A 72,089-nucleotide genomic window follows, 5' to 3' on the forward strand; every position below is an offset into this window, starting at 1 on the left:
TGAGAGAGACATTGCAAGCCATTTTGGGGGGGTCACATGGCTGACACAGCCTCATGAATAATGTTGCAACTCATATAAATAGAAGGTATTAGGGACAGCAGCTAGGTAAACATCCATATTGTTTCAGTGCAGACAAGTTGGGAGGAGCCATGGTGTTGTGAAGAATGACGGTGTTATCTTTTTCCTGTAGCAGAGATTTAAAATTAACTAAGAATGGTGCGTTTGATAATGGAAAACACAGAGAGTTGGTTCCTGGATCTAGACAGAAAAAGTTGATGCCTACACACTAGGAAGAATCTTCACATGCGTTGATTTGATAATAAACAAATACATAAATATCTCTTTTCTATTCATTATTCTACATCATCCTAGATAAGCCACTATATCTCACATGGGCCCATGAATTTTATAATGCGTTAGAAAAAATCAAGTAGATTGCATAGACAGGGACACTACAAAAAACATTTGTCCAGCGCTGCGCACACATTAGGGGTGGGCCTGCCTTGGAGTAAATGAGGGCAACTCAGATGAACTGCCTGGAAAAATATCATTTTTACGAATGAACGTTCCTAATCTCATTAAATGCTTCTACTATCTCTTCGTGGTGGTGTTAACACTACCTCTCTACACAGACACCCACCCACACATACACACACACACACACACACACACACACTCCACACACACTCCACACACAGAGTATGTAAGTCTCCCTCCTCTGTACACACACATCCTGTAACGTGTAAGCTGGACATGAGTGCTTGCTTGCTCTGTGAAGAAAGGAACAATTCCCCATTGTACACTGGCCTAAAAGCACAAAGAGGGCATACAATAAAAATGTGTTAAATGAGTGAATAAATGTTGAATGCTTGCTAGTGCTTCCTTTAATTGATTAATTGGTTGGTTAGTTAGCTCATTAAGCCCTGTTGAGCATCCTGTGACATTGTTCCCATATAATTTTAAATCATTCATTATTGCTGTGAGAATAAAAGTTGTCATTCTTTTCTTGCTCTTGATGCCTCTACAGAGAAAACGTTAGAATTCTGAAGCTGCCTCTATCAGGTACCACTCACCTGATCAAAATACCATACCCAGGTATTTTGCTGATTGGCCTTGTGTTGACTTCCCTGACCGAAGGGGAATTTGGCATATGTTGCTGGTTTGCTGGACCCTCAATACCTTTTCCCACTCCTAAATGATGTCTGGAATTTCCACCATTAGTGCTTCATTTCATTGACTTGACTCAAGCCAGGCCCATGGCCCTCCAATATGAATGCAGTTTCTCAAGGATAGTGAGTACGTTGAGCCAGAGCAATATGAACACTTGGGTTTGAATTTCCTAAGAATAAGTTATGTCAGAGGGAATGAGTGAGAGAATGTGGGTGCTGCCATCTCAGATGGGGAATTAAAGCAGAGGCTGAGGCACTGTAGCCAAACATGGACCATTTAAACAATTTATATTCTGAATCTTTCTGTTTTTGTATGGATGACATATTGCTTAGGTATTATGTCATAATATAAATTAGAGTCATAACTTATAAATATTAGATTATACTTTTTAACTCTTACTAACACTTATGTTAGTAAGTTTTAATTAAGTATTATAACTTAGGGTTCCCCCGGACATTGGCCCTTCAGATATCACTTCTGTCATTCTTGCTATGTCTGTAAATCCCTGTGCTCTCTCTCACGAGTTGTATAACTGTTTTAATTTTGGTTCCTGAATGCTAATTCCTATCTTTATAATACCGAAGTTGATTATGAGAAGTAATAATTAAAATATGTGTATAATAATAAAAATACTGCAGTCTGTGTAATTGAAAACATGAGTTGTGTGATAACTGTACTTAAAGCAATTTTAAATCAATCCTTCTTTATGACCTAGCTTTGACCTAAGCAGCAGTATCTACAAATTCATGAGTTTGAAGCACATCCCTCCTCACTGCCCAGATCATAACTTTGATGTATGTTTTATAATGCATCAAAATAAACATATCATTTAAATTTAAACAGTTAGCCAAACTGTGGAAAGAGCCAAGATGTCCATCGACAGATGAATGGATAAAGAAGAGGTGGTATATATACACAATGGAATATTATCCAGCCATCAAAAGGAATGAGATCTTGCCATTTGCAACGACGTGGATGGAACTGGAGGGTGTTATGCTGAGTGAAATAAGTCAATCAGAGAAAGACATGTATCATATGACTTCACTGATATGAGGAATTCTTAATCTCAGGAACAAACTGAGGGTTGCTGGAGTGGTCGGGGGTGGGAGGGATGGGGTGGCTGGGTGATGGACATTGGGGAAGATATGTGCTACGGTGAGCGCTGTGAATTGTGTAAGACTGTTGAATCACAGATCTGTACTTCTGAAACAAATAATGCAACATATTTTAAGAAACAAGATAAAGAAGAAGATAGCAGGAGGGGAAGAATGAAGGGGAGTAAGTCAGAGAGGGAGACAAACCAGGAGAGATGATGGACTCTGAAAAACAAACTGAGGTTTCTGGAGGGGAGGAGGGTGGGGGGATGGGTTAGCCTGGTGATGGGTATTGAGGAGGGCACATTCTGCATGGAGCAGTGGGTGTTATGAACAAACAAGGAATCATGGAACACTGCACCAAAAACTAATGATGTAATATATGGTGATTAACATAACAATAAAAAATTTAAAAAAAAATTTAAACAGTTTATTTATATGACTGACATTTTAAATCATCTTGAGTAGCTTTAGGGGTATGTGTTCCATGCTTTGAAAACACTGTTTCAGTTGTCCCTATGGAGGATTGTGCTATTCAAAGAGATAATATCTGTGAAGTTATGCCTTTTTTTTTTTTTTCAAATTTATTCCCATAGGTGAGTGTGCTGGTGGTGGTGGAGGGAAGGACCGAGAACTTAAGAAGCTTGAGCTGTACTTCTAGTTCTGCCACAGAACTTCTGAGTAAACTTGGCCAAGTCCCTTCCCCTCCCTGGGCCTCAGTTTCTCCATCTACCCAGTGAAGAAGGGATGGGGCCCTCCAAGGCTTCCTATCCATGACCCTGTAGATCACTTGATTTCTCTACAGTTAAGTCAAGTATGTTTAAGTAAGCAAGCCACCTCCTGCTTGCCTCATCCGGCCTCTTATCTTAATAAGTAATGAGTGTGCCAAGGGCTGACAATGACATATTTTGAAAATAGTTTTAATGCATAGCTGGCAGAGGACCTGTTGGGCGTTGACAAATTACACAAACAGAGATGATGAGGAGTGCATCAAATATTAATGGCCCCAGGGCCCAGATGGTAATGGAGAACTTACCTGTATCTTACATAAGCCTACTCATGTTCAGCTGAAGGGAACATTTCTTTTCAGCCTCAAGTGGAAAGCAGGTTTCCAGCAAAATGGAGAAGAAGCCAGAGTTGGTTTTTGCAGACCCTTGACTTGGGTTTAATTTATTCCTGGAGAATATTTGAGAGTCAAGCTCTTTTAAGTGGACCTTCTCATTCCCTATATGAATGTTATAAATTGGATTTCTGTTCCTGGATGCTGATTTCTGTTTTAAAAGTACAAAATTGACTATGAAAAGTATTGAAAACCAATAACAAGGTATAAGCATATATACTCTTGGAAACATGTGCTGAGATCATAAACCCTAAATATTTTAATATAAAAGCAAGAATGTTTCTTACGGGAGATTTTTCAACATAAGCTTGATTGATTGCATCTTTTTAAACATTAGTCCAATAAAATTTAAGCCATTTTTCCAGTAACTAAGCAATCTGTCCCTCCAAGTGCCTTTGAACTGAGTTCAAAATCAAAGTGGTGGTGTCCAAAATGTTCGCTGATGATTTGAAGAGGCTGAGTCCCCAAAGTGGATTTTTCATCAGTATCTCTTGCTCTTCAATGTAAGTGAGATCTTGAAAGTTCTTTGTTGTGAGCAAATAACAATATTCTAGCCCAGCTAGGTTTATCAGATTTGCAAATAAGAATATAGTATGCATCATTAACTTTGAATTTCACATGAACAAAAAAATGTTTTAGTATAAGTATGTTCCATGGAATATTTGAGACATAATAAAAAGTATTTGTTGTTTATTTGATATAAAAATTTAACTAGGCATCTTGTATATTTTTGGCAACCCTAAACCCAAAGGTTGACAAATGTTTCTGTTAAGGGCCAGCTAGTAAATACTTTAGGCTTTATGGGCCGTAGATAACTATTTAACTCTACCACAGCCACAGAAAATGCTTAAATGAATGGGCATGACTGTGTTCCAATAAAATTTTATTTGTGGACACTAAAATTTGAATTTTATAAATTTCCATGTGTCATGAAATATTATTATTCTTTTTAAAAAATTCTTTTTCTCAATCATTTAATAATGTAAAAACCACTATGACCTTGCAGGCTATAAAGCAAACAAACAAAACAAAACAAAACAAACAAACACTTCATATGCCAGATTCGGCCTGTAGGTTTACTTTGTCATCCCCTGTAAAACCTTTAAAGATAAAGCCACTGTTTTAGCCAGTTCAGGTTGCTAGAACAAAGTACCATAGACCGGGTGGCTTATCAACAACAGATATTCTGAAGGCTAGAAGTCTGAGATCAGGATGCCAACTTGGTTGGATCTGGGAGAGCTCTCTTCCTGGTTTGCAGATGGCCATCTTTTTGCTGTGTCCTCACATGATGGATAGAGGGCTAAATAGCCCTCTTAGAAGACTAATCCTATTTATAAGGGCTTCACCCTCATGTCCCAAGTACCTCTCAAGGGCCCCACCTCCAAACAGCATCACATTGGAATTAGGATTTCAATATATAAATACTGGGAGGGACAAAACATTCAGTCCAGTGAAGCCATCATCTAAGTTTTTGGAGTTACCACTGATTTCATGGTAAAGATTGCTCATCAATTTAGAACTGTCTATGTACTATAGTAGCCATTAGCCACTTGTGGCTATTGAGCATTTGAAATGTGGCCAGTTAGAAATGAGAAGTACTGTTAAATATAGTATACACCAGACTTTGAAGACTTCATATAAAAAAAAAGGATTGAAATGAAGAAATAGAAAATATGAACAGATAAATTACTAGTAAGGAGATTGAATCAGTAACCAAAATTTCTCAACAAAGAAAAATCCAGGGTCAGATGGCATCACTGGTAAATTATACCAAATATTCAAGGAAGAACAAATACCAATCCTTCCCAAACTCTTCCAAAAGATATAAGAGGAGGGAATACTTCTAAACTCATAAGTCCAGCATTACCCTGATACTAAAGCTAGGCAGGACACTACAAGAAAAGAAAATTACAAGCCAGTATCCCTAGTGAATATAGATGCAAAAATGCTTAGCAAAATATTAGCAAATCAAATTCAACAATACATTAAAAAGATCCTACACCATAATCAAATGGGATTTATTCTGTGGATGCAAAGATGGCGAATCAATAAATGTGATGCACCATGTTAACAAAACAAAGGACAAAAAATCATATGATCATTGCAACAGATTAATAAAAAGCATTTGACAAAATTCAACATACATTCATGATAAAAACAACTCTCAATAGCCTGGATGTAGAGGGAATGTGCTCAATATAACAAAGATCATCTATGACAAGCCCACAGCTAACTTCATATTCAGTGATCACAAACAAGACAAAGATTCCCACTTTCACTACTTTTATTCAACATTGTACTAGCAGTCCTAGCCAGAGCAATTAGGCAAGAAAAAGAAATAAAATGCACTGAAATTGGAAAGGAAGAAGTAACAATGTTTCTATATGCAGATGACATGATTTTATACATAGAAAACTCTGAAGACTCCACCCAAAAACTGGTTAGAACTAATAAATGATATCAGGGAGGTTGTAGGACACAAAATCAATATACAAAAATCTGTTGTGTTACTATACACTAACAACTAGCAGAAGGAGAAATTAAGAAAACAATCCCTTTTATAATTGCATCAAAAAGAATAGAATATTTAGGAATAAATTATCCAAGGAGGAGAAAGATCTGTGCACTAAAAATTAACTACATTGATGAAAAAAATTGAAGAAGACAGAAATAAATGGAAAGGTATTCCATGTTCATAGATTAGATGAATTAGTAATGTTAAAATGTTCATGCTATGCAAAGCAATATACAGATTCAATTTAATTTCTATGAAAATTCCAATGGCATTTTTCACCAAAATAGAAAAAATATACTAAAAATTTGTATGGAACCTCAAAAGACACCCAAAAGCCAAAGCAGTATTGAAAAAGAAGAACAAAACTGGAGGCATCACACTTCCTGGTTTCAAACTATATTGCAAAGCTATAGTAATGAAAACAGTATGATATTGACATAAAAACAGACACATAGATCAATAGAACAGAATAGAGAGCCCAGAAATAAATGCATGTATGTATGATCAATTCATTATGACAAAGGAGCCAGGAAGGTATAATGGGAAAGAATTGTACCTTTAATAGATGGTTTTGAAAAAAACTGGATAACCATATGCAAAAAACTGAAACCATACTTCTATCTTACACTGTACATAAAAGTCAACTCAAAACGTATTAAAAATGCATTAAAAGCTTAAATTTAAGATCTGAAACCATAAAGCTCTTAGAAGAAAACGTAGGGGGTAAGCTCCTTGACATCTGTCTTGGCAACGATTTTTTTGGATTTGAAACCAAAAGCAAGGGCAACAAAAGCAAATATAAACAAGTGGGACTACATCAAGCTAACAAGCTTTTGCAAAGCTAAGGAAACTATTGACAAAATGAAAGAGCAACCCTAGGTAATGGGAGAAAATATTTGCATATCCTATATCTGATAAGGGGTTAACATCCAAAATACATAAAGAACTCACACAACTCAGTGGTAAAAATACATAGATAAAGAAGCAATACAATTTAAAAAATGGGCAGAGAAACTGAATAGACATTTTTCCAGCGAAAACATATGTATGACCAACAGGTATAAGAAAAGGGGTTCCATATCACTATCTTCGGGGAAATGCAAATGAAAACCACAGGAAAATGTTATCTCGCACCTGTTAGAATGGTTGTCATCAAAAAGACGAGATACACAGGTGTTGGGGAGGATGTGGGGAAAAGCGACCCCTTGTGCACTGTTGGTGGGAATGTACATTGGTGCAGCCACTATGGAAAACAGTATAGAGAGATTCCTCAAAAGATTAAAACTAGAACTACCATATAATCCAGCAACTCCACTTCCGTGGATATATCCAAAGGAAATGGAAAAAGGATATTGAAGAGATATCTGCGCTTCCATGTTCACTGCAGCATCAGTCACAGTAGTTAAGATGTGGAAACAACATAAATGCCCGTCAGCAGTTGAACGTATAAAAAAGACGTAGTATATTTTATTTGTGTGTGCATGCGTGTGTATGGCTATATATGTGCACATACATTTGAATATTATTTAGCCATGAGAAAGAAGGAAACCCTGCCATTTGCAACAATGTGGATGGACCTAGAGGCATTATGCTAAGTGAAATAAGCAGAGAGAGAAAGATAAATACTGCATAGTATTACTTATATGTGCAATCTAAATCAAAAGTCAAGCCCATAGAAACAGAAAGTAGGAAAGTGTTTGTCATGAGCTAGGGGTCAGGGGAAACAGGGGGAGGTTGGTAGAAGGGTACGAATTTCAGCTATAAGACGAATAAGGTCTGAGGATCTAATGTAGAACATCGTGACTATAGTTTATAACACTGTATTGTATAATTGAAGTAAGCTAAGAGAGTAGAACTTAGATGTTCTTTGTTCTCACCAAAAAAAAAAAAAAAGATAAATATATTAGGTGATGGGTATGCTAATTAACTAGGTGGTAGGAATCCATTCACAATGTATGCTTATAATTACCACAATGCACATTTCAAATATCTTACAATTTTATTTGTACAAAAAGAAAAAAGAAATGAAAAATAAAAAATATAATGAAAAAATAAGAGTACCCCCCAATTTTTTTTAAAGTTATGCTAACTCTCCTGGAATTGATATTTTAAAAAAAGTTAGGAAAGAAAGCCTCCAGTTGAGCTAAAATCTGAAAGAGAAGTAGTTGCGAACTGAGGGACAGAAGGGAAGGGACATTTCAAACAGAGGGGTGTGATGGGGGCAGGAGAATTGAACGAGTTTGTGAGGCTGGAGTAAGAGGATGAAGGCAAACACAGTGAGGGATGGAGCTTCGGAAACCAGGTAGCTAGGAACAGCATCACCTACCGTCCTTCTCTTTCATGGCATTTGCCTTCAAAAGCCTCTCTTTGCTGAGGGTCTTCGGTCCTTGGTAAGCTAGGCTGCATGCCTGAGGGCCGACAGGTGAGTCACAGTTCAAACCAATAAAATCCCCTGAGGGCTCTCCTTGAGGGAGTTTTGGGGGGATGGTGAGGTGCAGGCAACACTTTCCAAGGTACTGCCCCAGAATTTCCCAGAGCTCCCTGAAATCTCGACCCAGACGTGTGTGCTCTGTGGAGCACTCCCAGAGGAGTGGCTTTGGACTCCCAGCGGAGAATGTCCTCACCCAGAAAGGGCAGTAAAATAGAGTGTTGACGTGGGAATCTGGAATGTTAGTACCAGAATAGAAAATGTTAGAACTGAAAGAGGTTTTAACCATCAGTTAAGTGGGATTACCTCCTCCAGAAATTAAAGGTCTTGAAAAAGTATAGGTTGTATGTGTCAGAGCCAAAATCCAACTCTTAAAGTTGCAGCTCAAAGGAAGGCACCTGATAGTAGCTTGACCTCATCACAGTATTGTCCTCGTCCCCCTCCTGCACGCACGCACGCGCACGCACGCGCACGCGCGCGCGCACACACACACACACCCCTTGTGATGCTCCACCCTTTACCATTAGAGATTTAAAGATTTTATTTATTTATTTATTTGAGAGAGAGAGAATGAGAGATAGAGAGCACGAGAGGGAAGAGGGTCAGAGGGAGAAGCAGACTCCCTGCTGAGCAGGGAGCCCGACGTGGGACTCGATCCGGGGACTCCAGGATCATGACCTGAGCCGAAGGCAGTCGCTTAACCAACTGAGCCACCCAGGCGCCCGCCACTAGAGATTTAGATTGTGCCATGACTGAGGCGGATCATTCCAGAGTGCTTTTCATTTCTGTTTTGATAAAACGTTTGCAGTGCAAATAGAACTGTGACTTAATGTTTCCTAATTTATGTAGCAGATTCTCTGTGAGATTGTTTCATGTCCTATCACGTTAAATTCACCTTATATCTACCCTCCTCTGAGCTGCTTAGCCATTAGTTGTGAAGTGTGGCTGGAGAGTAGAGTGTGGCAACTCAGCAGGGCAGGCAGGAAGGCATTTAAAGGAAGGGCATTCCATTGGCTAGTCTGTTTTACCTGGTAGGCAGTTACCTCCGCCAGGGAAACTTGGAGCCAGCCTGGGCCAAGTGAAGCAAGGATGCTAAGATAAAAACCCTTCTGTAACCTGGATGATCTGCTAAATAGGTGTGTGACAAATACCATGATACACACCTGGGGAAGGAAGGAAAAGAGGGAGGGAGGGAGGGAGGAAGGAAGGAGGGCAGAAAGGAGGGAGAGAAGGAATGGGCACCAGGAGCCTATGGCTGTGGCCCTTCAGTCCTGCAGGAAGGAGCATGTTGCTCCATCTTGGAGGTTTGAGGATAGGCCTTTCCCACAGGCACTCTACAGTGATACCTTGCCCTTCCTTCAGCTGAGCCGAGATCACTTCCTCTGTCTTTCTCCCCGCTTCCTGCCTTCGGGGATTTGAATGCGTTCATCCAGGGGCACTTTTTCCCAGTAGGATGGGGAGTGATGGAAGAAGTTCTGTCTGGAGGAATTCATCTGTGGAGCAACTGGCGGGAGAATTGCTGGAGTTTACTGTCCCCAAACTCTTGTCTAATTCTTGTGCTGGAGTGGCACGCTCTAGCTCCAACCTTGTGACAGGGAAGAACAGGGACAAAGGTTTGGGCAAGTGTGTGCTCTCCCTCTCTTCAGAATTCTCCTAATAGTCCTGGCTTAGGTCCAAGTAACTTTCTTTATTCTGCTTGACCTTGCCCCATTACCAAAGCTGATTGGCTGGGCACCTGACCTAAGCTGAGCCAATCAGTCCTGCTCAAAAATATGAATGGCACGGAACATACAGCTGAGCCACACTGGCCTTGGAACCACAAGGCCACCTGGAGTTAGGATCACAGGTAGCCACATCTGAGTGCAACTTGCAAAGGTCTGGCGGAACAGAAAAAGAGTTTCAAAAAGGAAGAGAGTTTACTGAGAGAATGGAATATTCTTGCAAAGAGAAGCAGGAATGAGAGGTCAAGTATTCCCCCAAAATAAGGAGGCAAAAAGAAGAGCTGGCTGGTGACGTTCCAGTTGCTGTAATGACCAGCTGTATTTCCTCAAATAGATTTCACAAGATTTTCCTGCATCCTTCCAATAAATTCCTCATTGCCAAAGCCAGCTTGAGTGAGGATCTGTTTCTTGAAATAAATTGATCTTTCAGACTGGGTTGTAAAATTTGATATCATAGGGAAAAGATAACCCCACTGGTTTATGTCCTGGAGTCATTGCCAGTCTTAGGCATATGGTTTGGGGGGTGGGGGTGACTTCGGGTCTAAATTCTCTCTTTCTCTGACGTGCCATCCTGCTGTAGATTTCACCATTAGGGAGCCATTCCTTTGGGTTAAGGATCTGTCTCTCAAGGAACGTAACTTAATGTAACTCAAAATAACTCTAATGAGCTACCCAGGGATAATTAGCTTAGAGGAACTTTTAAAGGGGCACAGACAGGTAAGTGCACAGCCCTGTAAGAACGCAACTCCAGATGGGCAAGCTCTGGAGTACTCTGCGCAACCCACTCCTTTCAGCCCGACTACTAGAGCCACTTTTATCAAAATCATTCCAACAGAGGTATTCTTCATATATGTAAAAAATCATAAACTTAGAGCATCTTCTCTAAAGGCTATGAGAACTTCTCACCTCCTTTTCAAGATGCCAAAGCAAGCACCACCTCTCTCTAGGAAGCAGAGATTTCCATGGATATATGTACTCCGATTTATTTTTTTTTTTTTCCTGAGTAGTTTGGTTTTCTCATTTGTGAAAGGAAGATGGTGGGGGAAGAAGGTGTCTGGTGGACTCTCTCAGGCCAGGTGACCCACTCAAGTGCCTTTGGATGAGTAACATGATGGAAGAGAGTGCGCCAGGTAAGAACTGAGACAACCTGGGAGAGGAGAGAAATGCTTGAAGAACTTCAAATCCAGACCAAGCAAACCACCTCTGAAGGGCCATATTTTTCCCCTGGGGGTGCCAGCTTAGAAGCTTTGTCCTGTGGATTCTCCTGGTACTGAAAGTTGAACGCCTCTAAGTTTGTCTTTGGGTATGAGGACAACTGAGAGGAACCAGTGAGTCGGGACTGAAAATTCTTGTTGAGAAGGGGGAATTATTTGGAATTCCTCATGAGAATGGTTAATACAGATGGTGGGCGAGAATTCTGGGAACTCCCTTTCCCCTCCCTTCTTCCTTCCCATCCTGTGCCTCCATTTCCTTTCCTACATGCTCTGTGGGGGCCTCCTGTGAGTTTTGTGGGCAGGACCAACCGTTTGTGTGCACTGACTCCCATATCATACAGGGGCTTGGCAGAAGCCCAGAGAAATGGCACGTGAATAACGCTATGGCTTTGTGCCAAGTACGGTTGAATTTGTCACTGAGGATTTCCCATGGCCCGGACCGCATGTCCCTGTGGTGCTCAGAGATGCTCAGTAACGAGCTAATTTTCTTGGCATGCAGGTAGACTGGAATCACGTGTCCCCAGATACTAGTGCTGATGGCCTTGTTATGGTCCTCCTTGCTGTCTCAATGTGGGGCATGTCTCCAAATAATGCACCGGGCCAGGCATCCTTCTAGAGCCCACATATAAGTACCGGAGCCTGACGTGGCCCATGACCCCAGGGGTGCCGGACTCATAATCGTTTTTACTGCTTTTTCCTTCTGAGTGTCACCAAAAATCTTGTCCTAGGATGATAATATTCGAGATTTGGGTAAGACCTTGGTTTTCTATTATTTTGAAATAATGGGAATGGTAACTACATTGAGAAGTCTGGCACCAGCTGAGTTTAAATTTTTCATATAAATTGTGCCAAAAGGTTTTAGGTTACGCTGTTCCGTATTCCATTTCATTCCTCTGTCTGTCTGTTGTCCAGAAGGACATGGGGTAGGCTCAAGCCTGCACAAACCAAGTTCAATCTGACCCTGATTAAAATTTCCTTCCAGCAAACCTGAGAAACAGCTGTTTCTCAGTGAATGGCCCCCAGCACACCCCAGCCATCCTGTCACCCCTAGAGGCCATTCCTCAGAAGCCATCTGTTGTGAGTTGAGAAGATGAAAGGTGTCAGTCCCGTAATGCTTATAACTTAGGGTAGGCAACAAGATTCTTTCTTCGTTTTATCCTTTTAAGTTGAGCATGTAACTGTTATGACTGGGGGAGGAGTCATCATTTCCGTTTCCACCGCATGGGGAGAAGGGATGTGTCAATCTCCTTAGTGAGAAGAGAACATGTTTGCTCCTGATATGCGGGGTTGGTTTATTTTGGAATACCAGCTTTCCTTTGTTCCAGGCTGTTTTGTTTCTGTGACATTACAATCCTTGCCATTTAAATTGTGGGTGGAGACAAGGGTTTCAGGGATCAACCTGAGGCCCTGGGAGAGTTTAACCCACCCTCCAAATTAAAGCTGGTGAAGGTGACTTAAGTTGTTGCTCTAGTTGTAGGAGAAAGGGTGATCTGGGTTCATCGGTGGGAGTCTGGAGGCTTTCTTTACCTTAGTTTCTGACCTGCCTCTGAAGGTACCTTCTTTTAGTCCATCCAGCTGTGAGTAAGTGAAAAAGAAGACTTCAAACACTGTCTTTCAGGCTATATTTTTCATCCATCCCAATTCTGGATCCATTCTTCTCCTTCTTAATTAATAACTAATATGTGGGTATGGAAGTACCATTTATAAAACATCCTTTATCTCATTCTGACAAACTGGGGCTCAGGGGGGTTTGTCTGACTTGGCCGGCATTCCCTGTCAGTAGATGGTGGAGACAGACTGAAACCCCACAGCACAGTGCTCTACATGGCATACACAGTCCGAATCTGACCATAATCTTAAGGAGAAAGTTCTCGGGAATGCATCATTTTTAAAAACGCAAGAGTTTTAGGATCTGGATATTTCAATTATACACACACAGATATGTGTGTGTGCAGGGATATGGTGAGGGATGCAAAGTCCAGAAGTAATTAACTGATTCATACTAAAATGTAAATGGTTTGACATACTTTTCTGCCTAGAGAAGTTTCTTTAAACACATTTATTTAAAGATGACTAGAAGGGCAGTGTTTAGCTTGAGGGAACGCATACCAAATGCTATAATTTCATAATGTTATATACAGTATACATGTAGTAGACAGTATAATACAGTTGCAGGTTATTTAGAAAGGTGATTTGTCTCAGGTGAAAGATGTTACCTTTCCTGTATTACAGTCTTCACATTACATGATGGTTATATTTTAATATAGATGCACATCTGACAGCAAATTCTTCTTTGTTTTTATATCATGACTTGGAAACATTGCATTCATTCACTTACTTACTAAACACATTTTGAGCTAATTTATTACTAATCAGGAGACTTTCTAGAAACTGAGGATATGAGGATTGCTAAACCAAGTATTGCTTCCCAAAGAATATGGCGTGAAAGGGCCTAGAGAAACTTCTCAGTTGTTGGAATACAAGATGGGACACACTTATTCTGGCTTAAGTGCGAAGCCGTCATAGGGCATAGGGCAGGGAATGTCTGAGCGGGGCTTTGGAGCATGGAGTCCACCAGGTAGAGGAGGAAGGGAAGGGTATTCAAGGCAGAAGCAATAGCCTATGAGGAGAGGCATTGATTGAAGTATTCCATGTTACAACACGTTGTCAGAAGAATTTGTTATACATTCACCAAACTAACTGAGCACCTACTGTGTACCTGGCACACTATTAGGTACTAGGGATACAAAAACCACTCACATGGAGGCTCTGCCATCTGGAGACTTAGAATCACAGAATGCAGGGACTTTGAGGGATCTCAGCAATGGTGTATTCCAGTGCTGTCCTAGATTCTGAATTCTTAGTTGCTGAATTCTAGACGTTATGCTTCCTAGGCCCCTAGGGAGGTTGGAGGGCGCTGGAAATGCGAGTGTATTTGCCAGCTTAGGTCAAGTTGTGCTGCAGTAACAAATGACCCCCATATCTTAATGGCTTACAACAGCAAAGGTGTATTTCTCACTCACGTGGCATGACCATCATGGATCAACTCTGGCTTTGCTTCATGGTTTCTTCATTCTGGAATTTGCTATAGGAGAGGCTTTTGTTTGAGACATGCTGAGCCCATTTCAGAGGGAAGAGAGTGGTGGGCCATGGCTTTTAAAGCTTCTGCTTGGCAATAGCACCTGTCACTTCTGCCTACACTCACTGGCCAAAAGCGGGTCACTGGCTAAGCCTGACATCAGTGCAACAAGGAGGTATATTCTTTTTCCAGGAACAGGGGGGAGATATTTGAGTGGCGATTCAATATTCATCATGGAGTCTAGGAATTCCCTACCCTGGCTTCAACTAATGCAGCTTCATGTCTAACTGTTCTGTATGTTGGGCGCATATGCAATTTTGGACTCACATTTTGCTTGAAGAAGCATGGCAAAGAATGCTAGATGTCCACTGAAATCTGTTCTCCCCCCTCACAATGGAGTCATAACTCACCTTGCATCTAGATGTGGCTGGATGTTTACTTCTCACGAATAGAATGTATGTAAAAATGCTATGTACTGATTTTAGGCCATTATTTTTAAGAAGCACTTACATACTTTTTTTTTTTTTTGTTTCTCCCCTTAGTGCAAGAAGATGCAGATAATGGCAAGGCCATAGGAGATGGCCCAGAAACCAGAGAGATGGCCCCTGAATCACAGTATGGGGGAAATCTGCCAACTGTCCCACTGGGGATTATTGGGTAAGTGAGAAAAGGAGATTCTATATTTTCTTTCTTTAGCCATATACATTTTTGGGTCTATTTGTTATAGCTGTTTAAACTCTAAAGATTTTGCATATGAAAATAAATGTGGTCTCATCTAATTCTGTCCTTGTTCTAAGAAGGAAGCAGAAGACGAGAGGGTGGTAACTTGCATGCATTTACACAGTGATGGCAGAATGAAGACTTTACCCCAGGTCTCTGGACTTACAGGCCAGGGTTTCTCCCAGGGTGTCTGGCTGATACCCCAAAAGATGGAACATATGATTAAAATTTAGTTTCCAAATTGCTGGTTCATGCCCAGGATCTGGTCCAAAGATCCTACCCGGGGTTTTAAAATAATATGAATTAATTATCAATATGTAAATACCAGGATATTTCATGAGAATAGTTAGGTTCCAACTTCTCTGGAATAATTATAAGGTCTGGTAGTGCTGGGTCCATGTTCCCACCATGGGACAAATGGCTTTAGCTCCTCCCAGTTTAGATGAAGTGTATCTTCTTCAATTCTCTATTGTCCCCTCTACACCCTGTTGCTTTCCTTCTGAAGCTTAGAGTTAGTTGCTGTTTATCCTGATGCTTTTACAGGCTTAATAGTAAAGAAGAATGTAAATGTTTATTTCCTTTGTTCCTAAAAAAGACAGAATAATGAAGCAACAAGAGGTAAGTGTAAAAAATTATATATAGAGAGAGTCTATTTCTTTGGAAAAGTGAAAAACCTTGCCTACCCCAGCTCACTTCACCTCCTTCTCTTACCTAAGCTCCCATAAGTATTTTCATTTTCGATACTAGTAATGCAGGGGAAATGACTTCTCTTCCCTAAGGCCATCACTGAGCCAATACCAGTGTCCTTTTCTGAGTCAGAGATGTTATATACAGGTTATCACCTACTTTGGGTGGGGCGTGACTACTTCCTTTACCCTGGTGGTGAGTGCCTACTGAGAGCAAGGTGCCAAGCTAGAGGCCTGGGCTGGTGGGGTCAGAAGTGACTGACACGGGATCTCTGCTCTTCAGAGGCTAGGAGTGAACATCAAGGGAGGCTTCAGGACCGTGGGTCTCAGCCTTAGTTCCCCCTTCTCAGCACCCATGATGGCGGATTTGTTCACCGGGGACATCTCTATCAAAGCCTACCCAGGGTGTATGTGTATTTTGAAATATTAACTGGTGTTTTTCTGCTATACCTCCTATGATTGCCTGTATCCTATCACTTAAGAATCCTCATGACTCCCAAGACAGCGAACATACAAAGGAAAGGTGTTCTGGTTTTGCTATTTGGAAGAATAGGTGGTAAGTTCTAGCAGAGAGTCTAGGCTCTAAGACTAGGAAGTGGCTCGACTTGGACATTTATGCAAACTTCTGTTCAAACGTAATCTTCCTTGTGAAGACTTTTGCTTGCTACCCAATTTGAAGTTATGTGCCTCCTTACCATCCTTCCATCCTCTCCCCACTCATCCTTTAGATCATTTTGTGCATATTTTGCTTGCTTAGTGGTGTTTTCGTCTCTAGGCTGTGAGCCCCCTTGGGCAGGCACCTGGTCAACCTTGTTTCCTGGGGTATCCTCAATGCTAGGGTAGGCCTGGCACGGAGGAGCTGCTCAACAGATACTGAGTGAATGAATGGAGGAGGTGAATTTGATACTGGTAGGTCTTTGAGCAAAGGCCCTGCTCTCCAACACAGGAATTGGGTGGTGCGGTCAGTGAAGTGTGGGCTGAGGGTGCGAGTAATGGGAACCCCACATAGCTTACAAGATTTGAGAGTAAAATAGAACTGTGCTCCTTCCCAGGGAGAGGTAGGGGAGGCTGATGTTTCCAGAGTGGTCATAACTGTGTGGAATGTCTGGGTGGACATGCCCGAAGGCAGGAGAATGCTTTCCAGACACTCAGAGCTCTGGATTTAGCCCAGAGGGTTGATGGAACCGGCAGGCCCTGAGACTGTGAACAGAGCACTAGACAGGGACGAGGAAATCACACTGGGTGCCATCTTGGATATAGGACAACACTGAGGATGAGGGCCGTGTCCCTCTCCTCCCCAAGCCTTCCCACCACGTCGGCCCTTCTACCTCCATCCAGATGAGCTGGGAGGGCAATGCAGCCCTGATTCAACTGAAATAAAGTTTATACCACTTGGTGAAATGAGGGTCTGCATAGAAACAGTTAAAAAAAAAAAAACAACCCAAAAACTTACACCGCTCACTCATCTGTGCATGTGGACTGAAATTTGTATTCTCAACATGGACAGTGCCTCACAGCTGTATCTCCACCACTTTCTCTACCACTCACGGATTGCAAGTAAGAGTGATTTTGTTATACGAATAAATGTGGATCCGCTCTAATTTATTTCTAAAAAGTAATTAATTCACAAATTCCCCAAATTTGGCTCTGATTTTTCAGGTTACTCATTATGCCCATTGCAACTGATTATGAAAATGTGTTCAAGGCCTGCTGCTGTGATAATGGGGAAAAAAAAATGCCTGTTGTAACGGGGAGAGCCTTGGGCTCCGAATCGCGAGACCTCGGTTCCCGTTACAGCTGCGCCTGCTATTAGCTGTGGGCTCCTGGCAGTTTCCTTCCCCTCTCTGGGCTTCTGCCTTTGCATCGGGTGATGGTGGGAATGAACATTACATGTGATTGTCGGAACTGCAGACCAGCTGTGCTGTTATTCATGTAACGACTTTTCTTTAGTTCAGTTAAGAACCTGAATATTTCTGCTAGGTTGCTTGAGATCAGGCCTTGTGAGAAGCTGTCAGGATGGGTGAACTTTAAATGTCCTTTCTCTCTCTGACATTCTGGTCTGTGCCCTGTGACTTTTGGAGGGAGAGCTCCCAGGCCACTTTCAAACTTCCTGTGGGCAGATAGTCTATTGAGCCCACCCCTGAACAATGGGGGAGCTGCTGTCTATTGTTCCCAAGGCATGGCTGTAGCCGCAGGTGACTGCTTGTAAATGGAGAGGTTCTTAGAAAATGTTTGACAAACTCACCTTTGTTAAGTGTTCCCCCAAGGGATTTCAGTTGGGTCCCTGTTTTCTTGTTTATATTTTACCTCTCCTAAAGTGCCACTTACCTTCGTGGTGTGATGCAAATATGAATGCCTGGCATTGCAGGCTTGGTTTGAAAAAAAGGAAATCGAAATGAAGGCGAGGATTTGCCAGCTGTCCACGAGAGGGCAGCAGAGTCGTGAGAATCGGGATTCTCTGAGGCATTGTACATTGAAGTGTTGACATGTGACTTGGCAATTGAATAATTTTTGATACTGTCCTGACACATAAACACCTAGAAGCAGGTTTTCAAAGGTTATTTGCACACTAAAAGAGGAATTAACAAAACGAACTTGCATGCCAAAAGTAATTTTCAATATTCTACAAAGAACCGCGGCCTCATAATGAGATTGCTTTCAGAGAATATTCAGCTATCGTTAACAGGATATGTTAAACTTAACTGGCAAACATGCATTCAAAATAAATGAGGCTGAATGGACCTAAAAAAAGTGACTAATAAAAATTTCTGCTGGGATTGGGGGCTGGCCAGCTCACCCAAAAGCAGCTATTTGGTTTTAAGTGCTTTTTCTATGTCCCTCAGACCTTGGTGCTCTCAGATACGCGGTACCAACACGGTTAAACAATTGTACACTTACTACGTGGTCGTGTGTGTTATTGTGGCAATTTATTTTTAAACTATTACTCTACCTTCAGCAGAAAAAGTCAGCAAATTATCAGAGTTTTTAGTCCCTTGACATTCTCACACCTTGAGAAATAGCCCATTTGTATTATCACAATTTGATATATTTCCCATTTACTGAGCTTCTTTGGCAAGTTGGCATTTTCATTTAATTATACTTTTTGCTAATGGTCTTTATTTTTCAGTGTCTGTGTGTGAAACGCCCGTGGGTTTGATGATCTCCCCCACCTCTTCCCAGGGCCAAGCTGTAGTGCAAATTTATAAACTGACAAAATTCAGCGTAAAATTCAGGAGGTGAAATGAAGGAATTTGTAAAGCACTCCTGCCTGAACCACGAGGCATTTTCTTCACTTGAAGAGTGTGGCCCTGTCTTGCATGTCTTCAGTTCCTGCCCCTGGTGTCAGGAACTTTAGCACAAAAGAAGGTGGGGGCGGTGCTCGGTAGGTCAGAGAAGGACAGAGACCACCTGGGGCTTGGACTCTTCCCAGGGTCTGTTCTGTGCCTCTGAGGATCTAGCAACAACAGCAGTAGGAACATTTCCTTGGCTTCTTGGTGCTGCTTGGAGCTTGCTGGGGCTTTTCCCCTTAAGAACAGTAATTGCTTGTGGAGGCCTGTAGCTCTCCTTGAAGACAGCAGGCAGGCTAGTGGAGTCTGGAGGAGGCTCTCCCAGGACTCCGGGGGCTGCACTGGCTTGCTTTTAATAGCAAAGAGGAGCCACTGGATGGATATACCCAGAGAGGCGAGTATACACACGCACACTCACATTTGCACAAGTGTGTGCACCCCATGTCCTCAATTCTAAGACCCCACTGACTCTAAGACACACCACCGATTCAGTAATAGCCTTTCAAGGGAAAAAAAAGGAAAGAAAAAGAAGAAACACTGCCAGATTGAACATACACATCAATTGTAAGGTGTGTTCCAATTTCGGAAATGCTAAAAGGTAGGAAACAAAGGCTGATTTTAAAATCTTGGAAATTTAGCGTGTATAATTTTGATAGCGATGTTTAAGGCAAGGTAGGGCTTTCAAAATGGGTCCCGGAATACAACTCAGCACCTGAAAACCTGTGTAACCACAGTCAAGTTGATAATGTCCTGACTCCTAAATGGTAGAGTGGTCCTTGCTCTGTTTCGCAGGGATGGGGGAAGGAACATGATGCATGTCTCTGGACGTGCTCTCTGTAAAGTGTAAAGTGCCGGACAAGGGTTCTTAGTGTGTTTCCCTGGATACGTGTTCTCTGTGCTTGTTTTGTGCTGTTTGTGGGACTCAGCTGAATTTTCCCCCAGGAGCCTGACTCCTACCTGTCCACATCACCCCCTTGTGTTCTCACCCACACTGCCAGCTTGGATGATTTGCCCTATAGAAAAGTGTGTGGATGAGAACCAATTCATTTAATCCATTTAGCCAAGCCTGGGAAAATTTATTTGCCTGTTCATGAAAAGACATCCATCTGCTCCTTCTGGGAAGGCTGAGGAAACCAGGAGAGTTCTAATGGTGGAGGGTTTTCCATTAAAGCAGAGGGCGTGGGGGCTGGGGAGGACACATGTGAGTGTCAGGCAAGATCTTGGTGACACCATCAAGGACCCTACGAATGTATCCATTACACACCTCCGAGGGGGTGGGGGCAGGATCCCAGCCACGGCAAATGTGCTGCCTGCTCCAGTGATGGCAGGAAGGAAAGAAAGGGGCACACAACTGAAGAACAGAGCGTGTTAATTACCTCACTCAGGGGATCCCATAAAACATGATGCATATGTAAATTGACACAATGAATACAATTACTGCAGGATTTAATTTTCATACAGAGGAACAGAGGAGCCAGGGGAAGGAGATGGGCTCAGATGCCACTCTGATCTTTGCCCTCTCTTCTACCAGTGGGAAGTCCTGCTCTTGTCTAACTGGTTCCATCTCTACAGGCTGGCCTCCTTGAAGTTAATGTAGTCCCTCCATGGCCTCTCCAGTTGCTACTCAGTTGCTTGTGGGTACAAATGAAATCCTTTGGCACCATGAGAGATAGGGTATAAAGCTAGAGAGGTAGGTAGTGGAAGCCAAGTCATATAGAATGTCTGAGAGCTTCAGGAAGGCTTCGAATCTCCCTGGCTACTCGTTGGTATGGAGAACTGGCAGTGTGAGTGGTGGGAACATGGGGAAGGATGGGGGCCAGTTAGCCAGAGATGGACACGGGGTTGGGGGAGGAGAGAAGTCATCAGATTCTGGCATATTTTCACTGATGTGCGTGGGACAGAAAGAGACCCAGAGCAATGAACGATGATGCTAAGGTTTTGCATTGAGCAAATGGAAGAACCATGTTGTCAGTTTTTGATATGGGGAAAATATGTATATGTATTATATGATATATATTTAAAGAAAGTGTAAACTCTGTAGCAGTTGAAAGAGGCAACAAGTAGGTGTTCGGGGTAGAGTGAGGTTGACTGACAGAGAACAGAGAAGAATTCAAGACAAGATGTAGGAGAGAGAAAGCATAAAAGAAAACAAAGGTAAGAACAGATTCAAACTCTTGACGAATACTCAGCTATGGGAAGGCAGGCTGGATTCCACTCGATCTGGAAGGACATATGCACTTAATTATTATTTAATATTTTTGTGCGTGTGCCGCCCCTTCCTTCAGGCAGCCGTGAGCTCTTTGACGGCAGGATCCTCTTGCGTTCTTTGGAACGCTGTAGTCGTTCGGTTCACACTTGCGAACTGGCTGGCCAGGGCCGCCATGATCACTGGAACCTAACGGGTCTCCTTGGCTGACTTCCAGATCTGCTGGGAAGGGTGGACAAGCAAGGGAGAACACCCTTTTCTTGTTTTCGCTAGGTGGGACCTTCAGATCCGACCATTCTCCTTCATGTTCTTTGCCCTCGGAACAGCTCGTCTCTCATGTTCTCACACTCAGAAGACGCCGTGTGGAATGCCATGGTGTCCTTGTCACTGTCTTTTTCGAGCTTGGGGGTCTAAGAGAGAGAACAGTCCTCGCATTGTTGTCTCAGTAAGTTTGTCCTCCATGCTAGAAGTGTTAGAGAAAAGAAGCAATGGGCCACAGTGAAGTGTGATCAGTCTTTTAGTTTTTTGCCTTGGGGGGACCCATATTCAGCGACTGAACAGTGGCAGATGGGCTGGTGAGAAGTCTGGTATTATGGGAGACACTTGAATATTTTAAACTGAAGAAAATCCATGTCACTCCTCTGTTCTCTTTCCCTGGGAAAGAGATATGGCAGCTGATTGGATATCGTGAGTAGAACCAGCAGTACCTGTTGATTCAAGTTTCTTTTTAGGTCATGATTTTATTGTCCAGTCATTCTTGTAAACCCACATATCACTGGCCCTGGTGTGCTTCTCTCAGTTTAAGGACGTTAGTGGAAAAAACACAGACTCTCCCTAGGTTTTACTTCTTCATTTGTCAGGGTTGATTCCTCGTCGCTGACCACCGGGGAGCCCTTCACACCCAGCATTCGACCTGAAGATGTTTTGTGCATGTGGCAAGGAGCGTCCTAACCAGCTGCATCCTGACCCCAGCATCATCAGGGCCCTCACTCGCTGAGAGAATTGGGAGACCTAGGAGGCAGCTTTCCTGGCAAGATGGAGACTGTCTGGTCCACGAAGTCTTTATCTTTGAGTCTGGTGACTGCTGGGGATAAGAGGGAGATTTAAAAAGCTACTCCTTTACCGCTGGAGAAATCTGCCTCTGAAATTGTGATGCAAGAGCACCAAGTGCCCAGCTTCTTTTTCTGGAACAGAGATGAAGGATCAAGCAGAAGAAACAGAGTCTGTTTCCTGGGGACCCTCAGCTGCCACACCTTTATGCCTGGACCCTCAGCCAGCACACAAATGAAATAGACTACGTAGGATGGTTTGTAATGATGAGTCTGTGGATCAGCAATTGGGCTACACTCAGTTAAGTATTTTTCTGCTGGTCTTGTCTAGGGCCACTCAATTGAGTTCAGTCACAGTGGCTCAGGTCTGGGTAGAAAGTCTAAGATGATTTATCTCATAAGACTGGTGGTTGGTATTAGCTAGGATACCTGGGATGGTTGTGGCAGCTGGATGACCATATGACCTCCCTTTGCGTGGCAATTATAGGGGTCCAAGAGCTTTATACATATTCCTAATGATTTCCTTAGGATGGTTTTCCAGAAGTGAAACTACTAGGTCAAAGAGCCTGTAGCGTTTTAAGGCTTTACCTGGGTCTTGCAAAAAATACATGTTCTTTTAACAGCTATTATGCCCAGGTATTATCTATATAGTGATTTTCCTTTTGTTCATGTTTTCTATAACTCACATTCATGTGTAGAAAAAAAAAAAAGGCACACTCTCTACCTAACTGCATTCAATCAATTCCTAAATTAAGTAGTGCAAGTGGAAATGTAATTCAGTACACATATCCCTCAGGAGCAAGTGGACTACAGACTTGTTAAGTGGGCTTCATCCCCGTTATTAAACATATCCCGATTTTCCTAGCTGAAGAAGGGAACGGGACAAACATTTTTACTTTAATTAAATTATTATAGTATTGAAACCAAACAACTCGTCTACAGTTTCCTTTGTTCAGGAAAACCATGAATTTCTGTAATTTCTACCTATGTCCCAAATATAACTGGAGCCCTTATTCATTTAAAATCCAAGGAGACCTGCTGATTTAAAAACTTGGCTGCCATTTTGTTTCAAGAGCTCTACCAGAGCATTATTCAACCTTACATCTATCTAGGTGTTTTCCATTAGCGCACCAGATCGGGTCAAAGTCAGTATGGTGCCAGAGTAGCAAGCTTCGGAGACAATGCTTTCTTCCACCTAAGAGCTGCGTAAATAACCATGCCCATCGGCTTGTAGCACAGACACTTAAAGGGGAAGGACAAACACAAAGTCAATAGAAGAGTTTCTTGGCAACTCCTGGTAGTTTCTCCAGATGGTCAACTTCTCCCAAATTACCTTTCAAGAGAGACAGACAGCCATAGACTAAATATTAAGTCGTTACATTTCCAAATCACTTATCAGCCAGTAAGAAGAGGAATTTTAAAAGGTCTTAACCTCTAAAATGGATTCTGAAATCCAGATCTTTTGATAAAAGTTCTGGACACTGAGCTCATCAATCTTCTCACCCCACGGTAGGATGGCAGTGAGTTTAGGAAGGCAGGGATGTGTTTCTTTGGTTTCCGGATGATTGCTTCTTGAGGTCCTACATCCCAAGCTATATTTTGAGCTAAACTGCCCTTCTTTATGCTTTCACAGAATTGAATACATTTACGTCCTCACTGGTAGGCAAAGGTTAAGGCAAACAAAGAGACAAAACACTACACTTCACCCCAAACCCTTTATTGAGTTTACCTCTAAAGTCACAGTGGTGTCTTTCGTCAGCATAAGGCTTTGAAATAACCAAGCCATTGTGGTCACAGAGACATAAGTCCCAGTACAAGCTCAGCCACATACCAGTGATGTGACAGGCTAGTCATGCTCTGAGTCTCAGGTGTACTCACCTTCAGGAATGAGAAACCGATCTTCTATTTGAATCAGCTGTTATTAGTGTAGATTCACTGCAATTGTACATAAAGCAGATGACACTGAGCTAGGCACATAGTGCATTTGAATTAATAATTATCCTTATTGGTACATTACTTCATTATACTATGTCCTGTGTATAACTAGCTCAGATGTTATTATTCTCATTTTAGGGGCGATAAAACAGAAAATGGAAGAAATCTCCCAGGTTTGTGCTGCCCGTTCCAGAAAGCCAAACAGGGTCTAGCCCCACACAATAGCACTAGCAGTGACTTTCATACAGTTGATCAGGCTAATGAGGCTGAAATGACCAAGACTTCTCTGGGCTCATTATTTTATTTTATTGTCTTAGATTCACAATGGAAATAAGCAAGATGCTGAGCATCTGAGTTTAAGAAAGCATCCCTTGTTTTCCGTGACTTTTGATATTGGCTCTAAGATTCAAAATCATTTTCAAGATACTGGCCTCCACCATACCATACGTGCATCTACTTTGGTTCTTTTATTTATTTATTTATTTTTAAGTAATCTCTACACTCAGCGTGAGGCTCAAACTCACAACCCTGAGATCAAGAGTCACGTGCTCTACCGACTGAGCCAGCCAGGTGCCCCTATTTTGGTTCTTTTCGAACAGTCCTAATGTGTAGCCCCCAATAGACCAGATGCAACATTTTTACCCATTCCACGTTTGTAGTCTGATGCAGGTCATTCATCTCAGCTAGAGTGGCCAATGTGATAAATCTGTTCACAAGAGTATGGTGATTAAAATTTTAGATCCTCAGTGGAAGTGGTGGTATATCGGGTTAGGCTGGTGACTATTCTTAGGAATATCTGCTCCTAATTCAAACGCAGGTACTTTTCTTTCGCAAAATCAAAACAAACAATCTGTAAAAACAGACTCCTGGCTCCATTCCCGAATGTACTCCCCACCAAACAGCTCGGGATGGTTTGTCCTTCCATTGCCAAGTGGGTCTTCTTCAACATGGCTGCTCTTACCAGTTGACTCATTAGCCAAGTCTTCTGACTCGGCCCAACCGCTCTCCATCTATGAGATGTGAATCTGTCCTTTTGTTTGTGGAGTAGCACAGTCAGGAGCTCATGACAGAGAGAGAGGGAGAGGGGGGCCGAGTTGGTAGAAGGCAGGAGGGAAGTAGGGTTTGAGGGGACAAGGCAAGTGTGGCTTCGTGAGATGGCTTTATCCTATAGACATGCTTTCTGACTCCCAAGACGTGGCCCGTTTCATCAAAAGCCAAAGGAGCATCCTAATCTAGTTCATTGCGAGTTTGAACTGAAATCTTAAAGAAGTTTGTGTGTGTTACAGGGGTGTCCATGCCAAGGGCAAAGGACATGGTGTTCAGGTGGGAGAAAAGTAGAGTAGTTGATCAAAATGTGTACGTTGGGGCAGAGAGAGTTATGGGGGCTTTTCAGCAAGGTAATGGCTAGGCAGGGGGCTCTTAGTGATCCTTCTTTGCTCAACTCCTGAATCCTAGTTCTGTATACTATTGACGAAGACGCTGCTAGTTCTCCAGCCGCCCCTCCCCCATTCCTTACAAAACACGTGGCATTTTTCCAGACCCTTGGTGTGCCCCGTTGTAATTATTCACTGTATCAGACTGCTAGCTGCCTGAAGTGAGCATGTTACTCAGTGGTGGCCAATGAAACATAAACCAAGAAGTTTGTGGAAAGCTTTTTCTTTCTTGATAGCGATATGGTCCTTCTAGTTTCTCTTCTTCTTCCCGCCTAGAATAGTGTTGAGGTCAAGCTGCAGGGATATCGTCACCATGAGGTGATAGGCACAGGGGCAGATGCCTCCTAAGAGAGGGCAGAGGATCTAAAAGGAAAGATCCTGGGCCACCATCCTGAGCCACTCGTAGCCCTGAGGAGCAGCGTTCCATTATTTGAACTAAATGCATTCCTAACTGAGACAATTGATAGCATCAAGCCATAACTGCATTCATTAGGGTAAGAAAAGCTCTTGTCAACAACTACCAAACATCAGTGCATTTTCGAGTAAAAGCTATTTCTCGCTCGCATCAAGTCCCACACTGGGGTTCTCGGTCAGCAGAGAGCTCTTCTCCAGAAACAGTGATGCGGGGATACCGTCTCTTCCGGTCTGGTGGCTCTGCATCTTTGACATGTGGCTTTCAAAATCACACTGTTCGTGGGCTCCAGCTTGCAGAGTGGGAGGAGGGAGAGTATTGTGGGGTGAGGTGGGGCACTGGGAGGGGGGTGTACCAGTCCTGAGAGTGGCACTTGTTACCTCTTCCTTCTTACCATGGACCAGCCTTGGTTTTCATCACCAGTAACTACACTCGAGGCTGGTGATGCAGTCCGGCAGTGTGCCCAGGAGGGAGAGAAGATGGGTTTCCTGACAAACTAGTTGGCCTGTGGGCCAACCACCAAAACTACATCTAGTCTGTCATCGCTTCATCACTGGGGTGTTGCTTTGGAGTCCTGAGGGACGAGTTGGCACCTCACTTTTCATCATGGTGATTTACAGTCCTACTGGTCTTTCTTCAGTATTCAGATGATGGGATATGAGTATAGAGAAGCAACCAGGCCTGTGGCTTTTCTTCAGCTGATAAGGAAGGAGAGAAGGTGGGGAAGGATGGCAGGGTCTGGATGCAGATATGAATTTCCCTGTTTGACTTAGGGTAAGCAGGATGTGGGGGAAGAGAGGAATAAAAATTATTTAAATTTCTTAACTTTCAAAACCACAAACTGTATCTCATAAAATTACAAGTAGGATCTAAGCAACAACTATTTGGTTGGCCGGGGTTCTTCACTAATCTTCTTTCTAGAAAGGGGGTGGGGTGTAGCGGTTAGAAACTCAGCCTTGGGCTTGAACCTTGGCTCTACCACTTAGTGGTTTGGAGACTTGGGGCAAATTTCTTAGTCACTCTGAGCCTCAGTTTCTTTATCTGTGCAAAGGAGTTGGTAAAGCAATTGCCTCATAGGGATGTCGAGGGCACCGAACAAGAGGAAAGATATAAAGCTCTCAGTATAGTGAGCATTCGATAGGCCTTAGCTGAGGATGATGACTTGGCGTGAATTAAACACTTGATTTAGTTCGGGAAACACAGGCCAAAAGTCAACTTAGCACTTTCTTTCTTTCTTTTTTTTTTTAAGGATTTTATTTATTTTTTTATTTATCTGACAGAGAGAGAGCACAAGCGGGGGAAGAGGGAGAGGGAGAAGCAGGCTCCCCGCTGAGCAGAGAGCCCGATGCAGGGCTTGATCCCAGGATCCCGAGATCATGACCTGAGCTGAAGGCAGTCGCTTAACGACTGAGCCACCCAGGTGCCCAACTTAGCACTTTCTTGTTTTAAATTTTCTTTTATTGTGATAAGAACACTCAATGTGAGATCTACCCTCTGAACTAATTTGTAAGTGCAGGATATTGTCAATTCTAGGCACAGTGTGGTACAGCAGCTCTCAAGAGCTTATTCATCCTGGGTGATGGAAACTCTATGCCCATTGATTAGTATCTCCCCATTTCTCCCGCGCCCCAGCTCCTGGCAACCATCATCCCACTCTTAGATTCTATGAATTTGACTATTTTGGATACCTGATATAGAATCATGTAGTATTTGCCCTTCTGTGACTGGCTCATTCCACTAGGATAAGCCTCCCCATGCTGTTGCAGATGCAGATTTTCCTTCTTTTTAAAAGTTTCATTGTATTCCATTGTACATATAGTCCACATTTCCTTTATTCACTTCTCTGTCGATGGACATGTAGATTATGTCCATATATTGGCTAATGCGAACAATACTGCAATGAACATGGGAATGCTAGTATCTCTTGTAGATCCGATTTCAGTTCTTTTGGGTAAATGCTCAGAAGTTGCAATTCAAAGGCTTTTGCACAGCAAAGGAAACTGTCAATGGAGTAAAAAGGCAAACCATCTATCTGACAACGGGTAAATTTCCAAAAACAATATAAGGAACTCCTCCTACTCGATAGCAAGAAACAATATAAACAATGAATACCTACATTAAAAAGTGGACTAAAGACTTGAATAGACATTTTCTCAAAAAGATCTACAGATGGCCAGCAAGTATATGAAAAAATCCCCAATGTCCCTAATCATCCAAGGAATGCAAATTGAAACTACAGTGAAATATCACCTTATGCTTGTCAGAATGGCTATTATCAAAAACAAAACCAAAAGAAACCAAAGACAAGTGCTGATGAATGTGGAGAAATCGGAACCCTTGCGTGCTATTGGAGGGTATGCAAAAATGGTGCAGTCGCTCTGGAAAACAGTATAGACGTTCCTCAAAAAATTAAAAATAGAACTACCTTATGATCTAACAATCCCACTTCTGGGTATTTAACCAAAACTATTAACTACTATTAAAGAATAACGGTTCATCAGCTTGGAGTGTCCAAAGAAAGCCTCTAGATGGTGCTGAAGCAGAGAATCAGCTTGGTACCCAATCTGAGAAGCTCAGACATACTATTGCTTATCATTTCTCCCAAGCCAGGAACCTCATAAGTCAAAACCATAGTTGTGTTGGATGAAGTCATCTGGAAAACTCCCCTCTCTACCTCTGTGAGCCCCTGTGTCTTTGGAGTGGGAATTGTTGGCCATTCTTTGGTTGTTCCCTAAAACACTATCGACCTCCAACCTCATTTAAATCCAATGAGACAGCGTATGTTAAGTACGCACAGTATTGCTTAATACACATTAAGTGCTCAGTAAGCACAAATTTCCCTTTATTTTCTCTAACAGGCAAAGAGTCTTTCCCTCTATTTCTTTCCTATTCAGCATGGTCAGTGGGCAGCAAACTTTGAAAATCTATGTATTTGCTTAGTAAAAGTTTGAGGTAAGCAAAGTTTGCCTGATCTATTGATCTGAAAGGCTGTTGGATGTAGAGACTTCAAATCTGAGCTCTGGACTCAGATAAGCTTGGGTTTAAAACCCAGCTCATGCCGGAGCTGTGTGATATATCCATCCTGCTCTTTCCTACCATTTGTCAAATGGGGATGATGATACATCTCTTATTTGAGGGAATGAATGCAAAGTGCCTAGCACACAGTAGGCATCCAACACATGTTGCTTCCTTTCTCCTTATTCAGAAAATATCTATTTGACCCCCAACTTCTCCCTGTGTTGCACTTTTCAGCATGATTCTTCCCTAATTCCTGGTTTTGGTTGGGGGCATCAATAGGATGCTTTGGCTTCCATCAATACCAATCTTCCCTGCTCTTTTTTTCTTAAGACCCTTTCTTCTCTTCTACATGTGATGGGTTACTTGGATGAGCTAAACACAGCTGGGGGGAGCTAGCCAACTAGGCTCCCTAAGCTAGTTAGTAGTGGTGAGAGGCTAACCTGACTGTGAGTTCTCTCTGACCAGCTGAGTTATCTGAGACAAGGTGTCTCTGAGCACCAGCTCCTTGTCTCCCATATAAAAAGGTGGACTGAATCATCTCCACTGGGCCTTTTTGCCCTTAGTCTGTGCTCCTCATGAGTGCAAACATGGCTACTGTGGGTGGCAAGAGAGGCCATGAGACCATGTGTCCTTCCTAGACGTGGGAGTGGGCCTTGGTTACCCTCCTACTTACGTATTTGACAATTTTCTCAATCTTCATGGGAGGGAAGCTGGTCCGGTTTGATGGATGAAGACTGAAATCGTCAGAATTGCAAAGTCAGTCCTGAAGGGCAGTGTGGGACTGAGAAACATGAATGTCTTGGGAAGGCTGATAGTTTTTGGTGCCTCTTTGAACATGATCCTGACAAAGTCATATATGCAGTGCATGTGTGAGAATTTGATTTGTTCAAAACTAAAGAACAATTAATTATAAGTATAATATTCATATACCTCAACCTTCATGTTCAAATGAGGGACCTATTAAGGTCCTAAAGATGATATGTCTTTAAAATATGTGTTCATTAAAAATACAGATAAGCATGAAGAAACACATAAAATCTTGTTCACAATTTCAGTCCCCACATAAATTCTGATGATCCAAAAAGTAGTTACAGTTAGCAATTGTAAACAGGTCAGAAAGGAACGTAATGAAAAGGGAAATCCCTCCCCCCGTCCCTTTTTACTACTGCTAGCAGTTTGCTCTGATTCTTCTGGAAACATTTTATGTATTTGCCGGTACACATGTGTGTGCATGCACACACGCACACATTAATTGCAGGAAAGGACTTTAACCAGTTTTCACTTCCACTGAGTATAATCTTATGTTTCAACTTTTCATTTTACATTTTTTTTTTTTTTGTTCCTCAAAACAGTATAATGTTGGTCGCTTAAAGCCACCAACGTAAAGTAATTTATGCGGGTGTACTTGCTAAGTTTTGTTCAAGCTGCCTGTAAAGTTTCTTTATCTAGCCTTTATGGTGGTGAAATTTTTTTTAGTATCCCTTGTCCTCTCTTAAGTTCTCTTTTGCAATTTTCTAAATCAGACGTCTTCTTGGGAGGCATATTAAAAGGGTTTAAAATTTGGATAATAAAATAAATTGCTCATTTCCTGTAAACAGCATTCCAGCATGCATTATTCAGCTTCAGAATTATCCTGATTGCAACTGCTGACTTCAGGCAGCTATGGCTTCTCTGCTCTTGGGCTTGGTGACATAGTAGTTGTATTTTAGGGGGAAAAAGTGGTCTTTTCAGAGAGGATTTTTGTTTGTTTTATTTTGTTTTAATCCCCAACTATGGGAACTGTCCTCTTTTGTGAGACCAATTTCTGTTTTGTCAGTTCCGTAAGGAGTCGTTTGTGGAACCCTGAATTCTCAGAAAACCACGTTGGCAATCGGTATACGTGGTGTTTTCCAGCCCTTGCAGAAAGCCAGCTAGGGCAACTGCATTGTTGACCCGACCTTAATCAGAGTCTCCTTAAGAACAGGGGTAACTGATGCATTTTTCTTCGATGCTGTAGGGCAGGGTTTGAGTAGGATTTAGAAGTTCGTGGAAGCTTCCAGATTGCTTTGGGGAGCGAGTGTAGAACAGAACAGAAGAAGATATACATGTTCTCCACTCGGGCAGCAATGTTAGCAGGGTCTGCACCCAGATCATCTCAAAGAACAGCGTGGTTGATGCTCAGCTTCTGCTCTCATAATCAGGACTGCAGTGTGACAATGATTCTCACACCTGTCACCTTTGAACCATCTCTGATCACCCTGAGATGTGTCCTCTCAGGAGGGGGATGGGAGAAGAGAACTGTCCTTTTAACTTTGAGGAACACTAGAGACCCAAACCGTGTTACGTAAAATTACGCATCAGTTCATAAAATTGTCAGAAGTGACCAGCACCATGTGAATTTTCTGAAATGGGCACTCCGATGGGGTGCAAGGAACAGGTAATGAAGGGACTTTCCAGAGATGATTAACAAGGGCCTCCACTTTTTATTAGACTTCATTTTGCTAATCCCCAAAATTAAGGAATTCCAGGTGTATGGAGCCAAGTATGCAAATGATTTCCTTCCGCCTAGCTGCTGATTTCATAAAAGGTTCTCAAACAGAGAAATAAAACACACAGAATGGGAAAGCTTTATGGCACAGTCGAGAATATTGTGCCTTTAAATAGTTCAGACAAGCAGTGCGTGCTGTAAATTTGCCACAGAGACAAATTTGTGCAAAGCTATAAAAAGAGCAAAAGAAGCTGAAAGAAGGCTGGGGTGGGAAGGGGGCAGGGAGAACTCTCGAGGCCTCGTGGTGGCCAAGGCCGTGTTGATTCAGCTGAGGTGGCCTCCGGGGGAGTGCCAGTGGGGAGCACGCTGTACAGAGTGGGCTCGTCAGACACAGAAACAGATGGGGGTGGAAAAATGGAGACGTTTTTCTTTAGCAGGGGCTGAAAGCATTGCATTTTCCTGGTGTTCTAGTTGTCAGGATTGGCAAACTACAGCCTGAGGGCCAAATCCAATCACTTACCTATTTTCCTGTGGCCGAATACCATAAGAATGGTTCTTGCATTTTCAAGCAGGTGAAAACAAACAAACAAAGCATACTATTTCATGACATGTGAAAATTCTGTGAAATTCAAATTTCAGTGTCGGTAAATAAAATTTCATTGGAATGTTGTGGGTGTGATCTCTAGTTGCTTTATGTGACAATGAGAAAGTTGAGTTGTTGCAACAGAAACCGTAAGGCCTGCTAGCCTTTTGCAGAAAAAGTTGGAAGATCCCCCGTTTCTAGATCAATGGTTCTCAAAGCGTGGGCCCCAGACAGGCAATATTACCATCACCGGGGAACATGTTAGAAATGCAGTGTCTCAGGTTAACACCCAGATCTACTGAATCAGAAACTCCAGGGGTGGGGTCCAGAAATCTGTTTTAACAAACTCTCCCCGCCCCCTCTCCCTCCCCCCACCGGCGCCCGCTGTGATTCTGCTGCACACTCAAGTTTGAGAACCACTTCTGTAGGGTACCTCTGCAGCGAGAGCCTCATGGGACACTGAATGTCAAATCCCCACCAGAGTGGACGACAAGGGCTTTATGAATGTGGGGGAACTGCAGGGATATTTATCACCACAGTGGGTGCCCCAGGCTGCCACCTGGCTGGCCTGCTCCGTAAGGAGGGCTGGTTAAGCCCAGCAGGAGGACCAGATACTGTTGGAGGGCCAGCAGTTCCCCACACAGAAGCAGCAGGTACTACTGTTCTTTCCCATTTTACAGATGGGACAATAAATAACTTGGCCAAAGTCACAAAGTGGAAGAAATAGCCTTCACATTTGGGGTCCGTGTGACCTCAATGTTTGAGTTCCTTCCCCTGTTCCCCTGGAAACTTTGGATGAAACATACTTACAGATTGTGTAGGGACTCACCTTGTTTCAGGCTCCAAGGAATTACTCGGAGCTGGTGCCTTGGATTTTGGAGTTCACACCCTGCTAAGCATGGCGTCTGCTCGCAGAGCTAGCATCGGAGAGAGAATCATTTTGCAAAATGCAGGGAAATCAGCAGTCTCTTAGGGAAAATGTCTGGTTATTCACAGTATTTATATGTGTAGAGCACAGAATATTCTATTGTGAAAATATCGAGATAACAGCTACTTGGGGAGCATTTTCAGTGAAATATTTACTTGGGAGAACAGGAAACATGTCTAACGATAAAAAAATGTAGGCACATCTGGGTGAACATTATTTAGCTGCAAGTGTTTGCTTAGATATTTTTAATATACATTTATGCACTTTAAATTTATTTTACTGGGTGAAATAAGGACTTTGGGGAGAAGAGCTGGGGCATAGATTTTTAAATGTTCTGGGCAAATGAATACAGCTCTGGTACACGATGATGCTCCCAGCTGCTTTTGTTTGACGGATTATCCTGATGTCCTTCGTTTTATTGTAGTGCTAAAGTAATGGGTCTGCCTGGAACAGTTTGCTGACAGATGAGAGCCTTGGTCTGTCACTGAAATCCCAAGAATTTAAAGGGAAATACATAGCAATTCACCTGGGCTCCCACTTATTACCTGCAGTAAAGGGGGCACACATGGAGATTGACTGGCCTTTATTTTAACTTTCAAAGAAGAGATTTCATCTATATTTCTGCAGAGGCTGAAGGTGCAGAGAAGGCAGGTAAATGTCTGCAGACATCTCCCTGGCACATTAATCAGATTTCCCGCTTTTCTAGCAAAAAATCACTTTCCTGAGACAAGTTCTCTCACAGCTCACATGTGGGATATTTGTAGAGAAGACGTGAGGCAGAGGATCTGGATGGAGAATCTTCCCCTAAGATTTTTTTTTTTTAACTTTTTATTCTGAAAGATTATAGACCTACAGGAAGTTGCAAAAATAGTACAGAATATTCCCATGTACTGTTCACCTAGCTTCCCCCAATGTTAACATCTTACATAACTACAATGCATTATCACAACCTGAAACTGATGTTGGTACAATACTAGTAACTGGAATACTGGCTTTAGTGAGTGTTACCGGTTTTTACATGAGCTCGTGTGCTTGTGTGCGTGTGTGTGTGTGTGTGTATTGTTCTGTAAAATGTTATCACGGGTACAGATTACTTGCTGTGCTTTCAGTCACTAAATAGTAGCAACAATTGCAGTATTCTAACTTTTAAATGATTGGAATAATAAAATAACAAAATATTTTGTGTCCTTTATCCTGTCTTTACAACCATTCTGTCATTGGGGCCGGAGTGTACTCATATCAGGAGTGCTTGAGGCTTCGAGCGCCCTCTTGACTCTCCAGGAGAAGATGAAATGTGATCAAGAAGAAATAGGCCATTGAATCACTATGGTATACACAGTGAGTATTAACCAATGAATCTTGTTCTCCTCCATGGAAGGTTACACTGCCCCTCCCTCAGAAAGTTAGGCATGGCCTGATGCCTTGCTTTGGCCTGTGACGTGGGAGCAGAAGCCTTCACCAAGTTCCTGATGCCCCTGCCACAGATATCGTGGAGGTAAAGGTTCACATGGAGCTTTGTGAGATCGAAGTCACTTTGCATGGAGGATAACCCAATCCAGGAGTATAACCCAACCAGCAACAAACTTGCCTTGTGTGAAAAATAGACTTTGTTGTGTTAAGGTGCAGAGATTTTGGTGCCACGCTTATCTACCCTCACCTTTCCTGCCTGATGCAGTCCTACAGCATGGTGCCATCTTGGGAGAAGATGTGAGCTTGCTGGCTACTCTTCCCCATGGTGTGGTCTTTCTAGGATGGTTTGTTCTGCTCTGGGAGAGACTACTCTTCCATAGCTGATGGGGTGAAATTGATCTGGTGGTCCTTCCTGCTTGAGAAATGTCTTCTTCTACCTCCCTTGGCCCCACCTTAGAAAGCCAAGCAGAACGGAGGTGAGGCCTCACCACCTCCTCTGAATCAGAAGCTCTGGAAGTTGAGTCCAAGTGATTGGGATGTGATGATCCAAGTTGGAGATCCACTTGTCTCGATGCTCCTTCACTTCCCTCTCTGTGGCTTGTTTGCTGTTCTATGAATCCTTGAAAGCCTGGAAGCACTGGACTCTGGCTCTCCACCAGGACGCATGGAATCTAGCATAACAAAGACAAAACATGCTGTGATCCACACCTATGTGTGTGGGGGGGTTTGTAGAACCCTCACTGATTTTAGGTGAAAGATTCAGGCTGAATGGGGCCTGAAGGCCTCTCTCTCATTACTGACAAGTGCTTCTCCTATGGCTGTTTCTCTCTTTTGTCATCACATGCTCCAGCTCACGTGTGATGGTTAGGATTCATGGTTGGCTGCCTTGCTGAGATTTTCCACCTTCATTCTCCCATACTCCTTGGCATGTAATTATATTTCTATTTGGAAAGGGGAAGAAATGCTAATGGTGCAAGCATTATGGAAAAATTATTAGTTTCTACATGAGGTGCTCATGTGCCCTGGGTGATCCACCAAAGCTGCCATAGCTTTGGCTATGGTGCTAAACTTCATTCATGATACTGCAATCCCGTGCATGTGTTACTCCACTTGGATACCTAAAATACACATTAAACCTACTCTAGGTACAAAAGCGGGGTGCTCCACAGTGCTGTGTATTTATCCACAGGCAGCAAGGAAAACCTGAGCTGAACTGACCCCACCGAGCATCACCCCAACCAAAGCAAGAGTCAATACTTATAGCTTGGAATCTTATCTGGCCCAATGTGTAGACCAAGCTTCCTTTTAGGGGAAGATCTGGCTAGAGAAGCCAACTTCCGGTTCCAAACTGGAGGGCCAGCAGGGATGCCCTATGCAGAGGGGGAGAAGAGAGGCAGGTCTTGCAAAATGGAGCGTGGTGGTATCTAGAGCGACTGAGACTTCCACCTCCTTGTGGGAAGTGGGAAGACAAAATGCCATGAGCTAAATTGTAGACCTTATAATATCACATTTTGCTTGTATTAAAAAGGAAACATTCCAGATGAGTAGTGACATCGTGCTGACATTTGGATTACTGGCTTCTCCTGTGAGTGGCCCTCACCCTTGGGAAGATGGCATGTCAAGGGCATTATACCGACAGATCTCGGGGACTCTTTACAGTAATAAGGTGGCCACACACCATGGAGGCACAGTAGAAGAAAGGACTGTGTTTCATTTTTAGCTTTTATTTTTTACTTGTTATAACAAGTGATGAGTGTATAACACAGAAACATTAAAAGGTAAAAACACATAAAAAGAAATATATAATGGCAAAAAAGAAGTAACTCTTATTAACATGTTGGCATATGTACTATCAAAGTTATATGTAGGTGTCATCCAATTGGGATTATCCAGAATATACATTATGATGTTATATTTCTTTCACTGAACAATGCAGAGTAAGCTATTTGCCCATATTATTACAGAATCTCCAGAATGATTTAAATCCCTACATGGTATTTCAGTTGTTTGCTTTTGTATTTATTTGCTGGACAGACATTTACTGGAGCCTGGCTGGGCCCTGAGAATGCAGGGGTGAGGAGAGATGCCCTTCAGGCTGCCCACCTCTCTCTCGTTGGCTGCTGGGGTCAGGAATGACACTGAACACTCAGGAACCTCCCACCTCCCACTCAAGGTGCTACAGGGAAGGGTGGTTCATGGCTCCTGTACTTTGAATGGACCTGCTTGTACTTTGGAGTTTCCAGGAGTCAACGTGCTGCAGATAAATTGGAAACTGCTGCTCTGGCCGCCTGCGGGGCAAGGCCTGATGTCTGTATGGTTTCGATCGAAGACAAGGTGAGTGTAATAAGCAGACCGCCTCTCCTCCTGAGGGAACACACTGATTCATGGCGCCACATCCCGGGTTTCCTTCCAGCTCAGTGCCACTTGCTGGGCCTGGCCATTTATCTTTGACAGACTCTCCACCTGAAGCTTTCCCCAGACTCCACTGTGGCCCATGAGTCCCAGACATGTGACTGGGGGAGGCTCACAGGAGTCAATGAAGGGGCCCGCGTTTAGAAAATGCGAGGCTTTGCAGCATGAAAACAGGACACACCATGGGGTGTGTTTGGTACCACAGAGGATTTCTGGAGGCCCACATCCAGGAGATAAGTGTAATTTGTTTTTTTCAGTAAATTTCACTCTCGGCGCTCTGTATTCTTTTGGGGCTTGGGCTCGTTCTCTGCTGTTTGGTTGGCACAATGGCTAGGAGTCTGCACTTTTAAGTAAGTTATTCCAAAAGCTTGTTTGATTCTTGGAGATTCTGAATGCCTTTTTTGGGGGGTATCCATAAGTATCATGTGAAAAATAGTGGGTAAGATTTTGTGGGGGTCCCTCAAAACCAGTTATGAGGTATGTTGTAGCTAAAGGTATAATGTGTCCATCTGGGAGCGGAGACCGGGCAGGAGGGAGTCTTTGCAGTCCGTTCTAGTGTAAGACTAACCCGTAAAGGAACTTTTAAAGAACTTAAGTTTACTTTTGTTTTTTTTCTCCCTTCCTTACTGGGCCCTTCTCACCTTTGAGGACTCACTCCCTGTCAGAAACTCTCATTAGAGGACCTCAACCCCACCTGCCTGCCCCGCCACAAAGCCCCCATTTCCTCAGGGCATCTGCCTCCTGTAGGACTTAGAAGTACTAAGCTTAAGTGGCTGATGTCTCTTGGCCCTGACACAGATAGTTACAGGATTTTTTTTTTTTTTTTTTTGAGGCTTCTATTTGGTGAATTTCTGGATCAACCAGCTTAGCAACGCAACACAGTGTAGGTGGAAATTGTGGAAGAGAGCCTTGGCTGGAGAGGCCTTTGTGTAGTCTGCCATCTGGGAGAGTTTCACCTCACTCCTGCCTCTTGGTGTCTCCTTCCCTTTCTGCACTCTCCACCAACAGCCTCCACCAACTCAATAGAAGTTGAGTTAAGATTGAAGTCTGAAGGGTGAGGGTGTTGGGGTAGAGCCAAGTTCACATGGCACCTGTGCTTACAGCTCATTAATCACATGGCCATATCTGTCTGCAGGGGAGGTCAGGAAATGCGGCCCCTAGCTAGGTGGCCAGGTCCTCAGCATTCTCCTTTACTTATACAAGTAAGTGAAAATGAATATTGGAGAGTGTATGAGTTTGCTCAGGCTGCCATAAAAAAGTACCAAAGACCGGGCAGTTTAAACAACAGAAATTTATTTTCTCACAGTTCTAGGGGCTAGATAGAAGTCCAAAGCCAAGTTGTTAGCAGAGTTGATATCTTTCTGAGACCTCTCTTCTTGACTTGTAGACGTTCGTGTTCCCCCTGTGCCTTCACGTGGTCCTTCCTCTGTGTCTTGATCTCTTCTTCTTCTGAGGACACCGGTCATATTGGATTAGGACCCACCCATATGACCTTAATTGCCACTTTAAAGGCCCTATTTCCAAATACTCACATTCTGAGGTACTGAAGATTAAGACTGCAACGTATGAATTTTGGGGGGCACAACTCAGACCACAAGAGGGAGGAACTGAGAATGTCTCCCACAGTGCTCTATCTCTGCCCACATGTTGCCCAAATCTGCTTATTCTCATTGCCAATTAGACGGAAGGCTTTCTGACAGTGGTGGTGATGGCTTTTGACTTCATTTAGCTCCATAGCATTTGGTGCAGGGCTGTCCCCTGTGACTGTCTATTGCAATAAATGCAATAGACTGAGTACTAGTGGTAATGACAATAAGAAACGTTGTAGTGATCCAAAATAAGGCAGTTACCAATAAATATAATTACATATCTCAGATAAAGCAAAAGTCAATTGGAAAAGATTAAAACAAAGAGCAGAAAATATATATTCGTTCACTCATTCATTCACTCATGTTCTTTGTTAAACAACTGTTGATTGGGTACCTCTTATGGGGCCATCTTTGTTACAGGTGTTGGGGATACCATGGTGAATAAGACTTTGTCCTCACAGAAGTTACATACTAGAGGGACAAACGGTGACAAATGAATTAATTAACAAGATAATACCAGCTTGTGATAATGGCTACTCAAGATGAGAGCAAAATAATATGAAATTTAGCGTGAGGATGGCATTTAGGTGTTCAGGGAGGGTTCGCCATGGGGACATCACTAGAGGCGAGACGCACAGTTGAGAAGGAAACAGCCCCCAGAAGAGCTGAGGGGAGAGCAGCAGGCGGAGAGAACAGCGAGAGCCAGGGTCCCGAGCGGGGGACCACTCTGTCTGTCTGAGGAACAGGGAGAGGGCAGTGGGGCTGGAGCAGTGTGAGGGAGTGGGGCAAGGCGGGAGGTGATTAAGCTGGGGGCCAGAAGGACCAGAGTGTGCAGGGCCTTGGAAGCCAAAGTAAAGGCATGGATTTTACGCTAAGGAAGATGGAAACAAAGAAGTGATGTTGCCCAATACAGCTCATGGGTTGACTACTGGTAATAACTTCCCCCTTCTATGCTGCAGCCCCCAGAGTACTTCCAAGGCCGCCATTTTCTTCGTAATTTTAGTGGGTTGAATATTTTGATCCCCTGACTTGCGGAGAGGACATAGATGGGCTAAAGTTCCAGACAGCATTTGAAAACAACAAAATGCTTGTCGTCTTAGTGCTAGAACAAGGCTGAGTGTAGTTAATGTCTGATGTGTGCAAAGGCCCCTTGAGATCTGTCTCAGAATTATGATCATTGCAAATACCGACTCTGGGGTGCCTGGGTGGCTCAGTGGTTAAGCGTCTGCCTTCGGCTCAGGTCATGATCCCAGGGTCCTGGGATCGAGTCCCACATCTGGCTCCCCACTCAGCGGGAAGCCTGCTTCTCCCTCTCCCACTTGCCCTGCTTGTGTTCCCTCTCTCACTGTCTCTCTCTCTGTCAAATAAATAAATAAAATCTTAAAAAAAAACCAAAACAAAAACAAACCCCGACTCTGGTCGTCCTGCTAGAGATGGAGTTGAATGTGCAAAGATCTTGAGACAGATCTTAGGAACTACTTTCAAAAAATACACATGCTGCTATAATTATAAAATGTTTATTATTTTATATGTATATGGATACTTACAAAATTGTTTTCCGAAATTATTTGCTGACATGACTTTCTTGCCTTTGTCAGTTAAGCCCTTTCTTGTAAAAGTGCTGGAAGGAGTTCTTGTAAACTGAGCGCTCAGCATTTGGATGCTGGTGCCTGAGAATACACTGTGTTGTAATTAGAGATTTGGCCACCTTGATTGGCTACAGAGAATTATAGGAACACCAAGTAATGTTGCAACAATTATGCCCCAGCAATTAGCAACCAATAAAGCAGCAGACCTCATTGATATAGCTGTCCTACTTAGTAAAAATATTGGAAAACAAATACCCTACAAAACAAATAACACACAACTGGCTCTGGCAGAGGAGCCACATGAACTTGGACATAGCAGGGGATCTAAGAGCAGCGGGCCTGGGCTGAGGGAGAGCGATTGCTGAGTACGGGATGGCCGACCCTACAATTGAGATAGTCAACCCAGAGCCCCCGATTCACGTGCTTAGTATCTGTGAGGGGCCATTCTAAGTGTTTAAGAGGATTGGCCGTATGGCATCCTCACAATGACCCACCGAGAGAGAGCTGCATCGTTAGCAACATTTTACAGATGGGGAAGTTGAGGCCCAGCGAGATGACACCATTGTAAGTGGCAGAGCCTTGATGTAAACCAGAACTTAAATTAAACCTAAGAGTCTGCATTCCTAACTGAACCAGTCTTGGTTCAGTCTTGGTTGGAGCCTCAATGATGCCTCTTAAGGATTTCTGCCCCCACCTCTCCGCAGATGGATTGCTGTTCAGCCTGTGTCAAAGTTAAGTCCTTTTTTGACAGATATAACCATTGAAAGTGTGTTTGAAGGTGTGTACTCATCACTTGTATTTTGCTATTTAATTTTCAGCGACCTATAGTGGTGATATAGCTTGACATAACACCAAGGTCATTGGACTAGGCCAAGATTTCTATGAATTGGGAACATTCCATTCCACCCTGGATCCTTTAAATTGACTCACTGTCCACTCATCACTGTTCCCCCACTCCTGAACCCATCCAGACCCCTTCCTCTTCACCGCTATTTGCCGTACTTCTCTTCCTCTGCTCCTGGTCCGTCATACCCTGGCTTCACTCCCGTTTGGTTGCGTCCTTCCCCTAAAGCCCTCCAACTTGGAGGGTCTGCTTTATCCTCCTTGTTCTGGCCAGCCCTCAGAATTCACTTGTAGGCACACCCCACATCCACGTAGGAAGCAGAGACGTGCGGTGCCCAGAAGCTTGAGTGTCTGTCTACCTGTGGGTGAAATATTTAATTGTTCTGAGCCTCAGATTCTTCATCTGCAAAATGTAAATATCAATAGCATCATCTCCTCTTGGTTGGTGGAGAGCCAGTGATGGAGTCATGTTTGGTACTGTACTTCTTTGGCATGTGTCCCTATATGTTCGAGATATGATTGAACTGTGCGTGGCATATTGGGTGTATTCCATACATAATAGCTACTACTATTAGGAGAAATCTACCCACCCTGCCCTGCCCAACAACATAAGGCCATTCCCCAGCAAGGGATCGAATGGGAAGAGTCAGTTTTGTGAGAATAAACATTATGCCCGCGTTATTTCTTTTGTATCCCCCACATCTAGCATAGCTCTTGGAAAAATGACAACAATAGCCAGAAGAAAAATACGGCACATTTATTGAGCACGTACTAATTTCTAGGTGCTGCGTTAAGCAATTTATCCATGATATTTAATCCTAACCAGGAATCTCTGGGGTAAGTCCTTTTATTTTCCCCACTTCCTAAGAAAGCCGAGCTTCAGAAAGGTGAAGTAATTTGGTTAGTGGGAGCCAAGCCAGAGTTCAAAGTGAGAATGGTCTATCTGTAAACCCTGGGCTTTAAGCACAGAATATGCTGCCTCAGTAAATACTAAAGGAAGGAGGGAGAGAGGGTGATAGGGAGGAAGGAAGAAGAAAGGGAGGGAGGGCTGGGCTGGAGAAAGAAAGGAAAGGGCGCCCTCTGGAGTCCCAGCCCAACATTGATACTAGTTCTTAAACTTGGCTGCACACACTGGAATCATTTGGCCAACTTAAAAAAAAAATACTGATGCCCGGGTCCCACCCCCAGAGACTATAGTTTGATTGGTCTGGTCTGCAGCCTGGTCATCAGGTTGTGAAAGCTCCCGGGGGATTCTCCAGTGCAGCCAATGTCAAGACCCACTGCCTTAGCTGGAGCACATTGCCCCTGTCCTCCAGGGTGGCCAGGGAGCGCTTTTCATTAGCACATGTGAGCAGCACCTGAGGCCTTGGAATGGTGGTGCAGGTGCGCAGGGCTCTGACAGTGCAGGGGTACACGCAGGGACAGACGGTGTGGTTGATGTTGAGCCCGGAGAGGCACAGAGTTCAGGAAGTGGGGTTTATTACAGTCCAAATGACAAAACCTTCTGGGCCGAGTTGCATGCCGACAGTGCTCAGACTGCGAGAGGGGATTGATGCAGTCCCTTCTGGTGAGTGTCCCCCTCACTATGGTGACAGGGCGCCTTGTGTCTGGAATTTCCTTGACGATGACTTTTTCAGATTGTCCCAGTCTGGTGCCCTGATCCACCTCAAGGTTTCACTCGCTGGGGCTGAGCAGATTTTCATGGGCCAGGCCTAGGAATCCCCAGTCAGGTTGGGCAAACCCTGGGGCTTGGCACTAGGAGGGAAGGAGAGACAGCGGCCTGCTGAGGGGGTGGTGTCTGAATCACCGTGGGAGTTGCTGAAGTTATTTGGGTTGCATTGCCAAGTGATCTAGCATTTCCTTTGATTCAGGAAGGAAACAGAGCTTTAAAAAAAAAAAAAAAATACGAGTTGGTGAGTATTCCTCAGATTCATTGCCAGGCCTGGAACTGGAGGCTGGTCTGCACCATTCCCCAACATTGCACTCCATGGAGAACCATGCAGGTGGTCTGCTCTCCATCTCTTGGCTGCCACAAGATGCATCAGTACCTGGGAGATCTGCCCTCTGCAAAAAGAAACAACAATAAAAAAAAATGATCAAACAAAAATAACCATTCTCCATGCTTGGCTCAGCCATCAACTCAGCATGTTCTTGAAGCTCATAATAAAAGTGGCTCTTTATGTTGCTTGTGTCCCAGATCGTGTGCTAAGTGCTTTACATTATTAGATCATCTAATCCTCACTTGCTCTCCAAGTGGCATATGATATTACCCCCATTTTATAGAAATGTAACTTGAGTTTCAGAGAAGTTAAAATAAATTACCCAAGGTCAGAGAGCTTATGCATAGCTAAACCAGGATCTGGACTGAGTTCCACCAAATTTATGTGCTCGATGACCTCACTACACTGCTTCTGTTTCATCTGTCTCTGAATTTCTGGCCCCTTGCACAGAGTCTGATGCCTTCAAGAGCCACAGTAGTGTGTGCTGGATGGATGGATGGATGGCTGGCTGGCTGGCTGGCTGGAGGTACAAATGAAGCCAATACAATCATTCTGATCTCAATTCTTCATTGGCTCAGTGGAAATTGTCAGAACAGAGAAATGACATGTGTGACAAAGCTTTAAAGTGGGAACGTCCTATGTGGGTAAGCAAGCCTTGCCCATATCAGCGAAAGCACTCAGAAAATCATGCTGAAAGCATAAAATCTCTCACTGCGTCTATTCAGAATCTGTCCATTTATTTTACTGATCCGCCACAAAAAAAATCAGAGGGGCATCAGATGCCAAGGATCTAGAACACTTTCCAGATGATAAAGGGTTCATGTGAGAGATTCCACTTCAGAACATTCTTTTTGCTCGTAATTTCAGGGCCTGTGGGGATTGGAACTGGGGGAATTCTGAGGCCGTGTGTGAAGCGCCAGAGATGGGGAAACAGAGGAGGTTTGCCACTTCACCGAAGTCAACAGAGAAGAGCTGCAAGGAGGATCTGAGGTTCTGATTTGCAGCCACGCTCCCCCGCTCTCTCCTGCCTGGAGCCTCACTGGAGCCAAAGGGTGGCCCGCGCCTTGCACGCCTGCAGCCAGGCCTGGCAGACCAACAACAGTGTGATTGATGCTTCCTCTGCTTTTGTCATTTATTTGCCTTGTTTTTTTTTTTCCTTCCCCCAACAGAGCTGATAAGGAAGGTTTTGCTAGAGAATCATGTATCTCTTCTTTTTTTTCCCTTTGACCAGTGAGATGCGGTTCTCATTACTCCAGCCACTTTTCAAGGGTAAGCAGTTTTGCATTATTTAGCACCAACACTGGGCCTTGAAAGAGACTCAGCAGAGGCCTCCTCCTCTTGGGGGGTTCTCTGTCCACTCTGTGCCAACAAACTAACCTGTCGGTTCAGGCCAGCATTTCCATCTGATCTCAACGTTTGGTTTTGGTTTCTGGATTTTTGTTTCTGCTCATGACACTGACCAGAATGTGGAAGTAGGCAGTGTCATGGGATAGACAGACCGGGAATCTGGGTCCTGCAGGGACCGTACAGGGTGGATTCCAGCAAGTTCCTTCACTTCCATGAGCTTCATTTCAGCATCTGCGAATCTGAGATCTGGGGGTGGGGGGGAACTAGGGGGAGACAAGAGGGGCAGCCAGGGTACAACATTTCCAGAAGCATGTATGCATGGTCCTGAAAGTGAATGTCCCTGAGATGTTGCCCCGGAGAAGACTTCTCGGCCTCACCGTAGTTCAGGGCCTGGCGAGATGGCGAAGATAATAACTACTAACCCTCATGCAGCATTTACTGTATGCTTTCCACTATCCTGAGAGGGTCACGTGCCTTTCAGCCCTCAATGACAGGTGGTTGTTACTCCCATTTTGATAGATAAAGACACTGAGCTAGGGGTTGTTACCCTCTCACGATCATAAAGTTTATCAGCGGTAGAACCTTGCCTTGTACGCGGCAGTCTGACACTGAGTAGATGCTTAACTAAAGGCTCGTCAGTTAATCCGGCTGTGGCTGTGATTCGGGTGTGAACAAGGCAGCCACACGCCTCCCCTGCAGCAGCTGGAATTCTGCCTGGGCCCTCAAGTGGCGTCGGACCACCTCTACCAGTCTTGGAGATGACAGATCCGTTTACAGTGCTGCTGAATGGAGTCATAGGAACTTATCCATCTCTGCCAAATGCTATTCATTGTGAGATCTGCCCGATGATGAAGCGTGATGGATTGCTTCTTTTGGCCAGAGAATAACTTAACCTCTGACTCGAGATGGAGGTATGTTTTCCATGAAAAGGTGCTTAACAGCCTCTTCCTTCGTCAGGAATACTGGCCAAGGCGATGTGAAGTGCCAAAAGCCCTATTACATCCTCAAAGTCTGTGAAAATAAATTCCTCCCAATATATTATGTATTTGGTTCCCCATCTGGGTTTCCAGGAATTAGGGCTGTTATTATACAGTCTAATTTTAAATCTGGAACTTTATTATTCAAAAGAAATGTCCTTCTCCCCCCCGCCCCCCGTTCTTTCTTTTCCCTCCTTCTTGCTCTGTGTGCATTCTGTCGCGGGTTTAATTGAGTTTTCCCCACAGGGATTCCATTGCAACCCCAGGGCTTGAATATCCTGATAGTCAATGGAGCTTTAAAAAAAGAGAGAGCTTTTGCAGGCGTGACTGTATTCAATGAATCCCTCATTTCTATGGAGAAGTACAGTATGTCCAAGTGCGCTGGTTTCATATTAACTTTGGGGCAGGCAGTGGAGTCCGAGAATGTGAGGAGGCACTGTCTTGAGGCTGTCCATGCGGGGAGCTCTGTGGCCATGGAGGTGCTTGTCGGGTGTTGGGCCTGGGCAGGGAATCTGGGACCAGGAGCACCTTTCTGCTTATCTTTTTCTCTCCTTCCCCGCCACTCTGTCTTTCATCCCACCCAGGGGTGAAGTCACTCCGTATCCGATGGACATTACCCCAAAGAATCCCAGGCTGTGACATCTTTACACTCCAAAACCTTCCTTCCTGCCTTTCTAGGTGGGCGTGTTTTGGGGAGGGCATCACGTGGGCCTTGGGGCTGAGTCCCTGTGCTCTCTCTTCTTTCACCGTACTCCTCTGGACCTGTTCTTCTGCATACTGATCTGAGCCTTTGTTATTTTTGTCCTGTCTCTGACATGGGAATGCTCAGACCTGAAAGAGATCTGTAGCCTCGGAGGCACATGCAAAAGAGATAAAAATCCAACTGAATTTAAAAATAGTCTTCAACATTCTAAAGCAGTGTTGGCATAGGGTATGATGGTGCTTTGGAGCTAATGCACTGCAAGCCCAGCTCCTTCTCCTCTTAGCTGGGTGATTTAGGTCAGGATCTCGGGCACTTGGGTTCTCAGGTTCCTCATCTCAGCAATGAGGCTAACTCCCATGTTTATCTCAGAGACAGTCATGAATGTTTAATGAGATGTAATTCTTAAACTCCTTACATGGGACTGGCATAAACCCTCAGTACCCGTTGGCCGTGTTGATGGTGGCGGTGGGGGGGGGGGCGCGGTGAGATGGATATGATTGTTTATTGTTACTATTATCATCGCTCTCGAAGCTGAGTCTCGCCCTGACTCTGGAGTATTCCATTGGAAGGCATGCAATTTGTAGGGTGGAAAGAGACTCCTGTTACTTCTGCCTCTCAGCAGCACCAGGAACCGGTTCCGTGAACTGTGGACTAAGGCACATGTGGTCCCTAGCGAAGGCCGGGCAAGGAGTGAGGGTGGAAAATCCCAGGTCTGGCTGCCGTGTGGGTGGCTGACTCTATTAACTATTAACGGTTTATCTTGAATCTGATTCTGATTCCATCCCATCTGTTCTCTTTGGGACCCTTCCTTCCCTGGTTCCCTTCTAGAATTTACATTAGAAAATGCACAGCCAGTGTGTCCCATTTGTTAGTGTTGGAGCCATGGCTGTTCTCCCATGTCGGCTCACCTAGGTGTTCTCTTGGTTTTTTACGGACTCACCGCAACATCATGGATGGAAGAGAGAGGAACTTTTCTCTCGGCCTGTTATTCCATCTGTGAAATAAGATGACAGGCTTTCAACCATCCTACATCATTTTGGCTTTCAGGGGCAATGGCTTTTGAGCTCCAGAACAGAAAGGCACTTCAAAAACAGTGGGATATAGCAGTGTTGCATCTTACATAGAGGTTAGGTGGGTGCAAAAGACTGATCAAAATTTGAATGGTCAGTTATCCTTGCCACTGTTATAAATTGCCCAGTGAGGAAGCACAGAAATCTAGGTATTGTGCTATGATTCTGGACGTGTATAATATGGATGTGTCACCACAAAGTGTATACAGGCTATCATAAGCTGTAGAATATAATTGAGCAATGTGCCAAATGTCACTGTATGCAATTGTATTTTAATTATCTAAAGAGAGATCACACGTAGTTGGATTTAGATATTCAGTACATGCTTGATTCTGCTCCTCTCTGTCATAACAGAATAATTTTGCTTTTCTGTGAAAAAAGTTCCATGAGAAGAAGTTGTGTTTTAAGATTAAGAGGTAAGTTTAGTTTCTTAGCTATCACGTAAACCTTATCAGAAGAGGAGCTCACCTATAAGTTTGCCCCACAGAAGTTAGGGAGAAACCACCACAGAGCAAAACCCTAGCCTTATTTTATCACAAATAGGATAAAAATGAACATACTCTTGATTGGCTGACAGCAAGTGACCATCTCGTGCAGACTCATGGAGACCCTTAAGTCTACAATCCTTTTTTTTTTTTTTTTAAGATTTTATTTATTTATTTGACAGAGAGAGACATAGCAAGAGCAGGAACACAAGCAGGGGGAGTGGGAGAGGGAGAAGCAGGCTTCCCGCGGAGCAGGGAGCCCGATGCGGGGCTCGATCCCAGGACCCTGGAATCATGACCTGAGCCGAAGGCAGACACCCAATGACTGAGCCACCCAGGCGCCCAAGTCTACAATCCTATTTCCTCAGCGCCAGTTACCCGGACAGAATAGCACTGACAACAACAGGAGTGAAAGCCAACAGTAACTGACTGCTTCTGTGATCCAGGTTCTACACTGAGCCCTTTGTATGTGCTGTTTTGTTTGAGCCAGGTACTGTGACTCTCCCCATTTCACTGATGATGAAACTGAGGTATAGAGGTGTTAGATACCAGGACTGGCCACTCAGCTAGGTAGCCTAGCACCCAGGATACCAACACTAGCAGTCTGACTCCAGAGCTCATGCTCTCTGCTGTAATTTGAATGTTTGTGTCCCCCTAAAATTTGTAGGTTGAAATCCCAACCCCAGAAGGTGATGGTGTTAGTAGGTGGGGCCTTTGCGAGGTGATTAGGTCATGGGAGTAGAGCTTCACGGATGGGGTTAGTGCCCTTATAAAAGAGATCCCACAGAGCTCCCTCACCCCACAGTGAGAAGGTACTGTCCATGAACCAGAAAGGAATCATGCTGGCCCACACTGGCACTTACATCTCAGACATCCAGCTTCTAGAACTGGGAGAAATAAATTTCTGTTATTTATAAGCTACTCCTTCTGTGGTATTTTGTTATGGCAGCCTAAACAGACTAAGAAACTCACAGAAGGACAGACAAACCCAAGGCTTTCTTCTTGGTCCCTTTCCTTCATACTGGGGCAAGCCATTTTCTCTCTCCACATCTCTGTTTTCCCCACCTATGAATGGAAGACAGTGGTGTCTGGATGGGAACTTTGAGCAAGGACACTGAAACAATGTGGGGGAATGGGTGTGCAGCTCTATAAGGATAGAAGTTTACAGGTTGGTGCTAATTTAAAAGCTAAGACTGGGTGGCTGATTGGACTACCGGCTGGTCAAGAAGACCCATTGATACCTTCTTGTTTCCCTAAGCTCTGGCACTTCCCCCTCATCAGAGGCCATAGGTCCCAGGTGGCAGGGGGTAGGATGGACCGATCCCTCTAATCCTGGGAGTGCTTCTAATCCATGGGGTGCTTCTGACTTTTCTTCTAATCTATGAAGTCTTCAAGGAGTGCCCTGACCTCCTATTCAGAAAGGGCTGGGTCAGTACCCATTAAGGATATGATCACTGCATCTGTTGACTTAAAAACAGTGAGTCCCTGCCTATTAGACTCATTGCTTAGATACCTATTCATCTGTGATAAATTGCCTTAATAAATGCCATTGAGCCCGGGAACGATGAGAAAGAGGCCAAGTTAAGAATAGAGGGCATTCTTCTCCAGGGAGATGAGACAATATGGTATGCAGTGTCCCGGGATTGTCACAGTGCACTCAGTGAAATGACGCTGATGCCAGAAACCACGTGAAAAGGAGGCAAGATGCTTTTCTGTGTGGTGTGGAAAAGGAAAAACCAGCTCAGCTCGTTCGTTCCTTGAAGACACGTTTTGGTGCACAGTAAAGAGGAAAGAGGGGATCTGCAGTCTGGCCATGATTAGCAGCCATCTAACTAGGTGTCTGGCAGGAGATGCTGGAAGTTGAGCAGCACTTGGTTGTGGTGGCTTTACATGGTGCTATTTGAGGGAAGCCAGCAGCAGTGGGGGGTCTGAAGCTCTGAGTTGGAGTGCAGGCTCCTCCTTGTTGGCTGTGTGACTTTGACCTAATCTCTTGGTGTCTCAGTGTCCAGTCACCTCCCTGGGCTGCTGGGAGCACAGGTCAAATTTGTGATAGGACCTTATTAACTGTTAGTAGCTGGATGCCTGGGTGGCTCAGTTGGCTAAGTGTCTGCCTCTGGCTCAGGTCATGATCCCAAGGTCCTGGGATGGAGTCCCACATCAGAGTCCTTGCTCAGCAAGAAGTCTGCTTCTCCTTCTCCTTCTGCCCCTCCCCCCTGCTTGTGCTTTCTCTCTCTGTCTCTCTCTCTCTCACTCTCTCTCAAGTAATAAATAAAATCTTTGAAAAAAAACTGTAGTGACTGCCTGTAAATGAAAAGTGATCCTATCAATGTTTATCAAGCACCTACTTGGTATAAGAAATTGTCCTGGACTCTTGGGGTCTGACATTGAACAAAGAAAGCCACATGACCTCGTTCTCAGGGAATTTGCAGCTAGGTGATAGAGCTAGACAATGGCAAATAAATACATAATATGGGAAGGGGGATATTTGAGCAGGGAAGTGATAGCATCTGATCTGAGTTTCAGAAGGATGGCACATAAAGGGAAAAGTTGAAGAATAACCAAATTCTTGCTTCCTAGTTTTCTTTGAAGGGGGTCATTCAGAAACTCTTGTTGGTGTTGTCTTTTTTTTTGATGCATCATAATGTATAAGTATGGCATGTTGCAAAGGTTTTTAATTCCTAAAATTCCACACACATGCCGATTTCATAGAAAATTTCAGATCTTGTTTTGTACTCAGTATAAAGTGCTTCTGAGGCATGTCATCTGTGTAACTTTATTCTGAAGCTATTTTCGAAGTTCATCTTAAACATTGCATTTGTTGGGTCCAGAGGACTAGTTAGTGGTAAGTTCATAACCACCCCCCGCATATATTCATTCCTGGAATTTTATGGAGTGCCATGAGGTATTGTGCTGAACCGCAGGATGACAAAGATACGGCCCTGCTCTCCTGGTGGCTACAGCTGTCAGTTCTTTTGAGGTTATGTTAGCTCCTGCACACAGTCTGAACTTTTCTGTGGCGAGGAGGGCTTTGTAACCAGCTCTGTGTTCTTCACGCTCCTCGGGTTTCCTGAGGCTGGAGGTGATGGAGTCATGGGCTGGGAAGCTGAGCCGGGGCCGAGGGCAGGTAGAGGGGCTGAGCACAAGGAGAGAAACTTCTGATATCGGAACATTTGCATCTCCAGGCTGGGAGGGTACCCACAGGCTGGCTTGCTGATGCTGTCCATTGCCTTCTGATGTGAGTTCGGTGGAGAGCAAGTCCCAGGGGATCCCTGATGTGCCTCCCCTCTCCTTCTAGAGAAAAAAATCTTTCTTCTTTTTTTTCAGTATTTGAGCAAATTTGCTTTGTTTCCTGGATATTTTCTTTTTAACTTTTTACTTTGAGCTAATTTTAGATTTATAGAAAAAGTTCTCAAAGTAGAGAGTTTCCATCTACCCCTCGCCCAGCTTCCCTTAATGTTAACATTTTACACAATCACCGTGAAATATCAAAACCAAGAAATTGACTCTGGGCCAGTACTATTAACTCAATGACAGGCCTTATGTGAATCTCATCAGCCTTTCCCCAGTGTTCCTTTTCCTCTTCCAGGATCCAATCATTGCATAATCGTTGTTTTTTTTCCTTAGTCTCCTCTGATCTGTGATTATCCCGGGGTCTTCCCTTGTTGCTGACCGTCTTGAAGTACCCCCGGAATCTCTTAAAGAATGTTAGGGCTATAGAGCTTTGCTGCTGGATGGTCAGTCTTAAGTAGTGAGGCTCCAGTCATCGGGATCATTGGAGCAGAATTGGGAGGATTTGGCTTCATTGTAGATTTGCAAAGGGAATATGTGTAGGCACGCGGCTGGGCTCTAACAGTGATGATGGGAAATGGTGTCTCTCCCTGTAGCATCTTTCTTCTGAGTTCCACGCTGTGCTCAGTGCACTTGGTTTGAATCTGGGCAAGTTATTTCACTTTTCTAGGCTTCGGTGTCCTACTCTATGAAGTGGAGGTAATAACAATGCAAATCTCAGGGTAGCTGTGAGGAATAAATGGATAAGGCATGCAAAGTATCTGATGCCGTATCTGGAGCATGAAAAATGTTTGATATATGTTAATGCTATGGCTCTTCTGTTATTCTTGTTCGCCATGTCAATATTACTTGCCAGGCGTGATGCTGAGCACTTTGCTAACACATCTCACTTTTTCCTAGCAATTCCCCTAGAAGGTTTACATTTTCCAGAGAAGAACTTGAGGCCCACAAATGGCTTCGGACCTAATTCTCTCCACCCTAGGGCCTATGTTCTTTGAAAAATTGCCCTATCACCTCACCCATAATAATGGAGATATTTCATGCATATGTTTCAACTCTTTCTCATTTATGGGTTTCAATTTCTCTTCAAAACATTCTAGGGATGGGATGGGACAGTGACATCCCATTTAATGGACAGGGAAAGTGAGGGACAGTTTTAGAAGGAAGTGAGATACTTCATACCCATGCACATATTCTTTTGGGCAAGATGCCACTAGAATCTTGACAGGGTCCTTCCAAGCTCTTAATTAACATGCAGTAATTTCCACAAAGCACTACGAGTTGTCTTGTGCAGTATCAGTGTGAGCCTTCAAGCTCACATGGTACAGAGAATGCTTCCAAGGGGACGGTTGCAAAGACTTCATGACCAGCTCAGGGTAAAAACCTGTCTCCTCTCCACAGCCCCCCCCCCCGCCCCGCCAGAAAATCTCCAGCTGAAGAACCTTGAAATCATCCCATATTTGCCAAACAATGCTATAATTTAGGATTTGTCTTTTCTCCTAAATTGAGACAACCCCTCCCCAACCACAAAGCCCAGATCTCTTGTGGCTTTGTTTGGATTTCCTAGCTTGAAAATCCTTGCATTTCAGGAGCAAACATTGGCCACAATTCTGATGTTTGGGGAGAGGCATTAGAGACACTTAGAGAATATAAAAGTAAACACTGACATCTTTAATTCCCATTGAAAGGAAACCAACGCAAATGGTGGGCTGGGCAAGGCAAAAATCCTTTTAGTTTAAAGCATATTCTCTGAGCACTGTGCATATTGGGGGCCATAGACAAATGAGATTTGGTTCCTGGAGACATGGGAATGATCACAGATGACACTTGCTATGTGCCAGGTATGTGATACGTGTGCTTTTAGCCTTATTTTGCTTCTTCCTAAACAACTCTGCAACTCTACAACTCTCTTGGAGATCCAGAGAAATTGAATAAGCAATCTAAGGTCACATAGCAAGTAAGTACAGACCCAAGATTTGAACTCAGGTTCTTCTGACCCCAAAGGCCGCTCTCATTACATATTGCCACATGACCCTTAAAGAACATATGGGATCAGTGTGTAAGACAGGCAAGCAAGCTAATATTTGTGATGTGGTGGTTTGACCACCAACTGGGTCTCCCCTCATAATTCTGTGTGTAGACACCACAGGGAGGTTGCCAAATCTGTTTTCAGAATATGCTTCCAAGGGTCTTCCCAAGCCCCATTTACCTGCTTCTCTTCCTCATTTGCTGGAGGTGAACGCACACATGGTCTCTTACCTTGCAAAACTAGAATGGAGGCAATAGAGAAGAGAATGAATGAAATGTCTGCTTGGCAATGAACATGCATTAAAGCCAGATGAATTCAGTTCATCATTAAAAAAAATTGTTGAGCAGGAAGGCATCTGGCTCACAGTGGGCATTCGATACATGTGAGTTGAATGAATTAATGGGTGAGTGAATAAATTTTGAGACCTAAAGAGGTTAATAAAGTACCTTTGGCATAAAATGGGCTGATGAATCAACTCTAGCTCTATCTCTTTTGGTAGAAAGGTGGAAAATGAGGTAAAAAGAGTTGCTGTAGATCAGCATCACCATTATGTTAAGGAGCAAGGAATGAGTTGTACCAACATGTACACATGAAATTGCACTTTTGCTTATTACAAAAGGCCATTTATAAGAAAAGAGAAATTTTCATCACTACACAGTTATTAAAATGGCCAAAATCCAGAAGACTGACGACACCAAATGCTGACAAGGACGTGGAGCAACAGGAACTCTCATTCATAGCTAGTTGGAGTGTAAAATGGTACAGCCACTTGGGGAGACAGTTGGGTGGTTTCCTACAAACCTAACCGTACTCTTACCATATGATCTAGCAGTCTTGCTCCTTGGTATTTATCCAAAGGAGTTAAAAACTTATGTCCACACAAAAACCTGCACACAGATGTTGATAGCAGCTTGACTGATAATTGCCAAAACTTGGAAGCACTATGGGAGTGGACAAACAGTGTTACATCCAGATATTGCAATGTTATTCAGTGCTAAAAAGAAATGAGCGATCAAGCCATGAAAACACATGGATGACCCTTAAATACAGCTTACTAATTGAAAGAAGCCAATCTAAAAAAAGTCTATATACTATATGATTCCAACTATATGATATTCTGGAAAAAGGCAAAGCTATGGAAATAGTAAAAGGATCAGTGGTTGATGGGGTAGGAGGGGGAAGAATCAACGAATAAGCAGAACACAGGATTTATAGGGCAATGAAACTACTCTGTGATGCTATCATGGTGGATACATGTCCTTATACATTTGTCCAAACACATTGAATGTCCAACACCAACAGTGAACCCTAATGTCAACTATGGACTTTGGCTGATTATCATGCGTCAGTGTAGGTTCATCATTGGTAACAAATGTCCCACTTTGATGGGGGATGTTGATATTGGGGGAGGCTGTGGGGACCGGAGGGGACAAGAGGTATATGAGACATCTCTGTACCTTCCTTTCAGTTTTGCTGTGAACATGAAACTGCCTTAAGATATAAAGTCTTTAAAAAAAACAAACAAACAAAGACATGAAGCTAAAAGCCTTAATAGAAGGGAATTTCCTCAACTTGATAAAGAATATCTCTCTACGGCTAATAACATACTTCATGGTGAGACACAAGAAGCTTTCCACTAAGATTAGGTCATGAGACAACATTGTCCCCTCTCCTCACCTGCTTAAGAAAGAGACTGAGGGAGAGAGGAAGAAAGAAAGGAAGAGAAAGAATGTTGGAGCTTTGAAAAAAGGATTGGAGAGGAAGGTTTGGGATTCTCAACTATTAAAACTTACCGTCTGTGCTGTTGTCCTGTTCATCCAGGGAGACCAGCTCCCCTCATGTCTTTTGTTCAGTGCTGTGGTTCTGGGGGCTGGGACATAGCCCCTTGGCTCCAGACAACTGAGTATAATCCTGGCTCAAGCTTGTTTCATGATAAACCATGAACTATTTTATATTTTCACCAAAAAAGAGTTAGCAAATGAGGTAATAAACATGAACAGCGTGTCTCACTTATGATCACTACGTAATTAATTCATGTGAGTAAGAAAAAACACATTTAGGGGCTGCCATATGTAGCTTTGTTTTCTTTTCATTTTTCATTGATTTGTCTGTGAGAGTAATGATGTATTATTTACCATCTGAAGGCCGACGAAAAAGCCTTTGCCTTGTGAGCTTAAAGCTGCCTTGTGCATCATGTGGAAAGAAGGGGAGGGTGAGGATCGTTCATTGTGAGTGGACAAGCTTCGCTCCCTGATGGATTCGGACTATGTCCGTGGAAGCCAGAGCCCCAGGGAGTGGGCTGGGCCTTGGCGGTACTCAGCGCTCAGTGATGATGCAGCCCAGGCTTGTCAGATCTCCACAGAAATTTTAGAAGAGGCTAAGAAACTGGTCGTAGAGGTGACATATCCCAACTTTAAATTTTTGTCAGCTGTTGTTATTATTGAAAGTATTGTTTTAAATTGGGAGGTTCAAACAAGACATGAGCATCTGTCTCATGTTGGGAAGGCTGGCATTGGCAGAGACGAGAGGATCAGAGAGTGGCCTCCTGTCTGTTTTTCACCATTGCCCATCTACGGAGAGCCCTGCGAGCCAAGCCCATGGCTCTTCCATAGAAATGCCACACTGTTGTGTAGTCTTTGAGGGACTCTGGGGTGACACATGACAAACAAAGCAGCAATGAATGTGACGTACTGGTTGTAATATCCGAAGGCAAGGATACAACCCGGAGGCCCGCGCTCTCCCGAGCCACGTCCTAACCCTCTACTCATCCTCTGTGCCACACAGCTGGCTAGCTGCCCACAGTTTTGCTACCTGCTGGATCCTTGCAGGCATTTGAGTTGTAACCCCTGCCTTAAGCCATTAGTTACTAGCATCTCAGGAAAAGGAGATGTTTGCAGCTGGCTTTAAGACTCCTTTGGAATGGGACAGAGAACGAGGTAGGCCCTGAGCCGGAATGCAGAAATCTAATTCCTCTACATTCCAGTTCAGAATTCCTCAAAGGTTCTCCACCCCACTGTATAAAAGCCTGCAAGTCCCCAACATCTGCACATTCTGTCACCTGGTCGGGTCTTTTTTTTTTTTTTTTTTTTTTAATTTTTCTTTTTTAGAAAGAGAGAGAGAGTGTGTGCGTGCATGTGCTAGTGGGATTTGGGGCAAGCGGGGAGGGAGAGGGAAAAGGAGAGAATCTCAAGGAGACTCCACATTGAGCACAAAGCCTGACCCCGGGGCTCGATCTCACGACCCTGAGATTATGACCGGAGCCTAAACCAAGAGTTGGATGCTTAACTGACTGAGCCACTCAGGCGCCTGACACCTGGTCAAGTCTTACTTATTTCTTAGGCCACAGCTTCTAGGTCCCTGAGCAGGATTTATTTGTCCCACTTCCACGTTCCTATCTGAGCCTGGGACTAACTTGACCCCTCGATCACATTCTCCTCTCACGTTTACAATGGAGCTATCTAGAACCATGAACTGCTAGAGCTGGGGTGGTTTGTCTTTTCCTCGGGCTCCTCTGGACCCAGGATATTTTCTGGCACACAGGAAGGGGTGAAAACTATGTGCCAATTAAGAAGTGACAAAGAGGAAGAACGTCTTCAACACGGTTGCGTGTGTACCATTGACCACTGTTCTGATTTTGTCATTTTGCCGTGGACCCTTCCCCACAGAACACCGTGATAAAGCAGGGGTGCCGAGTTCCCCCGTCCTTGTTTGTTTGTTTTTTTCCTCATTGGGCAAGCGAGAAGAAGGGAGGCAAGAGAGAGCGTGGGAAGAACAGTTGGGAGAATTTTCTCCTTCACATTATCCATGCCATGGACGGGAAATTCAAACCCAGCCTCTTCCACAATGGCATGTTCAGCAAACCTTCTACTGCTGGAATCCAATTCGTCAATTAAAGATCAGAGCAGTAGATCTGGATATTGTGTTCCCTTCAGCTGACCACCATGGGCTGGCTGGGAGGCAGGGCTAGGGGCAGGGCTAAGAGAGGGAGCCAGAATGGGGGAGGGAAGAAGGTGGGGTGAAGGGGGGAGCTCTCCATGTGAACTTCCCCCTCCCACCACCTCCCCCCTCCCCCCGGCTTCCAAATCGTAAATTAACAACGGTGGACCTTGTTAAGTGCAGCTTCACAAATTAATATGAAATATAGTGCTTTTTCATAAGCTTGAGAACCAGATTTAAAAGCATATTGGTGTTTGTACACAGCAGGCCGTAATGATCCATTATCCTGCAGACAGAGGAGCTTGCAGCAACACATAAAGAAGATGCAATTGGGCCATCTGCTTTGATTTCTGCAGCGTCCCCAGAGATCCAAGGGAGGGGCTGACAGTCCTCTCCATCTGCCCTTACATTATCAATTACAGTTGAATTATGCCGTGCGCTGCAGGGCTGGCAGATACGGATGGGAGATTGTGGCACCTGAAAAATATAGAAGAAAATCCATATGTTGGGAGCCAGCTGTTTATTTACAAGTCCTTGACATATTTCCTCACTTTCTCGGCTGCTGCCTTTTTTAAGGTTCCTAGAGACATTTCAGTTTAGTGTGAACTTGAGAAGAAATTAGGTGTAGCAGCATAGCACCACATGAATAATATTTCAGTTTCCTTTTTTACAGTTGAAATGTGTGCGGAGCAAAAAACATCAGGTCGAACAGATTTTAAATTATGAAAAAAAAAAGTTGGGCAAACATCTGGGGTGGTGGCTACAGCTTGTTATGTTTATAAAACATGTTGGAACAGGCGGGGCCAGGCGCACTGTACATTTTTGGCAGCTTAGAAATCATGTGTAAAACTGTAACTTTTATGAAATGGCAAGTGTTTACGAAAGCTCGGGGAGTAGGGAGGTAGACATCGGAGTGGCCGGCCCTTTCATGAAGCCTCTTACTGCAACTTCTAGGAATGCGGCTGGAAGGGCGCGAGGTTTTGTTTTGTTTTGACTGGTCTTTTTTTTTTTTTTTTTTCCCTTTCCTTGGACAACAAGGGGCTTACCTTGTTCCCGGTTCAGTCCCTTCTAGACTGGGGAGGGGGAGAGCTAGCTCGGTTTTATGCTGCGGTATTGCTTCCAAGCGTGTGGGAGTTTACACTTGGTTCTCATTTCACGCCATGTCCTCTCCCACAGCCACTCAACCGGAGAGTGTGTGTGTGCATGTTTGCTCAGCTGGGGTTCCAGGCCAGTGCTTCGAAAGCCTGGGGAAGTGTCCTTGTCATCTGGATTCAGCACTGTCGGGCAGCAGGGGACAGGAGGCCTCATGCTGGCTATGCGGGGGAGACTGTTTTTGAGATGCCCCTCACCCTCCCCAGAAGCAGAGATCTTTGCAGGGTAAATGAAGAGACTCGCATTAGAAGTCAGGCCCCTTTCCCGGTGGCTCAGTCGGTTAAGCGTCTGCCTTCGGCTCAGGTCGTGATCCCAGCATCCTGGGATTCAGTCCCACATCGGGCTCCTTGCTCAGCAGGGAGCCTGCCTCTCCCTCTCCCTCTGCTGCTCCCCCTGCTTGTGCGCTCTCTCTGAGACCAAAAAATAAATAAAATCTTGGAAAAAAAAAAAAAAAAAGAAGTCAGGCCCCAATTTTTCACCATTTCCCTTGCCACTCAGGGCCAGTTCAGAGGGCCTCCTTGTCTGTAGGCTAACTCCAAGATCCTAGCACTTAACACTTTGTCCCTTGCATTCTACTTTGGAAGCATGTCATAAGCGTGAGATCATTAACTGAGAGCTTCCTGAAGGAAGGGCTGAGCTTACTTATTTTTGCTTCTTTTTTAAGACCAGCCTGGCACCTGGCATTCCCCCGAGAGTTCATAAAATGTTGGGTGAATGAACAAATGAATGAATGAATGATGCCTTGGGATTTTCTGTACGTGAAGGAAGAGGCTTAGCAGGGCAAGTGCAAAATCTTAGGAACAACAGAATTCTGTTGTTTGTGATGTGGCCGTTGGGATGTCAGCTTCTGTCTCCTGAGGATGCCTCTCTAATCTGACCGCGTAGGCAGCAGGAACGTGCCTTTCTCTTTGGGAGCACTGGGCAGCTCCCTGGAGAGGGGAGGACCCCCTGGCGGTTGTGTTCACAGGCTCTGCCGACTACTCCTCTTCTTAGTCCCTGGGGTCTACTGGCTTTCTCCCTGGGTCCTGCTGGGTCCTCACTGCCTGTGCTCACAGCACGCATACTCACTCCTAGCCTCATGGACGTGAGGTCACATGTGCACAGTGATCCCCACAGCGCTTCAGAGTGCAGGCTCAGTGCCCGAGAGCTTTCCTACCACAGTGCCAGGATCCTCTATAATAATCTGTGGGGCCCAGTGCAAAATGAAGACGTGGGGCTCCTTGATCAAAAATGAAGAATTTCAAGGTGGTGACAGTGAAGCCTGAACGGAGCCTGGAGCCCTTCTGAGCAGGGGTTGGGGGGGCCCTCTAAGCAGGAGCCTGGTGCAGCTGCTCGGGCCGCCTACCCAGGAGGCTGGCCCCCACTGAAGCTGGTGCCGCCTGCTGCCACATCTGCTGGGGCCGGGCCCACCCTTACTACTTGCTCCTCTCCCCCCATCATCCTTTTCCTCCACAAGGCATTAAACAAGAAACCCTTCCCCTGCTTCCTGTCTCTGTCTTTCCCTTTGCTGCAGCTTTTTCACTCAGATACCCAACGGAGCCTCAAGGTGGTCTCCACGTTTTCCTTTCCTACTTCTAACTTCCCCTCTGATGGACTTGAAATGTCTCAGCTTTTGGTCCCTCTCTCGAGACCTCACCTGGTAGTACCTACCCCAGAGCGCTGCTGAACATGTTGCTTCGGTAATTATATATATATATATAATTTATATATATATATATAAACAGAATCACATTGGTTTGTATTTTTTTTGCTATTTGTTCATTCAGTCATCTGTTTATTTAGCATCATTTATTGATTCCCAGAATGCGCAAAGATGGAAAGAAGGCCAGAATAGCCTCCATTATTTTTGAGTATTTTTGATGATTTCTCCCACCTCTTCTCCATGTCTGCAATCTCCTTTACTCCTCATATCATACTTAAGGAGAAAGGGTAGAGCAATAAGATCACTCAGAGAGGCGACCTGAATTGGCTAAGACTACATAGGAGGTTAGGGGCTGCTGTGGACTCGGTTTTTTGAAGCTCTAACCTCAGTGTGACTATACTGGCAAACAGGACCTTTATGGTGGTAATTCATATTAGAAAAGGTCATGAGAATGGGGCCGCCATCCGACAGGACTGGCGTCATTATAAGACAGAGACACCAGACACCTCTCACTTTCTCACTATGCACCCACAGAGGGTAGACTGTGTGAAGACTCAGCGAGAAGACCCCTATCTGCAAGCCAGGGGAAGATTTCTCACCAGAAACCAAATTTGCTGGCCTTGATCCTGAACTTCTGGCCTCCAGAACTTGTAGAAAATAAACTTCTGTTGTTTAAGCGCCCCAGTCTGTGATACCTTATGGCCGGTCAGGCAGCCTGATAGGGTGGCAAAGGCAGGATGGGAACCTAGCCTTCGCCACCAAGCAGTGACTTCTGAGCTAGCCTCTAAAGTCCTTCCAGATGGTGATCGAGACTTTTATGTCTTCTGCAACTTCCGGACTCCAACTGAGCCTGCAAGAGAGGCAAAATTACAGTGAATGCATGCCCAAGGGACAGAAGAAAGTCACCAGTGCTCCAGCAGCTGGTATCTTTGCCTGTCTTCTTTTTTTTTTTAAACTTTTTTTATTGTTATGTTAATCACCATATATTACATAATTTGTTTTGGTGTAGTGTTCCATGATTCATTGTTTGTTCATAACACCCAGTGCTCCATGCAGAACGTGCCCTCCTCAATACCCATCACCAGGCTAACCCATCCCCCCACCCTCCTCCCCTCTAGCTGGTATCTTTGATCACTTCTGTTTTGGTCATCTAGTGCTCCTTAACAAATCACCACATAAGCTGATGGCTTAAAACAGCAACAGCCATGCACTTGCTCTGGATTCTGTAATGGAGGCAGGGTTCAAAAGGAAGAGCTCACCTCTGCTGCCTGTGGCCTCAGCTGGAATAGCTCCTCTGTGGGTGGAGGGTCCACTTCTCAGATGGCTTACTCCCATGGATAGCAAGTTTGGAATGCTGGCAGTCAACAAGGAGCTCTGCTGGGGCTACCCGCCCTGTCTTGTTTCTCCCCCATGGGCCCTCTTCCCGGCTGGGCTGGACTTCTCCCAGCATGGTGGGTAGGTTCCCCGGGGGAGCATCCTAAGGGCAAGTGTTCTAAGAGACAAGTCCCAGTGTCCAAGCTTGCACTGCCCAGTACAGTAGCCACTAGCTACATGTGCACTTGAACTACATTTAGTCTGAATCAAGATGTGCATTAAGTGCAAAATACACACCAAGTTTGGAAAACTCAGTCCAAACAATAAAAGGAAAAATGCCGCTAGTACCTTTTTTTCAATATCAATCACATTTTTGAAGAATATTTTAGATATATTGGGCTAAACAAGATACACTACTAAAATTAACTTCATCTGTTTCTTTCACTTTGTTTTTAATGTGACTGCTATAAAATTGGAAATTACATCTGTGGCTCACATTATATTTCTATTGTGCTGGTCCCTGAGCTTACCCTGAGCTCTGCTTGTGTCGTGCTTGTTAATTTATCAGGAACCAAAGCTGGTCAACATGGCCAAGGCAGACTCATCCTGGGAAGCGGCTCCTCGAAGGTGTGAATGCTGGGAGGAGGGGTGCATTGGGAACCACCCAAGTGACGTTCTACCACAACTTTCAAGGTTTCCTTTTTGTTCAATTTTAAGACAATGTAATACATTTTTATAAAAAGACCTGATACAAAAAGCTCTATAAAAAGTCGGGAAAAAACTTCAACTTCATACATAATAGGATATAGTATTGTGGGTGTTTCAGCAGTGACTATGCAAGTATTCACGGCCTGTCGTATGCAAAGCACCAGGTGCTGAAGAGAGGAGTAAAAGATTCCCACGTGGCTTGAAACTTGAGAAATTCACAATGAATTTCTGGAAGAATGAACAATATAAAAGTGTGTCATATTAAGACCTCATTGTGTGTTACAAAATACCTACCATGTGGACTACTTGCTTATCCATTGTCTCTCCGATTATATCATGTCTTCTGTGTGTGTGTGTGTGTGTGTGTGTGTGTGTGTGTGTGTGTGTGTCCCCATTTAGGGTTCCTGAGATTCTAACTGAGGAAGTAGAACCAGCATAGGAATGTTTGATGATTATAATTTAACAAGATCATTTTTCTGTGCGTTTCTAGTGGAGAATCCTAGCAGGGTGTGTCTCATGGGTCTTCACAGGAGATACAGAAAGAAGAGCAGTGAGGTCAAGGGTGTTTCTGGAAGAAGAGATCCTTACAGGTGGGCTGGGCTTCGGCCCCTGCTGAGAGTTCAGAGGGTGCTAAGACTTTCACAGGATCATGTCCCACCAGCAGACAAAGCTTGTGAGACTGCTTCACCCTCAGGCATCTTGGGGGTGGGGGTGGCAGTGAGGTGAGTTTCATATATTCGGTCTCAGTAGCAGGGGCTTGGGTGATGACGTCTGCCCAGGGAGGGAAGGTGGCCGCAGTAGTTTGCTAGGGCCGCCATAACACCGCCCCCCACGCTCGGTAGCTTAAATGACAGAAATTCATTTTCTCACAGTTTGGAGGCTGGAGGTCCACGACAGGGTTGGCTTCTCCCTGGCTTGTAGATGCCATCCTCTCCCTGGGTCCTCACATGGTCTTCCCTCTGTTGTGCTGCGTCCTAATCTCCAGCTCTTACAAGAACACCACCAGTCAGATTGGATCAGGGCCCATCCTGACACCATCATCGCAACCATTTCACGGAAGGCCCTGTCTCCAAATACTGTCACATTCTGCGGTACCGGGGGTTAGGACTTCAACAGATGAGTATGCAACATTTCTGTGGAACACAACTCAACCAACAGCAGATTATTTCTGGGATGGGCCCTCTCTCTGACAGAATGATTTCTGTCGTCCAAACACATAACAATTTGGTTGGAAAGTAGAAATAGGTATGATATCCCAGATGGATTCCAAAGTTGCCTGTTTCTTCCTTTCCGAGGCCATCTTTCTGTGGTGAAATGAGATCAAGAGGCAGGGTTGCATAATTAAGAGGAAAACTGAGAACTTCAGTAAGTGTTGCTGCTTGTGTATACACATGCACACACATTGGGGGGCCCTTTCTGATACCTCTGTTTGCCCTCACGTGGGTCTGAAACAGCGACTTAATTAAAGTAAGAACACAGCCCTGGGGCTGCAGACAGAAGAGGCTTCTCTGAGAAGCCAGGGCAGCACTGGGCTGTAGACCCCAATATCCCAATCCTACAGTCAGGGAAGTCGGGTTTAAGTCATAACCACATGAGAACACTGAACTCTGTTCAGTGCCTAGAACTTTGCACACCGTAGGTAATTAATACTTATGGGGGAATCACTGCCGAAACACCTAAAACACTCTAGCCTATTACGTACTGAAGCTGGAAGAGTTTTCTCTGACTCTTTCTAGAGCTTTTTATATCAAGTCATTTTACATAATTGTATTGCTTTTGAAGTTGAACAAAATGGAAGCACTGGAAGATGTGGTATAACATTAAGGATGCATTAACTTAGCTAAGACAGAGGGGAAAGCATTCTAGAAAGAAGGAACAGCATGTGCAAGAGATGGAAGGGGCAGGGTAAATTCCAAGGCTGGAAAGTTGCCCAGTGGGATCGCAGCAGACGGCAAGGGGCTGTATACTGGGAGACGTGGTCTGGGGCTTTAAGAGTGTGTCATCTGGGGATGGGTAGAATCACAGAATCCTCCATCTCTGTCTTAGAGGGCTTGCCAGGTGGGCTGTGTGTTTTCTTTCACCGTATTGTTTTTCGTGCCTACTACCCTATGTCGGAAATTTCCAAGGATTCAGGTGAGTGAGGGGCACCTCCATGTCTCAGAACTCAGCTTTTCTCCTTAACCCCCAGTCCCCGTGACAAAGGAACTTCCTAGCAGGTGGTTACAAAAAATATTCGTTCCTTGACCACTAACTTCCTACTGTACCCTAACTTCCTACTTACACATTTTCAGGAGCCTCTCCCAGTGCTGCAATGCGGGGGGTGCCTCCCCTGTCCTCTGGTAACACCCAGTCTGACAGCAACAGCTCCACTTGACCTCTTCCATTTTTTATCTCTGGCTCTGGCTCCCCTTTCCAGAAATCTTAACTGTGAGGTTACTTGAAGTTGTCTCGACCGATCAAGCCTGAGGAAGTCCTGCTCACGTCTGTGTGCAGGGTCTTAAGCTTGGGGACTGATAATCCCATCCGTCCAAATCCTCGGGCAAGAAAAAACAATGGGAGCCAACTCGCTCGTAAATTATAGCAATTCATTGTCATTTTCATCCTTGCCCCTTCTTTTGCCTGGGATGTTTCTTCCCCAAATACCTTTATGGTTCTGTCCCTCGCTCCCTTTAAGTATCTACTCAAATATCAGAAAGGGCTTCCCTGGCTGCCCTGGAATGAAAGCACCCTTCACTGATTGTCTTCCTTACCCTAACTTCTTCCTATTTTTCTTTAGCCTGCTCGCATGGGCTCTGGAAAGCTAATGTCCTCTGATGCTGCTGAAGCCATACTTCATCCACCATCCCTTCATCGCTTCAGTGCTTTTTGAGCACCTGCTATGTGGCAGGGACCATGCTATGTTGTATTGACAAAGAGAGGAACACAGGGGAGACCTCTGCCCTCATTCTAGTCTAGGCACAAGTAACAGAGTAGTGAATAAATCCATCCAGTCATCTCACCATGGAAACGGGGAGACCTGTTGAGGACTACCTTAACTTGAGTGGTCAAAGGAAGGCTTTTGTGAGGAGAGGATTAGAAAGAGCAGGTCGCACCAGCCTCTGCTCGGCCAGCTTCCAGCTCTCACTTCTCCCCTCCATCACCCTGTCTTCCTCCCTATTCCACTTTCACCTTCCGCCGGTCCCGAGACAGGCCCTTCCGGGCGTGAATGTTGATGGGTACAGGCCCTTCCGGGCGTGAATGTTGATGGGTACAGGCCCTTCTGGGCGTGAATGTTGATGGGTACAGGCCCTTCCGGGCGTGAATGTTGATGGGTACAGGCCCTTCCGGGCGTGAATGTTGATGGGTACAGGCCCTTCCGGGCGTGAATGTTGATGGGTACAGGCCCTTCCGGGTGTGAATGTTGATGGGTACAATAGGTGGGCCAGGGATGAGGGGCTGGGAAGAAGGCACCCTCATTCCTACTGGCGGTGTTGAAGCCCAAGCCTAGCCATGTGCCATGACATTACAGAACAGCTCACCCCACCCAGGGACTGCTTACCCAAGCCTAAGTGTGCAGTCCTTTTAATCTCATGAAACTCCAAGTCTTTTCAAGGTGTAAAACAGTGACCTTTTCAAAATGCAAATCTGGTCCTACCACCCCCCTGCCCTAGTTTAAAACCTCCCAGTGGCTTGGGATAAAAGCCACTTCTGTATTGGGGCGCCTGGGTGGCTCAGTTGGTTAAGCGACTGCCTTCGGCTCAGGTCATGATCCCAGGGTCCTGGGATCGAGCCCCGCATCGGGCTCCCTGCTCGGCCAGAAGCCTGCTTCTCCCTCTCCCACTCCCCCTGCTTGTGTTCCCTCTCACGCTGTCTCTCTCTCTCTCTCTCTCTCGCTCTGTCAATTAAATAAATAAATAAAATCTTATCTCCTCCAGTAGAGAGTAAGCTCTGTGAGGTCTGGCCCCGGGACCATTTCTGCGGGCCGATGTATGCCCAACTTTAACGCAAGGCCTGCAATGTAGCAGGTACCTGTTAATGTTTGTTGAATGAGTGAACGACTGAATGAATGAAAAAAAAAAATCTTTCTTTGTACTCCCCTTCAGGCATAAGCAAGATCAATAACAGTCGTTGTAGAAAAAGGCAGTCTCCGTCCAGGCACGCAGTCCACTACGTAGAAGATATTGTACCACTGATCCTACAAAGCGATCCCTTTCTCTTGCAGGTTATTCGTTGGTTTTGCTGGAGAGCGTCCCGCCCCAGAGACAGTGATGTTCATGCTGGGGGAGGGTGAGGAGGGGGTCTGAGGAAGAAGACTCCAAGTGAGCTGACCTATTTCTCTGTACCGTATATGTACGGAGTCTACCTCTACATTTATTTGCCCACCTTTTTCTACTATTTCTTCCTTCTCAACCCAAGTTACAGTTCTTTTCCAAAGGTTGTTGGTATGAATGGAAAATTGGTTCGGGTCATAAATACGATTCAAGGGGAGTAACCTGCATAGGTTTGGGGGACAACTGCCCCTCCCTCCTCCTATATAATTTATTGTTTTTCTTCTGTAGGAAGCCACATGATATTTCTCTAATTAACAGACACAGGCAACTATCGTATAAATCAACCTCACAGCCTTTTTAGTGATGCAATCACTTTATGATCAGGGGATATAAATTAAACATCACAAATGCATCTCAAGCAGCAAAACATAATGGGAATAAGAGAGAGGGGTTGGCTAGCTCTGGGGATTGTGGGCACTGAGAGGGATCTTCACCCTGGAAGCTGCTGATTTTGCCCCAACATCGCCGGGGGATGGGGTATAATCTGCACGTGGATGGGGACGCCATACATTCTTGTCCTTGCTGTTGTACATTGCCTGTAGGTGTGAGTGACTGCGTGAATATGCATGGAGAGCCTAGGACCTGGGTAGAAGCCTCAGCCTTGGTACCTCTTCCCTGTGTGACCTTTGGGAAGTCACTCACATCTATGAGCTCTGTTTTGTCACCCATCAGTTGGAGATAATCATAGTATTTGCTTCATAACATGATTGTGGGCATGAATGCATGAATGCATGCAAGGCACTCCCAATAGTGTCAGACATGTAAAGGGGACTTTAATTCGTTTGAACTCTTATGACTGGGATTATCATCATTATTATTATCCCCAGCCTCAAATGCCATGTCTCCCCATTTTAGTGGACATAATCACTTAAGATGCTGATTTCTGGACCACGGTCTGATTCCACAACCTGGGGTAGAGCCTAGAACTCTACATTTTAACAACGTTCTTGGCGCTTCTGATGCTGGCTGTCTGCGAATCACATCACTAGTCGATGGCATGCACAGAAAATTGAGGCTTTTACTAAATACCTAGGTAGCTCAGCCTAAATGCTACCCACTAGGAATAAGACAGCGCCAAATAACATCCAGAGAGCAGATTTAAACTTACTTTTATACTTCCTTCTAGGAAGTAGCCTCTGGGTGGAGTGGCTTTGCTGGAAGCACCAGCCTTTCCTTCCTCCTTCACTCAGAGCTAGATTCCTGTCAGTGTGAAGCATGGCTGGAGATGAGGCCCCATCTGGAGATAAGGGGGGGCGGATTGAGCTACAGCGAATGCTTTCTAAACACACACCCTTGGGTGTGCTCTTCCTCTCACCCCCTCTCTCTTTCCCCAGAGTTGGTAGTTTCTTTTAATAGTTCCTCCCAACACAGAGCCTTGGGAAGGGGGTACTATGTTACAGTTTATAAAACACCTATGTGCTCATGATCTCATGGAAAATTCCCAATCCTTGAGACTAGCAGTAAAGAGAGATTATTATCCCCATTTAACAGATGAGAAGACTGAGGTTCAGAAATAAAAGAGGATTTTCCTGAGGTCACACAGTTCTTAAGGGATAAACAAGTCTTGACTCCAGGAGTTTTCATCTTAAATCTGCTGTGGTGTTTGGCACTGTGACATAGAGGCTTTGGTTTATTTCCTTGCTTAGAAACAAACGGTTGTGGTATATGTACAGTCATGTACAGACAATCATATTTTGAGATGGAGCACACATGTGTCTGTGTCAGTGTGTCTATCTGTGTATTGGGGGCGGTGGTGCAGAGCCCCTTGTTATATAGCTCCTCATCCCTTTGCCCTGCATCTTCCAGGGGCCCCCAGGATTATCGCATTCACCCCAACCTCAGTGACTCAACTAAATTTTCCACAGTCAACTAAAAGAACACTGTCATGGGGGCTCCTGGGTGGCTCAGTTGGTTAAGTGTCTGCCTTCGGCTCAGGTCATAATTCTGGGGTCCTGGGATCGAGCCCTGCATCGGGCTCCCTGCTCGGCGGGGAGCCTGCTTCTCCCTCTGCCTGCTGCTCTGCCTATTTGTGTGCACTCTCTCTCTCTCTCTCTGTGTCAAATGGATGAATGGAATCATTAATAATAATAAAAAAAAGAACACTGTCTTGAGACCATTTCTGTCATTTGAAGCATGTTCAGTAGCCATAGTCTCTAGATGTCATGGAGCATTTTGTGGAACATCATGACATTTTAGAAGTTGAAAGCATTATGTGTTTGAGGACACATGGGGCATTTCCTTCTCCCCTTTGGCCCTTCTATCCGGTCATCTAAGGCATTTCTGTGGTTGCTGCTCAAGAAAAGGATGGCCCAAACTCATGGAGAGAGAAAAAGGAGGACTCCTGTCTTGGCTTTTGCATTCCCAAAGCCTGGACTGGAGGGTGAGGGCAAGACCCACAAGCATCATTTGAGCATAGATCTGGGGAAAGTGTAATAGGCAAGGAACCAAAAAAAAAGAGCCCTAGACTTTGGGAAGGGAGAGGAAGGCAGGGAAATAAAGAGGGAAAGAGCTTGTGGGTTTGTGGCATAGGCTCTGAATGAAGGGAGCATGTGGGGTAGAGCAGAGCCAGCATCCAGAGGCTCCTCAGCCTCTGCCAAAGCATCCTCCAAAGAGGTCTTATTTGTGGTTTGCTCTTGGGAGATGAATGGGGGTCTCTTCTTTATCTGCAGGAGCCCAGCTACCACTCAGCTGAGTGTGACACAGAGCCTGCCCTGGGGATCTATAGTGGCTGCCCTTCCCATTGGATGAGCCCCTGGGACCCAATAAGGAAGCTGTGGGGTGACTGGCCCCAAGACTGAACTCAGACCCCATCTGACCTATCCCATGTGACCAACACCCGTTTCCATATCATGGGACACTTGCATACATCGGAGGCACCCTGGACATCCACAAGGTGCTGGCGTGGGTTTTGGTTTTTGTTTTGAGGTTTTTTTTTTAAGAGTTCATTTTTTAAGAATGGTCTTAGGTTCACGGCAAAGTTGAGAAAAAGATGCAGAGATTTCCTATATATGCCCCACCCCCCCCAACACATGCATTGTTTTCTCATCAACATTGCCCTGGTGAGACATTTGTTACAATTTAATGAACCTACAGTGACACATCATTATCACCCAGACTCCAGAGTTTACAGTAGAGTTCACTCTTGGTGTTGGGCATTCTATGGGTTTGGACAAATGTATAATGCCATGTATCCATCATTTTAGTCTCATAAAGACTATTTTCACTGCCATAAAAATCCTCTGTGCTCTACCTTTTCATCTATCCGTGTCCCCAGCCCCTGACAACTGATCTTTTACAGTCTCCATAGTTTTGTCTTTTCCAGAATGTCAAATAGTTGAAATCTCATCATACCTAGCCCTTCCAGATTGGTTTCTTTCACTTAGCAATATATATTTAAGGTTCCTCCCTGTCTTTTCATGGCTTGATAACTCATTCCTTTTTAGTGCTGAAAAATATCTCATTGTATGGATGTACCACAACTTATTTATCCATTCAGCTACTGAAGGATATCTTGGTTGCTTCCAAGTTTTGGCGATCATGAATCTAGCTGCTCTAACTGTCATGTACAGGTTATTTTATGGACAGCAGTTCTCAACGGCTTTGGGTAAATGCCAAGAGGCAAGATTGCTGGATCATATAGCAAGACTAAATTTAGTTTTGTAAGAAATCTCCCGAAACTGTCCTCCAAAGTGGCTGTACCATTTTACACTCCAACTGGCTATGAATGAGAGTTCCTGTTGTTTCAAATCCTTGACAGCATTTGGTGTTGTCAGCTTTCTGGATTTGGGTCGTTCTAATAGGTCTGTAGTAGTATCTCACTGTTGTGGAGTGGCGTTAGGACAGAAACCCTCAGCCTCAGTATTTGAGTGGGACCGGTTGAGCCATCTCAGAGATCTCTTCTTTCCCCAAAGCCAAGGTGGTGGCCAATAAACATATGTTCTATGTATATACCTGGGAAATGAGGCCATGCAATCTTGCACCAGATCTGATACGATTTTATACTATATTTGAATACAGACACGGGAATACAAGTGCTGATAGTTTAGGAGAAATTATGGGAGGAAAAAGTTGAAGTGAGAAAATCTATCACTTCTTTTTCATGCATGCATTTATGGATTGGTTGCTATAGTATCCATGGGCTGCAAATCTGAAAAGTAGAGCCAGTATTTGATAACAGTAGTAAGATCCTTGGCTTGGCTTGTGGAGCATCAGTTTCCAGGTGATTGTGTTCTAAGAATCCCTACTCTTTTCCTCTGGAGCAGTATCCAGTTTGCTTGCAGGCAATCCTGATGCCTGACACCGGGGCTTCAGAGTGGTGACAAAGGCAGGGGTGAGTGTGGGCCACAACAGTGTCCTTTCCACAATAGCTACCTGTAGCACTTCTAAAGTCACAGGAAATTTATGGTGTCCTAATTACCTTGCTTTTCTTAAATGTGAGCCAGAATCCGTGAGGCCAGTCTGTCATTTTGCTGCTCCAAATCTGATTCAGCTGAAATCCAAAGCCATTAAAAATCTTCTCGAAGAATCTGGAGATAACATGGCTGCCAAATTTCTGCTTTTACCACTGTGTCTTTTGTCCCCCGCTGCTATTCTGAACTCTGAATTCCATCCTGTGTCAGCAATCTTCCTGTTAAGGCCCTATTGATCTGGAGACGGATGAACTTATTTTTCTTTTCAAGGTATGAACGTACACGTGGTCCTAGCACTTAACTCAAGGGTGGGAGGAAGTCGGCTTCCAGTCCCCCTTCACCCACCATGTCTAATTAACATGGAGTCTACCTTCTTTGATGAGTTCATAAGTGTTTCACAGACAGGCGGGATGTAGCAACTTTGCAAGACACTGTTTAAAGATCTTCGACATCTGAGAAAGCCACAAAATCCAATAATCCTACTTTCAGAACTCCAGGGTGTCCACTGAGATCAATCTCATATCTAAACATCACATAAAGAGAGTGCATTGCATTATAGACTGGTTTCTATTGAACACCACCTAAGAAACAGCATTAGACAGTTTTGAAAAAAAAAGATGGAGTCCATACCAGAGGGAATGGACAAGATTGTCAAATTCTGGAAAATTTTCCCCTTGATTAAAGCTGCACTTTCAAAATCGTTACGTTATTAACAAAAGTCAGCCTAGCTCCAGTTTATCTTTGGGACAATTTCTCGATGGATTCAATGTTGGGAATAAACTGGAGGGGCTCTTATATTCTTCTTTGGACACAAACAAAGCTGTTACGAATCCTTTCCTTGGTAACTGCAGTAAAGCCTGCCTAAGGTCCTGTGGAGGGGGTTCATAGGTGTTGAAGGTTGTTTTTTCTTGGTGGGGGCACCTAGTCCTGGGCTCGTTCTGGCACGTGCCTCTCAATGCAAAGTGTATCTGGTGCTTGTAAGGAGACAGGACCCAAGCACCAGAAAAGGGAGTGTTGGCTTCAGATGTGTGTAGAGCTTCCTTTGCTGACGCTGAAGGGGAGCAGTGATATCCTGTAGCGGTGTCCTTTCCTGAAAAATAATAGCAGTGAGACATGCTTTCCATTTTTGTTCAGGAAAGAAATAGATTTACTTAGCTTAACATATTTTATTTAACTTTCTCAGTGTTGTTATATTTTTCATTGTTAATATTTCCCAACCTGTGCTCTCTGGAACACTAAATCCCTGTTATGAAAACCCTTATAATTAAGCTTGAGAAGGGCTGAAATTTTAAAAGTCTACTTCACTGCAGGACTTTTTAGAGCTTTAAATAGGGTAAGATGTCCTGAGAATCTCCAAGTGCCTGGGGAGAGAAACTAATGTGAGTTTCCGAAGTCTATTTGATCCTGAAATTCTTTATCAGCAAACCTCTCGCTCCCGACTGGCTTTTTTGGGAATATGCTTTTGGAGAACGCTGTTCTAGGTGCACAGCACATTTCATTAACACCTCACAGTTTAGTCTGAGAAGGAGAGCTCCAAAAGAAAGGAGAGTCAGGTGGGTTAGGGTTTCCCTTAAAATACTCTCCCACATCTTTGAGCCATACCCCCCCCCCGGCCCCCGCAAGCCTTGTTCTCCGTAACAGCAACAATTGCCTAAGCCTCCAATTCAAAGGCAGTAATTGGTCATTTGGCTGGATCTGAGCTGCCATAGATACAAACAATAGCTGAGCATTTAATTAGATTTCTTTGAGCAGCTCCAGTTTTCTCATGCCTCTCCTGTACCTGTACACTTGAGAAGCTCTGAGTCCAGAAG

Source organism: Zalophus californianus, chromosome 17, assembly GCF_009762305.2.
Source record: "Zalophus californianus isolate mZalCal1 chromosome 17, mZalCal1.pri.v2, whole genome shotgun sequence".
Lineage (NCBI taxonomy): Eukaryota > Metazoa > Chordata > Mammalia > Carnivora > Otariidae > Zalophus > Zalophus californianus.